Source organism: Panulirus ornatus, chromosome 3 (assembly GCF_036320965.1).
Source record: "Panulirus ornatus isolate Po-2019 chromosome 3, ASM3632096v1, whole genome shotgun sequence".
Taxonomy (NCBI): domain Eukaryota; kingdom Metazoa; phylum Arthropoda; class Malacostraca; order Decapoda; family Palinuridae; genus Panulirus; species Panulirus ornatus.
In genome coordinates, this window is record NC_092226.1 from 6,476,211 (window position 1) to 6,548,299 (window position 72,089).

A 72,089-nucleotide genomic window follows, 5' to 3' on the forward strand; every position below is an offset into this window, starting at 1 on the left:
CCACCCCATATCAGTGTCCTTGCTCTTCCCCAAAGCAACCCCTTACCCTCTCCCATGTCATTTCCTTCCCCGCCTCTCTCTCTTATGTTACACTCACTCTCCCAGGTCAACTCCCCGCACCTCTACGGTAGGAAAGCATTTATGTATCCTGGATATGATGCACGTCGGACCTAGCTAGCGACCTTCGCTTCCAAGCAGCACTGTTGTTACCCTCGCCAACCCAAGCCAGGTCTCCTCCTCCTCCTCATCCTCCTCCTTCTCCTCCGCTCTAGTTTCCCGCTCCAGTGAACGAAGGTTTGAGGGGTCGTGAGTCGGGATGAACCATATTTCGTCCAGTGACCAGGGTTAGGGGAGGGATGTTCCTTAGGGTCCCAACCACCAGGTGAACATTTCATTCTGGGACAAAGAAAAAAAAAAGATATAAGAAGGATTCGAACCAGGAGTGACTTCGAATCTGGAAAAGTTGGTAAAAACGTGCGGGTTCCTAACGCGTGGCAAATATTTCAATCTCAAAATGCAAAAAAAAAAAAAAAAAAAGAAAAGAAAAAATTCTGATTTCTCGGTAAACATCTCTCTCTCTCTCTCTCTCTCTCTCTCTCTCTCTCTCTCTCTCTCTCTCTCTCTCTCTCTCTCTCTCCCCGAACTACGAATGTCTTCTGTTTCAAGCTTAGAATCGTTTCATTACATCACATTACACCTTTAAAGGAAACAGCTTTTTTTTGGTGTTAAAAAGATAAACCCTAAAAGTATTTCCTGCAAATTTTGATATTTTTCGTAGGGCAATATATTTTCTTGAATGCCTCTGTATAAGGAATATTTTTCATGCTGAATGCGAATCTGTAGAGTAGATATTATTTAGGGGCGTCATTGAAACCCGTAATCAAATTACATTCTAAAAAGATTATGCTAATATTCGACTCGTATTTACTGAATATCTGTCAACTTGGGAAAGCATTAGGATATATTTCCCATGACTATTTTATTGAAAAAATAAAAGCGTTTCATTATGTTAGATTACAGTTGAAATATTGTTTGTTGGTCATTAAGGCCTGTAATTGAATTATTATATTTTAAAAAGATTGTACTATTATTCGCTTCGTATGGATTGGGTATCTGTAGTTTAGGGGAGGCATTATTAGACATTTTCTTTGATTTTATTCAAGTATAGAAGCGGTTTTTTCATATGTTACAAACAAGTTAAATGAAAAAAGTTTTTTTTTTCGGTCTAAAAGATCCCCTGAATTATTACGTGTAATTTTTGGATATTTTTCGTGATAGATTTGTTTGAAATCATCAGTATATGGACTTTTTTTTCATGCTGAATACGGATCTGGCGTTGAAATATTAATTAGGGATCATTAATGCCGTTATCAAATATACCTTACTTACGCGGCTTCCAATTCTTACACGTGTGGTCTGTTTTTCTCCCAAACTTTACACACTGTAGATAAACCGTAATTTCTGCGCTTCAGTCACCTCCAATTTTCTAACATTGTTCTCTTGGTACAGGAACTTTTTTTTTTTTTCACCCTTTTATCCGAACCGTTCGCTGTTATGCTGGTCTCTATGTGTGATCTATTCATTGTAATGCTGGTCTCCATGTCCGACTCATACACTTCCATTCTTGCAGCCCCTTCTCAGACCCATACACTGTCATATTAGTAGCTATGTCCTACCCAGAGAGTCATACTGGTCCCCATATCCGACCCCGTACATTCTCATTCTTAGTTCCTACATCCAGGGCGTACACAGCCTCACTGGCTCTTACGATCGACCCTTCCGCTGTCACACTGACCTCCACGTCTGACCCGTCTATTGTCACATTGGTCCCCCACTCTCCCCACATCCGACCCGTCCACTGTCACACTGACATCTGCCACATTCTCTACCACACCAGCTCCATGCCACACGGAACCGCAGTCCCTGTTGGCGCAACGGTGTAGTCTCGCGTTATCATTTCGGCCTCAAACACTCGTTACCTCCCTCCCAGCACGAGTCACATCTCCTCCTCCTCCTCCTCCTCCTCCTCCTCCTCCTCCTCCTCCTCTTGCTTCTCCTTCAGATCCAGCCAGAATTGATGCCACCAGAATCCTGGCTGGCCGACTTTTGACACCCTGCAGGTCTTCATGACTCTCTCTCTCTCTCTCTCTCTCTCTCTCTCTCTCTCTCTCTCTCTCTCTCTCTCTCTCTCTCTCTCTCTCTCTCTTTCTCTCTCTCTCTCGTGTGTGTGTGTGTGTGCGTGTGTGTGTGTGTGTGTGTGCGCGCGCGTGCGCAATGATACTTTGTCTCCTTTCCTTGTAACATGAACACAGTGAACCCTTCCATTCCTCCAGCCAAAGCACATATTTATGACCGAACCCGGCGCGAGCTGCCGCAAGGCTTGGAGCGCAAACCATCTGGGTTGGTTTGAAATTCTATTTTCCCCGGAAAGTGAAGCACTGAATCCCGAAGAATGAACCAGTACCATAAGCTTCGCATCTCGCCCGTTCCCTCATCATATCATGCCCTCCCAAAAAAGGGGGGATGGGGCCCTCCCGTCTTCGACAAATGCATGGAGGGAGAAAAAAAACTCAGGATGGCTTCTGGTAAAAGCCAGGTCCTGCATACTGCAGGAATTGCTCCCTCCTCAGCTTTGTATCGAGGAGGTTTTCTGTAATACAGCGAGGTATGTGATGGTCGGTTGTGACAGGAACGATATGGCCATTTTCTTTTCTTTTTTTTTTCTTTTTTTTTGCAAGAATATTCTCAACTTTCAGCAGAAAAAGAAAAAAAACAGGTTACAGTGAGAGAGAGAGAGAGAGAGAGAGAGAGAGAGAGAGAGAGAGAGAGAGAGAGAGAGAGAGAGAGAGAGAGAGAGACTACATATACGGGGTGAAATTTTACCAGAGAAAGGAGGAGTAGCAGCGTGTATCGCTCACCGTCGTCTGTGTTAAGTCATCTTTGTTTCCCCTTCCGCTGCCGCAGCCCTGTTGCTTCACATTACCATGCGTCTAATTCTCTCACGAAAGATTGCGAATCGTACTCAAGAGTTGATCCTTAACTCTGGATAAAACTCTCTCTCTCTCTCTCTCTCTCTCTCTCTCTCTCTCTCTCTCTCTCTCTCTCTCTCTCTGTATCTATCTATCTATCTTTCCAGGGCATTTCATAGACATTTGTTCTGCCATCTTCATCGTCTTTTCCCCAGGGTCATTTATGAATGTATTTACTCTCTTTTTTTCCCCCTATGCGAAAAAGGCTTTCTAGTCTCAATGAGTTTGGTGTTCAGCCTTTCATTCGTTGCCACGTACAAGTATCTTTTTCTTCCTCTTTCAGGACTTTGCTCGATGGAAACTTCTTCAGCTTCCTCATATTAGTTCAGGCGTTTCATCCTTTCAGTCTTCTTTCTTTCTTTGATTTTTTCAGTTTTATGATTGACGCCCCAGTCATGGACGAAGGAAGTTCACATCGAGGCCAGGCTTTAAGTGACGTATGAAAAAAGTTGAAGAAAAAGAGAGGTAAATAAGAAGTGAAAATACATCATCAAGGGTTTTGGAAGAGATGGGAAAAAATATCTATCATTGTTGTTCGGGACGACACGAGGGAATAATGCGTTCCAAAACTTGGCGGTGTAAAGGAAAGATGGAGATATCACAATGGCCTAACCATCGCCACCCTTGAGTTGCCAACATCCGCACAGCAGTCAAGTGATGCAGTAGCTTGCTGAGTTATACATGGTCTAGCTTATGGCGGGGGGCACACAAGCACCCAGCTCTCGGGAGCAGAAAACGAAAACAATGTCTCTTCTAGAAGAGAGGAATTGAACCTAACCTTGAAGCGCACAAGGGAGAAATGGGTCAAGTTTTGAGGTTCAGGTTGAGGAGCTTTGGACTCGACTCTGAGTAAGTATGTAGGACAACAGCCTCTCCCGTTGTGAGAGCAGTGACGTCCTCCGCATAACAACGGATCAGTCCTGTGTATCATCAGAATGGACGACCTGAAGACAAGAATTTGTGGAATCTGAACAGACCCCACCACCGCCCTCAGTTTCCAGACCCCCACCACCCTGAGTTTCTTAGAGGCAGTGTTAGTTGTCTGTGTCTTGTGGGTTGACTGTTACAGTGGTACCGAGTATGTTTCGTGTGTTATGTGAGGGAATACAGTGAGGTAGGAAAGCTAAAAGAGGATAGCTTGATTGGGCGTCCAATCCCGTTGTCATACACCCATCAATAGCTTTTGATAAGCTGTTTTCAATGGCGTGTTCAACACACTGATTAGATATATCATAATGTATATTTTGTTTTCCGTGTTTTGTTTCTGATCACCGACTTATAATGGTAGATTAGCATCTCGTATATCTTTTATTATAGATAGTTTCATATTCTTATTCCATTTTAAAAGACCCAGCCTCAGACAACTTTTAATCTTTATATATATATATATATATATATATATATATATATATATATATATATATATATATATATATATATATATATATATATATACATATATATATATATATATATATATATGATTTTTCTATAAAATCTGCTTCGTGCTTTGTGATTACTTTCTCTCCATTTAGTCTCTGTGTTCCTTTGTATGAGATTTGATTGCTTTACTCTCAGCATTTTTAACTTTTCCTTCCCTCCCAGCACTTCTGCCTCTGTCTGAGAGAGAGAGAGAGAGAGAGAGAGAGAGAGAGAGAGAGAGAGAGAGAGAGAGAGAGAGAGAGAGAGAGAGAGAGAGAGAGAGAGAGAGAGAATCTGCATTACGTCAGGGTCATATTTGACAGGCGATGAAATACTCACGCTATTGATTTTGAGGAGGGAAAGGAAGGAGGGAGGGAGGGAGGTGGAGAGGGAGAGAGGAGTTTGGAGGAGAGGGAGGAATGAGAGAGGCGGTGGGGGTGCAGGCTGGGAGGATGGGCTGGTAGTGGTATAGTGGGGGAAAACAGTGAGCGAGTTCAGGGGAAGACATTGCTGATGTAGCTGGCCATTACCTTCACTAATGAGGTAATGGCCACTGAATTATGTTGAATGGAGTGTAGAGGAGGAATATAGATGGTACAGGGAAGGTCAAGATGTACGAGGTATTGTTCCTGTGGGTCAGAGACAACATCGAAGTCAAAGAAATATCCTTAGACGACCCATTGGGTGGGTACATAATGGGAAGACTATATAATGGGAGGAGACGAACATAGCGGTTGTGTTTATGACCTACAGTTCCCCCAAGACATGACAATGACCCAGAGCAATCATGTTATGAAAGCAATGGAGGAACAATGAGGGAGATATGAGCTACTGACACACAGAGAAGAGTTATCATGTCCTGCCGCATTATGAGTATAGGGCAAGAGAGAACATACAAAGGGGAATCAGGGTTGTAATCATGGTATAGATACACAGAGTTGAATAGTTTCTTTGAGGACATGAAATAGGAACCGGATATCCTTCACCAGTGTAAGGGCCATTGCTGCAGAAGTTTCTGTGAAGTCTATAAAAGGAGAATCAAAACCATTGTCGCCATTAGGTCACAAGGGAGAGAAAAAATACGTCAAAGAGAAAGATCTCGTTCATTATAAGATGCCATAAGGTAAATGAACTTAGGGGATACAGGCGTTGGCAGAAGCCAGTTCAGCTTTTGAAAGATATGGTAAAACGAGAGATGAGTGCTGTAAAATAAAGGAAAGAGGGACAGGGTATATCGTGAGAAGAATATCATGGCCAAGACAAAATGATTTACAGAATCTTTTCTCCCGTAAATTCACCAGGAGTAAATTCTTGTTCAGAGAACAGCTGATCAGGCTAAGGGATTTAGAGAGGTAGAATGGCCGAGGATGTTGTCGAACTATGCAAAGAGATGAAGGACAGACTCAGAAATGATTTTACACTGAAGAACGCTACAGCTCCAGCACCAGAGAGATACCCCGAGGATGAGGACTTAGAATGCAGTGAAATTACTAGACGATGTATGATCAGTTTACCAGACTTCTTTGACCCATATATGGCTCATGGCCTGATGAATTCTCTCTAGATTGTACTACAAGAATATGCAAATACACTTAAACACACCACGTGAAGCGTTCAGTATGTTGCTAAAGGAGGGATCAGAGTTGAAGAGTCATGCCTATCTTAAAGAGAGGAGATGGAGAAGTTGCGCTGAACAACAGACCAATCTTCTAAACAAGGTTGGTCTGTAACACTGAAAAAAGAAAATCATCAGAAAGTAAAAAAAGATGATTACTTGCACAGGAAAAGCTCTCTAAGCGAGGCGCACCATGGATTTAGGGAAAGGTGGTCATGTGTATCAAAATATCTTACTTCCCAACTACAGAATGAGCTACATATAACTAAGAGATGTCTAAATTGTGTTTTTCTGGACTGCCGGAAAGCCTTTGACTCTACCACATAGGAGGCTAGTGCAGAAACATGATCATCAAGCAAGTATAAAGAGGCTATTCCTTTACTGGATCGAAGATTACATTAGCGGAAGGGAACAAAAGGACATCAGTCATCGGAATATTCTCGGTATGGGCAGGGGTCTAGGGTGGTGTGCTGCAGGACCTAGTCTTGGGACCACTGCTCTTCTTGATCTGTATGAATGATATTCCATAAAGACTGCAATCATACTTGAACATGTTTCAGAATGACACCATGGTCATGAAAGAAGGAGAGAACGACGAGGATTGCATCACTTTACAAGGGGACCTAGACAAACTCCGAAACTGATTTGATAAATGGTTAATGATATTCAGCCTTGGGGGGGAAAAGCAAAGTAATGGCAAAGAGACAGAGTGAAAAATCATAGGTGTCAGTATAATTACTATCTAGCAGCAAGTAAGCTACACGAATCTGTGTGAAAGAGAAACTTGGAAGTGGACATTGTGCACAACTCTTCGCCAAGCTTCACATCTGGAGAATATGTTTACAAAGGAGTCGTGGTCCCCGAAGACAGTCAGTCACCAGAACAACGTCTAATGACGGCGATCTTCGGCAGGCCGTTCCTCTCACAACACGCTTCTCCAGTCCATTGGTCGCGCCTGGAAGAGAGCAGAGGGAGAGGGATCGTGGTTCCCCAGAAGGAGCTCAATAAAACGGTAGCTGAACTGTGAGAGAGCGAGCTAAGCCACACAGAGACGGGGAAGTCTGTCGACCATTGACTTGCCCTCCCCGCTGAGGAGGAAAGAAGAATGCGTTTCAAAATCTGTTGGATAACGTTGGCAGTGATTGATTCGTGAGATGCACAGAAGAGAGAGCGCTCGGCAATAAAAGGTCGATAGGAAAGAATGTGCGAAAGTTGCAGGGAGGATAGTACAGTACTGCATCAGTAACAGTGGAGGTAGATGGTTGGAGCAACCGAAGTGAAAAGCAGCAGAGTATGGAAGGATGAACAAAGTGGTTGATGGTAGAATAACGCTCAGAGGATGGTGCCCTACCGAGAGTGCAAGATTTCCACCCAGGTTTATAGTGATAGGTAATGCGACACACACACAACACACACACACACACACACACACACACACACACACACACACACACACTCGCGCGCTCGCGCATTCGTTTCACAGGTCTGTTAGCGGCTCTTATTCATTTTTACATCTGAGCTAAATCCATCCGCGAAATATATGGCATTTTCATTTCGTCGCCAGGTCAAAATGCGACTTAAAAGCGATCAGGTCGCCTTCACTCACAAGATCAAAGTATCGAGGATTTAATGGATTTTGTGGAAGTATGCTTGACTGTGCGAGCTGCTCTTGTGCCAGGGCGACGAGCACAGAGCAGGGCCCGAATATTGTCCATTCAGGGCCATAAACGTAGGCAGGGTCCGATTATCGTCCATTCAGGGCCATGAGCATAGGCAGGGCCCGACTATTCTCCATTAATGGCCATGAACATAGGTAGGGCCTGAATATTGTCCATTCATGGCCCTAAAAATAGTTAGGGCCCGAATATTGTCCATTGAGGGCCATGAGCATAGGCAGGGCCCAAATATTGTCCACTGAGGGCCATAGACATACGTAAGGGCCCGAATATTGTCCAATCTAGAGCCGCATATTGTCCACCCAAAATTCGTTAGTATTGTTAAGGCCAGAATACTGTCCAATCAGAGTAGGATCCCTAATTCGAATATTGTCCAGTGAGGGCTGAGTGAGCAATAGTTGAGAGAGAGAGAGAGAGAGAGAGAGAGAGAGAGAGAGAGAGAGAGAGAGAGAGAGAGAGAGAGAGAGAGAGAGAGAGAGAGAGAGAGATTAGGGAACAGCATATTGGGTGATGGAGAGATGAGGTGGGGGGGGGGTAAGGAGTTTGAGAGAGGAAGGTGAGAGAGAGAGAGGGAGGTACAATAGGATAAATAGTACAAGAGGGAGAATACGGAGAGAGGAAGACAAAGATGGCGGAGGAGGATTAGGAGGAGAGAGAGAGAGAGAGAGAGAGAGAGAGAGAGAGAGAGAGAGAGAGAGAGAGAGAGAGAGAGAGAGAGAGAGAGAGAGAGAGAAGCCGGGAAGAGGGGTGAGAGGGAGGTAGGGATAAGGCAAGGGGAAAAGGTACTAAAGGGGTAGCAGCAGAGGGTACACCTCACCCTCGGGTCTAGCTGCATGAGAGGGGTAGTGGCAGGAGGTACGCCTCACCCCCTGGTCCAGCTGCACGAGAAGGGTAGTGGCAGAAGGTACCTCACCCTCGGGTCTAGCTGCACGAGAAGGGTAGTGGCAGAAAGTACACGTCACCTTAGGACCAGCTGCACGAGAGTAGTTGAGGCAGGGGGAACACCTCACCCTCGGTCTCAGCTGCACGAGAAGGGTAGCAACATGAGGTTTCACCTCACCCTCGGGTCCACTTGCAAGTCAGGGGCACCTCACCCTCGGGTCCAGCTGCTCATGATGGGGTAGGGAAAGGTACGTTGAGTTCCCAGGTCTAATCCACCAGGACACCATCCATAGTCTGCACTAGATAGCAGGAGTTCCTTCTTGTGAATGTCAACCATCGCCCTTCCACCTGCCGTGTATGTCCCCCCTACCACCGGCTCCTTATTTGCAGACGTGCTAGGTGGAAGAGGCGTAAAAAATACCCATGTTCGTGATCCATACTGTAGCGGGGAATCCTTCCTTCATTTTCCACACACCTCGCTACCGTTCCTGCCAAAGTGTCGCCTCCTTCCCTCCCTCCCTACCTACCCACACACACACACACACACACACACACATATCGCTGCTGCACTTGCCACAGTGTCCCCTCACTCCGTCCCTCGCTACCTACACAGACACACACACATACCGCAACCGCTTCTGCCTTAGTGTCGTCTCCTTCCCTCCTTACACGCACACACACACACACACACACACACACACACACACACACACACACACACACCGCTACCACTTAGTGTCATCTCCCTTCGTTCCTAATCATACACATACCTACCACTTCTGCCATTGTCGCCTCCTTCCATCCCTCCTCATCCTCACACACCCCCGCCTATCCTGTCGCAGTGTCGCCTCCCTCACTACTCAACATACCTCGCTAGTGCTCCTCCCTCTCTCCCTCCCACAAACAGTACCACAGCTCCCACCACACTTCGCTATCTTTTTAAGTAAGTACTGTTGCCAAAACATGAAGTTTTTTTCATATACAATTTGAGTAAACAGTTCTTTTCTGTATGAAGCTCTCGTGTTCCCGGGCACTCCTGTAGCCAGGAAGGAGTGTTCGAATCTCTCCAAGGCTGGAGATATTTGGATTCCTTCTCTCCCCGTACAGGTAAGCTGTAGAATGCCCCTCCTCTCTTCGTCTTTCCCAATCCCTATCACTATTCTAGCTCTGCAAACACCCGCGGAACACTGATGTAATTTCTACACTGTTTTATGTCATTTTCTTAGTTTCTTACGTGGGCCCAAGACTGCTTTATTTTGAGACTTGTTTCACCCGTGGCGTGTTGTTCACACACGGAAACACGTGTAAGCCCATGTAAGCCAAACCCACCTATCTTTATTCAAAGAAATTTGATCAGTACCACATCTAGATGAGGTTATCAAAGTAACCAGATTAATTAAAGTAGTTATTTGGCTATCTGGCATCGAGTGTCTGTCAACAGTGACTCAGTAGAACTAGCAACTCAATGGTCGTCAGGCTGTTGGCTTATAACTGAACCCCGACACTTGCCTACCAGCATACCACAAAGCAGCAACCACCTCAATCCCCACCCAGACCTCGCGAGCGGCGGGACACACGCCCATAAGTGCAGTACAACTGGGGTGTGATCATACGTTCGAGCGCAATCGGTGACACAGAAGACGCTGACAATATACCAATGTGAAGCGATTTGATTCGGTTTTTCTATAGACTGGAAAAAAAAAACAAAAAAACAGCAGCACTCGGTCTCGTTTCGTTGTTATAAGCAAGGAAGAGAGGAAAAATAAATGGCTTGTGGAAGTGATTAACAATTTGTAAATCGTAGTACGAAGTGACATACCTTAAAGATAAAAGAAACATACGTTTGACGTTGTGCGAAACAGAGCGATACAGTGTTTCTGAACAAACGTGTGGAGTAAACTGCTTGTTCCAGGCTTGTTTGAGGTCTCGACGGGCGGGCGGGCCGGCAACAAGGGAAGGTAAGTGAATTATTATTATGACCATTTTATTCTGTCATTTCATTTCGGGTTAGGATGATGGATGTTGCCGTAATGTTTTAGTGGATAACTCGGGACTACGTTTGGCAAAGAGCTCAGGAGGAGGAGCAAGGCATTGGATGCTACAGGTAAGGTGGGAAGAGAAGGCGTTTGTTTTGATTGGCTTAAAGGTGTTAGGATTCTACGCTCTGATTGGCTTAAAGGTGTTAGGATTCTACGCTCTTATTGGCTTAAAGGTGTTTTCGTGCTTCGTCCTAATTGACTTAAAGGTGTTAAGATTCTTCGATCTGATTGGCTGACAGGTGTTATCGTGCTTCGTCCCAATTGGCTTGAAGGTGTTATGGTTCTTCGCTCTGATTGGCTTAGAGGTGTTATAGTGCTTCGTCCTGATTGCCTTAAAGGTATTATGATGCTTCATTCTGATTGGCTTATGCGCCTTCAACCGTTCTTGTTAATTCTCATGCGTCCAGAAGCCATTAATGTGCTGAAGACAAAAACACACACATACACACACAACACACACACACACACACACACACACACACATATATATATATATATATATATATATATATATATATATATATATATATATATATATATATATATATATATGGGTGAACAACATTGAACAGTTGGCATCATAGAAAGAACACCAGCAATTTGCCACCTGGGTCATTTCTTTTTCTTGAACAGGATTATGATGTGCAGTATCTATGTGTTTGATTCGTTTCATGATTGTTACAGTCAGTATGTCTACCCTGAATGGCCTAAGCTGTGAGTGGCTGCATCTATCGAGAGCCAGGGTCGATGCACTTAGCGTAAGCAAGTCCAGAATGAAAGTAATTTGGCCATTCATGTTTTGGTCGATCAATCTTTAGGGATACGGTGCACGAATTAAATAACAGTTGACTATTAAAGGTTATCATAAAGTTGAGACTCCAGATTTCAAAATATATGGGGAAGGCTTGGGAAAAAGTGAAGGAGGAGGATAGGGAGTAGATAGGGATATAGTGAATGCATTCGGTGAGGGGCGTTATACTGCTTCTTCGTTCGAAACACATTGTGACGCTTAGTATGGCCGGTTTGTGCTACTCTCACGTTTTCTGTCTAATTCTCGGTTGCCCGGAAGCTTGAAGTATGCCGTGGAAAGAGGATATTGCTCAGCTGCCTACCACCACCACCACCGCCTGGTAGAATGTGAAGAAACTGTATCTTGCGTATATACAGAATGAGGGATTTGGCAGCAGTGGGCTGGAGAGCTCTGTAGGGTTGGTACAATGGGTAAACGACTCGGAAGGGTTGGCAGCAGTGGTTGGACACTTTAGAAGGGTTGGCAACAGTGGGTAGACAATTCGGCAGGGTTGGCAGAAGTGTACTGGACATTTCGGCAGGGTTGGTAGCTGTGGACCTAGAGAGTTTGGAAGGGTTGGCAGTAGTGGGTAGATAACACGAAATATTTGACACCGGGGCAAGGTTGTTCTGTCCCTACGTCTTTCGAAGGCCTGTCCATTACTTATTTCATGAATATGGTGTGAGAACTTAAAGGTTGTAATCAGATCACCCACCCCACTCTTCTCTCTTCCATGGTGGGCAAAATTAAGGCCCCTTAGCCTTTAAATCGGCTCTCTTGATTCTTGCTTCAGTATGTTTTAGCCTTCCTCTGAACTGTCTTAATTAGCTCTTTCTTGCTTCTTTAGGTTCGGCAGCTAAACTTGAGGAGCATATTCTAATTCTGTCCTTTTGTGGGACGTGAGTATAGTTTGCTGAACATTTCCTTTCCCTTGACCCTCAATGTACAGACATTTAACATCTACCATTTGGCAACTGGGCAGCTTAACTCCCCTTTTAGGAAAGGATTCTGTGATAGGAGTCAGGGTGATGTCAGCTCCAGTTTTGAATTTTCTCCTACACCCTGTCCTTAATGTTTTTTCGCAAAGTATCTATGTTCCTTATTTCTTCGTATCCTGCTAAACTTCTTCCTTGCTCTCTTGTACCTTAGGAATACTGGATGGCTGGAATGTTGCGTATACTTTCACTGTAGATCACCTCAAGGCTCCTTTGCTTCTTTCTTTCGACATCCTTCAAATGAAACATTTCTCACTCTTTCTCAGCCTTCCTTCTGCATCTGAAGCTAAAGGGGCACATTTTCCCTACTCTTCCTTCGTAGATTTCACACAATCTTCCACCACAACGCCTCGCTTCCTGGCTGATGGTAAGCCCCATTACCCAACTTATGTCAACACGATCACATCTCATTATGGTGTTCGTCTCATCGTTGTTCGTTGGGAATTTTCGTCGCCCACACATTTAAACTTGAGCGTTACATGATCACTTCTTCCAATTAGTGTATCACGTATGATGTTCTCAAGTGTCCCCGATGCTATGTGGGAAGATGAGATCTGTCCCTCATAGTCTTGTGTGTTCATGGACATGCTGGTACTGAAGAGTGTTCCTATACTCTCCAAGAACTTGCGTCTCCATGACCCCACCGTCTCCATGAGATTTCAAATGCCCCTCCCTGTCTCATTATAGTTGCATATCCTCCACTATCAGTACTTTACCATCTCTGAGAAGTGCTTGTTGCCCTTCTTCATGTACCATCTTGATTGTTCCTTCGTTGTTATCTTTGTGTGTGTGTGTGTGTGTGTGTGTGTGTGTGTGTGTGTGTCTGCGTTACGGGGAGAGAGAGTTTTACATTCGTGTTGCTGCCGTCCCTTAACCTTGAATATATGAGCCATGTCTTTACTCCTATGTATGTACACACACACACACACACACACACACACACACACACACAAACCTTAATCTATGCCAAGTACCCAGTTTATCGACCTGCCGTAATGGGAGGATGAACAGCTGAGTAGATTGTGGACGGGCTGCCGCAACCAGGAATCGAACCTATGCCAGTTTGATCCCAGGTGGTCCCATGCAAGTGTGACGGTCAGTAACGCTAACTGCTACACCATGGAGGTGTGTGTGTGTGTGTGTGTGTGTGTGTGTGTGTGTGTGTCATGTACATATAAGACCATACATATCATTTACGCAAGATACACGTAAGTGTGGTACTACGAGGTTATTCTGAATGTTTTCCTTTAACTAATAAAAACGAGCACAATTCAGCAATGTTCTCAAATACATTTTGTTCTATTATCTCACTACCCGACCTTTGCAATGGTGTCTTGAGACTATTGTCCAATAGTCATACCTCTCTCTTATTCGTACAAGTCGAATTATAGTGAATATTACCGTCTGTATACTGGTAGTTACCTCACTACTGTGATCTGACACTCTCCCTCAGAGTCTTGTATTTCACCACTGTCGTTGAACAGAACGAATGAACGAGACAATCAGTGTTTATAATGGGGGGAGGGGGGGTGTTACTTCCACTGTGACCTTCCCTTCAACCCACAGTCCATTAAGAGCTCTTCTCGAGATAAGAGCTCCTCTAGTGACACTCTGTCCTAAGCTGGTGGTAATATAGTCTCGGCTCTTAACCCCCAAGGCATCCCTCGAGACGGCACCTCCTCACCTGACACATTCCCGTCACCCAAGCGTCGAAGATGTTTCTCAATCTGTGTTACCGATCGGTGCTCCTCTGGCGAACCTTTCTCGACACCTCCTCCTCCTCCCTCCCAGGTGACGAAAGAGCCGCCAAGAGTCAACAAAAGATTTTTTTGGGGGTGTCATTTTTGTGATGGTGGCGGAGAGGAATGTACTACGAGTTTTAGCTCTAGTGACAAATGAGGAGAAGGTAAAGTAGGGTAGACTGAAAGTATGTCCTTGGAGTTCATTCTTATCAGCTAATTTCTACGAGGTCTTCTTCAGGAGAATAATCCCCTTGAAGTTTTGGTCAAGACTTTTTGAGATGGGTAAATTCCTAGTTCATGCTTTCATTTTTTCACTTAATACTTTCTGACCGTTGATATCCTCTGTCATGCCCCCAAATGAAGGAGAGTCTGAGAAGCGTCATTTTGAAGGATCTAAATCCTACGTTAAGGGAATGCAGGCGTTTACTCATTTTTCTGTAACAAGGATAAGATCCATCACGCAACGTGAACCACACATGTTGTCGACATAATGATGCTGTATTTCTTTGTATGTTAGCTGAGACGGCACGGGCAGCTGAGGCCCTAATCAAGGTGCATTCCATTAAACCCTCGCCGGGAGCCAGGTGTCCAATTTTATCTACTCGTCTGGCCTAAGTAGCAGCCTTTTCTCTCTGCTTCATCCACAAGTGGGCTGCTGGGCTTTTAAGTCCACGAAGCATACCGTCTCCTCATTAGACACTAATTAACAACACATAACTCACACGACTCTTTTCCTGTGGTGAGCACTACTCGTTAGATCTGCCCTTTGGCCAAATTTTGTAAGTGTCTCTTAAGTAAACATGTTTTTGCCTTTTGATCTCGGTAGAAAGAAAAGCTTAATTTGGCACATTCGTAGATGAGTATATTGGACAAATATTAGATAAAGATAAAAGTAGATTAGTTGCGGATTGTCGTAGGGAAAAACGCTAGTAAAGAGTCAAGTAACTGAGCCTTTTCTAGCAGTAGCAGATGAAGTCTAGTAAAGAGTCAAGTAACTGAGCCTTTTCTAGCAGTAGCAGATGAAGTCTAGTAAAGAGTCAAGTAACTGAGCCTTTTCTAGCAGTAGCAGATCAAGTCTAGTAAAGAGTCAAGTAACAGCCTTTTCTAGTAGTGGCAGATCAAGTCTAGTAAAGAGTCAAGTAACTGAACCTTTTCTAGCAGTGGCAGATCAAGTCTAGTAAAGAGTCAAGTAACTGAACCTTTTCTAGTAGTGGCAGGTCAAGTCAGACGCAGGTCTCAGGATTGGTCAAAGGAGAGAGAGAGAGAGAGAGAGAGAGAGAGAGAGAGAGAGAGAGAGAGAGAGAGAGAGAGAGAGAGAGAGAGATGTGACAACCCTTTGTTCTCAGATCTAAGTGATAGGAATCCGTCAAGCATGACACCCTTCCCACGAGGGAGGAACACATCGGATCACCCTGAAGCTATTACTGATTAGGCCCAGGTTAATGGGATAACCCTCCCACCGCCATATAGGTGCATATCAGTTATCATCCAAGCTTGTAATTTGGGCTCAGAGGATTGAGCTGCATGACCCTCATAGCTCACAAAGCCAAAATGATCACCACAGTGTACACAGTGTTATGAGGTTAAAGCTAAATGAAACACGATAAGTTCCCAAGTGCCCTTTCGTGTAATAATCACATCATCAGGGAAGATGCAAGAAAGAAATATAACAGTCAGTTGATATACAACGAAGAGACGTAGCTAGGACGCCATTTGGTATATATATATATATATATATATACCTCATAGCTCACAAAGCCAAAATGATCACCACAGTTTACACAGTGTTATGAGGTTAAAGCTAAATGAAACACGATAAGTTCCCAAGTGCCCTTTCGTGTAATAATCACATCATCAGGGAAGATGCAAGAAAGAAATATAACAGTCAGTTGATATACAACGAAGAAACGTAGCTAGGACGCCATTTGGTATATATATATATATATATATATATATATATATATATATATATATATATATATATATATATATATACTCCCACCAATAACGAAGCATTGACGTGCATTCAGGAACATGGATATAAATGCAGGGTACAAACATTTCCTCGCTGAGTTAACAATACGTCGACACAAATTGCTCACTAAATGATAGTTTGCGCGAGGTAGTTGGTGGGGTTTCGATTCATGCTGATAAATGCTTATGGCGCAGTTAACAATGAGCAAGATAGAGAGTGCGAAGTAGGAACTTAGGTGAAAAGAATAAATATAATTGTCCAGGTTGATATAACCATTATACCAGATGTTACGTCAGTATATTCATATCAAGTAGAAATCATCATATCTCCTGTAATATGGATAGAGCGTTAGGAAGGAAGGAAAACGAAAAGATATTAATGTCTTTGTTTCTATATGTATGATAATTACGTATGTGCTTATACGCTGGCACAGATGTGGTACTTTTATAGAGCATCCGTTAGATAAAGTAATTACATTCCTGGGTTTAGTTTACGAGCAGTTAAGGGCAGATGACCGCGGGTAATGGCCACATATTGCCGACACATGGCGAGGAACACCACGTAGAATTATCCACAATACGTAATAACAGTTTAATTAACTGCCTCAGCGACGGGCTCGTAATTGTGGTAGTAACACTTCCAGCAGTGAGTGTGACATGTGTTTGCCCTCACACACACACACACACACACACACACACACACACACACACACACACACACACACACTCACACACTTACTTACATTACGGAGAAACTGAGATATTTGAAACATTCCATACAGGGTGTTGAGGGTTGGCGAAAAGGACAGATGACCATGAGTTCAGTGTTGAAGGCTGGAGCAGGGAGGTGATCTCAGGTGTGTGAGGGTGACGGAGACGCGATCCCATGAGTGGGACAGTGAAGTAGAATCCCTATAGAATGGTATCAAGGTAGTGATGATGAGATGATTGTGGGGGGTTGTAGTACAGACAACAGGAGACCTGACGGTCCCTAACTGGGTTATCTGACTCGCATTTTCACTGTCGCCAGATGGTGGCACTATGTTACTCCCCCACACCCCACATTACCCACGTAATGTTGGTGCTGTTCTGAGGACATTTTCCTTCTCTCCTGAAGCTTTAGACAGTCCTTTTGTGCGAATGTATTTTGTATATGTAGAGCTATGTATGGTGTACCTGTGGGGCGTAGCTATGGATGGTAGGAGTTGACATCCTTGCATTACACACAACATTGTGGAGATGAGGATATTGCTTATCTGTTCCTGACGCTACCTCGCCAAGATGGGAAAGGCCATTTAGGTATAAAAGGTTATGATTAGGAGGAATGGTGATATTAATGATAGTAATGATGCTAATGATAATAATGAAGTTAGTGGTAATGGTAACAGTACTGCTACTATTTTTATTACTACTACTTCCACTACTACTACTCCTACTACTAATGATAATAATAATGATAATAATAATAATAATAATGATAATAATAATAATAATAATAATGATAATAATGATACATGAAATTATGGATACAACCAGCATACTGATGTCAAAAGAGTTACATGATTATAGAGAATGTTCAAGAGATGGGTCCCCACGAATACAGAACCTCCTCCGCCGTGCTGTTCAAACAGGCGATTACACACACACACACACACACACACACACACAGAGTTTACTTTTTTGTGGGGTTTGGGAGATACTGACTGATGAAACGTGAAATCAATTTCTACTTTATGTTGGATCAGTTTCTTTGCTTACCCTTTCTCACTCGGGCCCGCCACATCAGCTTGCCCAGCAAGAAAGCCATAGTCCTACCTCCTCAAGGGCTACATCAGCCACACAACCAAGTCAACCATCATCCTATCTCCCTCCTGGGGCAACATTAACCAAACCCACAAGTCAGTCATGAGATCTGTGTGCTGAAATATAGTAAAGTCACGAGAGCGAATTTCTTCTCTTGAACAGAATTTAAATTTCATTTGACTTTGTTTCAGTTTGATGACTATGTATCTAAATACACAGCTTCCTCGATAAACTCAGACTTGGGCAGGATGTCTCACGTGGGGTACACAAAATCTTGTCAAGTTTAATGACTCCAAGACCCAATTTCTACCCATCGCTTTATCGAAAACTCCTCATAACTTTCATCTCTCCTTTAATGGCTCTGTAATTCCCCCTCTTGACTCAAATACCATACTTAGTATTACTGTAACATCCACTCTTTCTTGGAAACTCCACATTATGCCTTTAAGAAACTGGGTGTCTTATTTAGATGTCGAAACTACTTCTCTTCTGAACAGTTGCTCCGTTTATACAAAGGATTGATCCGTCCTTGTGTGGAGTACTGCTGTCACATGTGGGGTGGTCTAGCTTTGTATCGAGAGCGGTCTGACCCAGGCTAACTTCCAAACTTGACCCCCTTGCCCTGCGCTGCAATGTCGGTTCACTCTCCCTCTTCTATAGGTATTTCTTTGGTTTTTGCTCCCGAGAACTGAATGCTTGTGTGCCCCCGCCACCTAATCCTAGGCAAGGCGCTGCGTCATATGATTATTGTGTAGCCATCGGTAACTCAAGGGTGGACCGTTTCGATACCTGCTTCTTTCCTTACACGTCGAAGCTTTGGAACTCTCTCTACCTTCTCATGTCTTTCCCAATAACTACCACCTGGCGCATATCAAAAGACAGGTTTTTCACGTTCTCAAAAATTCGTAAATACTTTTCCTTGTCTTTCCTTTCTCCGGTTCATAATTCTCTCTATATTTCAATTAAGACCTGGCCTTGATGTGGGCTTTTGTCCGTGACTGGTGCCTCCAACGTAGAAAAAAAAATCTAACTAGGTTGTTCATGCAGGGTTATTTGAAAAGTGTAATGTGCAGGCACCAACTATCACCAACTATGGCACTTGTGTGTGGAGGATATATTTCACGATTCGCGGTATACAATTTGGTGTATAATGGGGAACTCTGTTCATTGTTATAACATGTGTTTCATCCTCTGTGTATCAGCCTCCCTCCCTCTTGTTATGTGTATTCGTATGGTACCTAAAGGGAGGGAGAGAGATCTCACTTTAACCCACTGTCGTGTGGCCATCACAACACCTAAAACTAGTATAATCTTTGGGGAGCAAGTCAACCATACTCCCGGAGCACCGGGAATGAATACATGATCCTGTGGGGACCATATTGAAGTTACATGATCCTGAGTAACCCTAGTCTCTCGGATTGCCTGGTCACACCCTCCATGACATCAACCAGTGACCATCAATGGTTTTGACTACAGGTACTTCCCTCCTGCTCGTCAGTAGCGGTGGCTGTGGTGGTGGTGTGTGTGGCGGTGTGGTGATAGTTCACTGGCCCTCGGGTGGCCTCGGGTATCCTAGAATCGACCCTCTCTCTCTCTCTCTCTCTCTCTCTCTCTCTCTCTCTCTCTCTCTCTCTCTCTCTCTCTCTCTCTCTCCCTCCTCAGTTATGACAAACTCTTGGCTTAACTTTCCTTAACTTTGGAGAGTTTCTTATCTCGCCGAACAATTCCCATAATACACAGACAGACTTTACGGATGGGGAAGTTAGCAGGACCAACTCTCCTTTTCATCTGGTACCCAGATAGTTTTGCTACCCATTAGGCGGGAGTGGATGGAGCCCAAGGTATACGTCTAGAGAGGGTGTTGGTGGTGTAGTGAATGGTAGTTGAAAGCATTTACGCTCACTCGCCATTTCGTATTTGTAATGTACGTGAGGAGGGAATTCTACACCAGTGGGGGCCCTCATCTTCTGATCTGTCCTTACAATCAAGCAATTTTTATTTGAACTTCTGCACGCTGTCTGCACTCAATGCTTCACTTTCATCCATTTATTCACTACCCTTACACAATACAAGAACTTCTTTAGGATTTTTTCTAACAAGTTTTTCTGATCATTCTGTCCATGCATCTTTCGAAAAACTGTTCCGTGTCTAAAGAATTTAAAGATTTTGTTATCGGGTCATCCATCACCTTTCAATCTTCCATGGTGGAAAAAAGATATGACAGCTAACGTCTCTCTGTAACTTGGCTCTGTTGATTCTGGTACCACCTTTTGTGGCCGTCCTCTGGACCTTCTCTCACCGTTCTTTACGCCACTTGAAGTGTGCTGACCTTCTAGTTTTGGACAAATGGCAGTTGTAAATGACTCGCAGAATACTTCCTTACCCATGTACTTGAATACAACTTCACTATTGCCGGTAGACAGTTTGTCTTGACTCGTCTGCGAATGTGGAACGCTGGCAATAGGTTGGGGACCATGTTTACTCCCGAGTCTTTCTCAGAGACAGATTCCTACGGATAATTTCCTACTTATGAGACTCATATCGAGGCCCTACTTTCGTTGTCTCATCCTCATCACTTTACAATTACCGTGGTTGAATTTCATCAACTAAGTATCAGACCGAGTTTGTCTAAACTCCCTTCGTGGATCGATGCAATCATCTTCACTTTTTCCTTCGCCCACGACCTAGGCAAACGAAATCTGGCGGGAGTATAAGCCCTCTGGGATGTCAGATATGTAGGTGAAGCAGTGGTCCTAGAACAGACCCCTGCGGCACGCCTCTAGTGACTGCAACCCACTTCGAGAAGGCTCCTCTGATATGCGTGATTTGTGCCTTAAGATACCCTGCCCGTCGAAGGCGTCTCCTCCCCCTTAGTCCTACCTAAAGATCCAGCTTCTTTACCAAACTCTCTTGTAGCATATATTTCTGGCAGACGAGTCAAACTCTCCTCTTGTGGCATAGTGCCATATAATTTCTGACAGACGAGTAAAAGAAGAGAGGAAAACCTGCCTTCTCTCTTTTTCGACGACAGAGTTCACTTTCTCGTAGAAATCTAAGATATTCGTTTGGCATGACCTCCTTTCCCTAAATGCTACACGTTGTTTCTAATTCAGGTAATTTCTCTCTGGCAGGAAGTCATCCATTTTCTTTCCGATTATCTTTGTCTCAGTATCTTACCGACCACATTCGTCAAAGAGAATGGTCTTTAGCTGACCGCCTTCTTCCACTTCCATGGTTACTTTACCTTTCCATCCAGTGACATCTTGACCCCCCAAAATATTCCCAAGCGTCTTGTTGAGTGTCTGCAGGTATGTTCACCACACGTGTACGGTGTTCTAGGGAGGAGGCATGATCCCTCCATCCAACCGAGGTTTTGCTTAGAAGAGGCTGAGCTCGAAGCCCAGTTATCCTAGTGCCACTATTGGTTCGCCGAGGTCTGGCTGTGTGCTCGAGGAAGAAAAAAGAAAAAGAGAAAGATATTTTCTTTAGGGTCTTCCATCTGCTTTATGTCTCTCTTCTTTGATCCCCTCGAGATTCAATACATGAGGAGAGTTGAAGGAGGAACGCTGGTATGAAAAAAAAAAAAAGATAAAAAATTCTTCGATAAGATTACATACAGCCTTCAAGAGGCATGTACCCAGGTGGAGGGGGGTAAAAATATCTTATCGGGATGAGAACTGATGAGAAGAAAGATAAAGATGGAGTTTTTTTTTTTTCATTCTTGTTGACGTACTGACCCAGCCTCTCCTGTCCTGGTCGTGTGTTTCCCAGTCCTGGTCGTGTGTCTCCCGGTTCTGGACACGCGACCAGGACCGGGAGACGCGTGACCATTGTCCACGTATCAGATCCACAAGGAGTTTCAATCCTTACACTGCCGACTACTCCCCAAGCCCAATACATCTTGTACGTCCCTCCCCTCCCCGTCACTGTGACCTGTAGTGGAGGCATGTCCCGTCACTGTGGCCTGTAGTGGAGGTGTGTCCCGTCACTGTGGCCTGTAGTGGAGGTGTGTCCCGTCACTGTGGCTGGTAAGATCTCAGACTGTGGTCTCGTGTGCCGGACGGAGTCTATTATTATCCTCTGGGGAAGTATTGCACAGGGGAAAGCATTCGGACCCTACTCTCTAGTCGTACCCATTACTTCTACCTAGTTGAAGGCCTATCCGCAATGCCGTCACAGACTTATTGATTTCGGTCACTTCTGTAAAGAAAAGAAAAACGGACAGCCAAGTCATCGCTCTATCATAGTAAGAAGAAAATGGTCTTATGGCCTACCTTCATGCGTTGATATCTTATCTCATCCTTCTCTTCCACTGCTTTTAAAGGGGAACTGCATCTTTATCAGTGGTGTTAAGGCCAGAGCACCTCGCTTGTGGACCTTCGCCGTGTGTGTGTGTGTGTGTGTGTGTGTGTGTGTGTGTGTGTGTGTAACTCTCCCTCTCTGTTAGCTGAACTCGACGTCATGTTCGACGACGGAGTGGAGACGTTCCTCCGCTCTGAACAACACAAACAAGTACGAAAGACTCGAGTCTCCATTTGCGAAGTAGCAAAGTCGACGAGAGTGAGTAACTTCGGTGTTCAAGAAGAAGCTTCGGTAGTCACCAGACGCCACGCTTCTCGAGCCAGTACCCATGTTGGGCCGTGTTTGGTCACCAGACGCCACACTTTTCTCAAGCCAGTACCCGTGTTGGGCCGTGTTTATACTTCACAGAACTAAATGCCGAGTTACTGCCATCTGTGCTGTAAGCCACTCTATCATTGTTCACTTTAGGGATGACGAATTTCATGTGACTATTGATAACATGCGATAGAGGAAAGGAAAATTCCGTTATTCCTGTGAGTCTCTCTCTCTCTCTCTCTCTCTCTCTCTCTCTCTCTCTCTCTCTCTCTCTCTCTCTCTCTCTCTCTCTCTCTCTCAGTAGTGTTTAGGCCACACCCTCTCGCTTGAACTTCGGGTCTGCGTGGCCTCTCTCTCTCTCTCTCTCTCTCTCTCTCTCTCTCTCTCTCTCTCTCTCTCTCTCTCTCTCTCTCTCTCTCTCGTCAAGTTTCACTCCTTGGACCGGGTTGCTATGTTTTTTTTTTCTTTTTTGCTGCTTCATCCACATGTTGGTTGTTAACTTTCAACTCCCTCCCACCCCAACACACACACACACACACAGTCTCTCTCTCCATCTATCTAACTATCTATCACTCATATAGCACCCGAGGACGTCTGACACACACAACTCGTTATTCTTAAGTCTATAAACTTTTCTCCATGGGGGACGCTTACACGCTCGCGCCGTGCCATCTGACACTGGTTAAGTATATTCACTGGGCATCTAAGCTTAATGTAAAGAGATCGGGTTTACATATCTGTGTACCTGAGAGCATATAGGATTTCAGATCCTGAATTTTTTTTTTTAGATAATTCCCTGAAAATAGTTGGTTACGTATCTGAACAACAACATTCCAGCGCAACCATGATCATGTATTTCTCCCTTCGTCTTCCCATTCTCGTCACAAAGAAAACGGATGCCTTTCTTCCATAGACATAGGGGAGTTAACGAAGGGAATGTTAGACACCCAGTACGTTCCTGAGGCTTGGGTTCTACAGTTTCTTAGTTCAGTGTCCATGAAATGCTTCCAGGTCAAGACAGCTGCCAAGTTTGCATGACCGACCCACGTCTTTCCAGCACACACGTTCCAGTATTGTACCCAAGTCAGCTCTCGACTTACTGGAGGCAATATCCTTTTAGTCTTTTACCATTCAAGTCTTTGTAATCCAACCAGTCTACTAATTCATCTTTATTCTTCTTTTTGTCTTTAGACGTTCCCTTCGAATGCTTTTAGTTGCTTTCACGGCCATGAATATTATTGGGTTTTATATTTCTTTCTTTCGGCAATTCTTTCTTTTTACGTATCCTTTCAAGCTGTAGAATTCTGTGGGTTCGTTTCCCCTTTCTGTCGCCCACGTTGCCCCTCTGTGTTAAGTACCGTCTTTGCGAACTCATAATCATTGTCGTATTGCCCCTCATATTACCCTCCGGTGTCTTGAAAGCTGTCGAAGTGTTTCCTCCACTTTTCTTCATCCTCAGCAGTGGTGTTGTTTACTCTCTTTTTTTTTCCCCGCCTCTAACACTTTTGACCTTCAATGATTTTCCCTTGGCCGAGCTGGCTCCTCTCTTAGGGTACGTTCACGCGCGATTGGCTGGGGAAGAGGGTAGCGGGTTGCTTAGCGGGCGAGATAGATAGACAGAGAGTGAGAGAGAGAGAGAGAGAGAGAGAGAGAGAGAGAGAGAGAGAGAGAGAGAGAGAGAGAGAGAGAGAGGAACGAACGAACGAACGCATAGTATTTGATGTGGGTGGTGGCCCCCACCATGCTACTAGCCCCTCCCCCTCAACACCCCCACCCCCGCGCTCTATGCGAACCAACGCGTTGGTCAATATCGCCTAAAGGAAAACGGGACACGAGATCAGTAACATCACTATATATATATATATATATATATATATATATATATATATATATATATATATATATATATATATATTTTGAAAGACCATTCCCCCCCCCTCTCACAGATCATTAAAATATGGGTAGCGGAGCCATTCATTAGTTCCGCCGTTACCAGACAAACAGAGGTGTGGAACCGAACTGAACTCCCTTACATAAGAGTATAGGTCTTCAAAAAAAAAAAAGAATAAACCACGGGAGATATATCTGAGCCACAGAATATAACCGGGGAGTCATTAACGTGTCGTGTCATGAATATATCGATTCACTGATTATATGTTGGACTTATATAAGACAGGTGAATGATGAAAATGTTTGACTAGACTTAGTAAGATAAGGAAACAGGAGATATGACAGTATGAATAAGGTACAGAGAAGGGAGCCAAATGAGGATTTTCCCTCAGGCTCAGTCCTCTGTTCTTAACGCTACCTCGCTAACTAGGGAAATGGCGACTATGTGTGATATATATATATATATATATATATATATATATATATATATATATATATATATATGACAATAATGATTTTCTAATGCTATAAACTGATTACTATGCCCAAGAATGCAATAAATCAGTGATTGGTAATTCCAAGATTATACTGAATCATTGATTAGTATGCCCACTGTATCGAAGGAATGTAATGGATTACTATAACTTAATATACTTTAGCAAAGTTATATTATGATTATCGAGTATTTTAGCGGTTATTCTTATCTACAAACTTAAGTCTAACGTAACGTTTTGTGTATGTCTACTATATGTCTATGGAAGACATATATCCAGGCTGATTTGTCTTTCTTATCAATTTTTATAATTTCATTTAGTTTACAAAATACCCGAGGGGGGGGGGGATCCGCCATCAGTATTTTTGAAATTAAAAAAATATCACACCAAATGGTATGTTTACATTGTTGTTTCAATTATCACTGAGTGAAACAATGAATTCTCCTACTAATTAAGGATTTTCATACTAATTAACTTTTGCAGCTACATTTGGTCTACAAATGTTTTTCTTGCGACTGATATCAAAATATGTTTAAGAAAAACACATGTTCAAAATCATACATAATGAACTGCAGCCGAAATAGCTGTTTTGCCAATTCCAATGAAATCAATTTAAAAAAGGTTTCCTTCACTCTTATATCGCTGTTTTGGAAGCGATATTGTAAGCTCTGAGGTTGTCATCTTGGAATTGCTTCTCAAAAGACGCTTAAGTAATTTCATTCAAGCCCTTCCAAAGATGTAGTGGTATAGTCCACACACACACACACACACACACACACACACACACTAAGACTTGATGCCTTTGTTTTAACAACTGTCTCAATTGCTTTTGACAAAACGCGTCATTGGCTACTTAATATTCCAAAACTGCACTTGGGTGTGTTCGCAAGCGACTACCGTGTTCCACGTGATATTCCCCAGCTTCTTCTTAGCGTCGATTTGCCTCCAGCCGCTCAGCAACCCGCTCTCTCTAACCCTCCCCCTTAGCGAATTGCATAACCTCTCCCTACATGTCTTCCATTATCTTAGATTACCCATCTAATGAACTTGATGAGCCCTGGTGGCTGATGAGCTCTACCTGGAGTTCTGCTTTTCTAGCTCAGCCACACGAAGGGGACGGGATGCGCTACTCGTATTTGGTCGTCCGCATTTGCTTCATTTTTTGCTGCGTAAGACCGATTTAAGGCTTATTTAACCTTATTCTACAGACTTTAAGTAACTTTCGAGACTGGTTCACTGGAGTGAGTTGGTTTAGCAAGTGAAACTGACCAAGCGCATGTAATCTTTCCTTAAACATTATTATTAATGTGTACAAATCTACGGTCAATATTGACAAATTTAAGTTTATATCCGTGAGTGTTGGAGGTGTCTGGAACCTTAGTGTTACTCGCTTAGCAAATTTTCGTTATTGGATACTTACATATTGTCCCATTTCCTCTTCCTTGTTCTACCTTGAATATTTCACAGAACTAGATATCATAGACTTGGTTAATCTCGACATTTCCTGATGGAATTACATTGATTTTTACATGCTGGGCATAAGCGAATAATGAAAGTGGGCTAGGCTCAGGCTAGGGAAATAATATGGTATGGCAACCATTTTTATTTTCAGGCTGCACTATTCACTCTCACTATCAGATGAAATATACTTGTCGCGTCTCTAAATTTCCTCCAGGGTTGACGGTGGTGCCGAAGGGGGGAAAAAAATCAATTTCACTCCGAACCGAAAATTCGCTGAGCGTCAAGCAGTTGCAAGCCCGGTCTTCAATTTCGATTCTATTTCCTTGGAATTCGGCTCACAAATCAGTACGTGCATATGTTTGTTTGTGTGTGTGTGTGTGTGTGTGTGTGTGTGTGTGTGTGTTTAAGCGGAAATATGTCTGTATGTATGTTTTTACGCTTGTGTATGTGTGGGTTTGTGTGTATGTTTGGCGTGTATTTTCCTTTTCTTCTTATATGTATGTGACTTAATGCATGTGTGATTTTGCATGAAAATGCGTTTATTCACGTGTTTCTCTGTTTCCTTAGAAAGCACAACAAATAAAGTTTCATGTCGTGTTTGAATCTCAATGTCATATCAAATCCTCAGGAAATACACGTTGGATTCGAACGCAGATTATATATATGACAGAGCCTAATACGCCCAATAGAATTCACACCGGACATAGCTTGCCATCAGAAGCCAGTCCTTCATGCATGCCAACCGAATGCCTTTGGGACTTGAGAACATCACTTGTCATAAGAACTCAAAGGACTTCGTTAGCGACGAGTATGTTAACAATCTCATCTGTGAATCTGGTTCCGAATTACTTTCACTGGTGCTGACTAGGATGCACTGGATTGTCTGAACTCAGAGGTTCGCGGGTGCGGGATGTGTGTGCGGATATCATGTTTAACGTATTTTGCGGATGAGGATGTTTTCAGGATGTTTTATCATAAATTCTTATCGATTATGAATCATTCAGCCGTTACACAACATGGATCATTTCCAAATGGCAGCTACTTTCGTTACAAAGTACTGTGTGGGGTTGTAGTTTCTTATTGTTATGGCGAGTTTCAGCCACAGAAGCTGTGTTACTAGGGTGTGGGACGGGGACCCAACTCATCGTGCATCCCACCAACCACTTTCCCCAACCTCTACCTTTTTAAAAGTGCTTAACTTAACTCCTGATCTATTATCAACAGCTGCTCTTTCATCGCTTAGTCATTCAGTATCTAAAGTTCAAGATAGGCAAGTTTTTCCTTCAAAAACAAAAGTTTCTCTGCCTTTTTTTTTTTCTTTTTTTTTGCTAAAAGCCGCTTACGTTTTGCATCATAGATCAAGCCAGCACCACTGAATAACTGCTCACTAGGGACGCTGCTTGAGGGGCATCAAAGATATCGGCAAGTGACCTTCGCCAAATCAGGGTAGATTCTCATCTTTTCTTTCCACCATCACAAACTGTCTTCACTTGTTCCATTGACTCTCTCTTCCTTGGGATAACCTCTCAGTATCTTCCATTGCTACATGTGTGTGTCTCTCTCTCCCGCTTCTTCATCACTACTGGAAGCAAGAATAGAGGTCATTGCTTCATCACAAGTTCCATAGGTGTTGGCTGGGATGTGTTTGTGTTTTGTCATCTCTTTTTCGTTTTCTGGTTGGTTCGTCGTCTTCATTTGCCTTGATGCTCAGCTGAGTCATCTCTTCACATAGTCTGGCATCTTGATTAGTGATGTGAGAAGAGGAAAAGAATTTAATTTTATATCTAGGATCAAGATGTGTTGCAACTTCGTACACATTTTCACTTTCAAGCCTGGAAAATCTTTTTATATTTTCAACATCAGCTCACATCGTTTGTTTTATCATGTTTACTACCTATGTTGGTTTTTTTTTTTTTTAATCATGGGGTAATGGTAATTCCAGTTCATGGTCCTGGAGTTTTTCCGAAGGATAATCAAGGATATCATTAATGGGGACTTTGGTGAGCAATGAGCAAGCACCAAAACTTGCAGGCTTCTCCTCTGGCTGAACAGATACACGATTGAGTTTGTTCATAAGATCACATGAGTTTGAAATGCTTCCTAAAAGTGGAGACTGAATTCTAACTAGCCATATAGATAACTTGTAAGCGGCAGATCCCCAGAATTTATTGGCCTTGTTGAGTAATTAGGTTTATAGGTCTTCAATAATCCATACATGTAGGATAAAGGAATTACCATCACATGTAGCAGTAAAACTTGTAAGTTTGTGATTTAAGAATTGTAAATTCACCCTGAATAAGGAGTATTATCAGCACACTTTTATTACCTGAGTTTCCTCTGACACTACCTGCTTCATTACCGTGTAAGATGTAACCCTGTTAACATCGACTGGTGTCTGTGTATATTTGTTTCTGAAGATGTGTTGAAATACACGAAAGCGCTTAAGCAAATACTTTTCTGGGACTCATGATCATCCTGCCATACTACCAGTAGTGCTGATAAACCCAGAATACATTCATTTAGTGATACACAGTATCTCACCCACCAACCTACACATGAACCCACGCGTCTTGATTTGTCAATGGGATCTGATCCCATACATAGTCGTGTCATCCCCAGTACGTCTTCTCCACCCAACCATCCCCTCATCTGGCAGGGAGACACCCCCATTGCTTTGCGTAATACTTACTTGTCGTTAGAACATATGCCCAACCTTCATAGACCTTAAGTCTTCTTTTGATATCGCGTATGCTAGAGACGTGTCGTACTAAACCAGCTTTCAGAACTTGGATTGAGGGGGGGTCAGCTATCCAGATAGATGAGGGAGCACCCATCATGACTGCCTTACGACGCCCTTCTCTGAGGGCTCCTCGCGAAGGAGCCCTTAGTCTAAGATAGGTCGAAAAAGGGAGGGTTGGTCTTGGATGTGGATATGGTGGTCCTGTGCATTGAGACACGGGGAAGGCCACCCCTTTGCTGTAGGAACTACGTAAAGAAGGAGATGCTTAGTACGAGAATTCAAATTTAGGATAAGCCAAAGCATATCATAAGTGACACACTCATCCGTCTGTGCCGTGGCCTTGCCAGTGAGGTATTATAATCGCAGGTCTTCATGTGTACGTGAGATTTAGGAAGAGAAATAGAGAGAAATGCCGTTTATCACTATTGAAATTAAGGATGTCACTGCTTCCTCATTCCAAATCAAAAGAAGGAAATATTTTCAGAGCGAGGAAAAGAAAATGCACTACGGGTGACGAGGGGAGGGGGAAAATGAGATAAGGTGACTGGTACGCAGTCATTGCCGTAAGAGTAACAAGGATTGGAGGGTGAAGAGGGGGGTCATTTGGGGGAAGAGGAAACAGCGTAGGTAATAGGAGAGAACCCTGCGTAACGCCACTGCCGGGAGTACAACAGGCTGAAGTCGCTTCAGTTCCGATTACCGAGATGGGACGACCGGAAAGGGAGCTGTGCCTCGGAGAACAAAGGACAGATGATGTAAAGTGAGGAAATTCAGGAAGGAAAGACTCGCACCACGCCGTACCAAGCATCGCCTTCAGACTCTCTGCCCACCTTACCAACAGGCACGCACGCCTCTCTCTCTCTCTCTCTCTCTCTCTCTCTCTCTCTCTCTCTCTCTCTCTCTCTCTCTCTCTCTCTCTCTTACAGCAGTCCGCAAGCAAGTCTCGCACATTTAAATGATGCAACTTCCCGTGCCAAGGGTTGAGAGTGGTGGTGGTGGTGGTAGTGGGGGGGGGAAGCCATGAGAAGAGGTCAAACTAGGTCATAAAGCCACGGGAGGTGAAGCACTCAACTGATTGCTGCGACTCCCTATACCAACGTCACGTCTGGGGTAAGACAAGCATCTGTCCCGGACGACGCCGTGTGCGTTAGACCTCGCGTTTCCGAGGCTGTAGGAGAAAATGTAGTTTGCTCCCTCATATATATTCCTAGACCTGCTTAATACAGCTTTCGTAATGGGTTATCTAGATGGTTAACCTACCCTCTCTCTCTCTCTCTCTCTCTCTCTCTCTCTCTCTCTCTCTCTCTCTCTCTCTCTCTCTCTCTCTCCCCGTACGAGACTTTGTTCTAAGTCTTCCCTGAAGAAGTGAAAATGTATTTGTTCATGAGGCGAATTCAGTGATAGGGTAGGAGATGCGGGTGTGATGGTAACTGTAGCGTCTAGAGACAAAATAGGCAATTGGGAAAAAAAAAAAAAAAAATATATATATATATATATATATATATATATATATATATATATATATATATATATATATATATATATATATATATATATATATATGTATATATATATATATATAATATATATATATATGTATATATATATATATATTTATATATATATATATATATATATATATATATATATATATATATATATATATATATAAGCATAGACTGGTGAGAGCTCCTTAGCTTTATTCTTCTGATGTTTTGATGGAGAAGTATGGACCTCTATCAAGATGGCAAGGATGACATTAAATGCTTTAAAGTAACGTACCGAAGATGTTACTTAACCTAGGCCCGGAGGGGCTGCCCCTCCGGGCCTGGCTGGAGGCGACACCCTTCTCTCCCAGCAGTATCCATTCTCTCAAAGCCGTCAGATATACTCGCTCACCTGAAGATTACCAACAAAGGTGGTGCATTAAGGAGTATCAGCGATTTGCATCGGTGATGCTTTCAACAGTGACTGAGGGATCTTAAGGTTAAAAGGGACATTCGTGTACGAAAGGCTTGCAATACTGTGGTCATTTCGTGCACTTAGAGATATCAGCAGACTTCGCACACTAAGAATGTTAAATTGTTATCAGTTTCAGAATATCGATAAGAATGTTCGTTGTTATCAGTTTCAGAATATCGATATCTTTCGTGCTCTGAATGTTATCAGAAGCGGTCGTGCATATGTGTTATCATGAGTCGTGCTGGTCATGCGTGTTATCAAGCTTTTGTGTACTGAATGTTATCATTCGTGCTGGTCATGCGTGTTATCAAGCTAATGTGTACTGAATGTTATCATTCGTGCTGGTCATGCGTGTTATCAAGCTAATGTGTACTGAATGTTATCATTCGTGCTGGTCATGCTTGTTATCAAACTTTTGTGTACTGAATGTTATCATTCGTGCTGGTCATGCTTGTTATCAAGCTTTCGTGTACTGAATGTTATCATTCGTGCTGGTCATGCTTGTTATCAAGCTTTCGTGTACTGAATGTTATCATTCGTGCTGGGCATGCGTGTTATCAAGCTTTCGTGTACTGAATGTTATCATTCGTGCTGGTCATGCTTGTTATCAAGCTTTCGTGTACTGAATGTTATCATTCGTGCTGGCCCCGATGTATTCATGTCCTGAAGATCATCAGTCGTCCGTGCACTAATGTTTTATTAGCAGTATTCGTGCACTGATGTTATACGTAAGTTCGTTTGCTGAAGGTTATTGAAATATTCGAACACTGAGGATTACGCACGGTAGTAGGGCTATAAAGTTATCATTATTCGTGCATTAAGGGTTATGAATAGCATTAGAGCTCAAAGATCATCAATATTCGTGTACTGTGGGCTATACATAGAACTATGGCTCTATAGTTATCAATATTCGTGTACTGTGGGTTATACATAGAACTATGGCTCTATAGTTATCAATATCCGTGTACTGTGGGTTATACACAGAGCTATGGCTCTATAGTTATCAATATCCGTGTACTGTGGGTTATGCACAGAGCTATGGCTCTATAGTTATCAATATTCGTGTACTGTGGGTTTATACACAGAACTATGGCTCTATAGTTATCCATATTCGTGTACTGTGGGTTTATACACAGAGCTATGGCTCTATAGTTATCAATATCCGTGTACTGTGGGTTATGCACAGAGCTATGGCTCTATAGTTATCAATATTCGTGTACTGTGGGTTATGCACGGAACTATGGCTCTATAGTTATCCATATTCGTGTACTGTGGGTTATACACAGAGCTATGGCTCTATAGTTATCAATATCCGTGTACTGTGGGTTATGCACAGAGCTATGGCTCTATAGTTATCAATATTCGTGTACTGTGGGTTATGCACGGAACTATGGCTCTATAATCATCAACATTCGTGGCCCTGGGAGTTGTCCAGCGTTCGTGCCATTCGAGAAAGTTATCCTGGAGGACGAGAGAGAGAGAGAGAGAGAGAGAGAGAGAGAGAGAGAGAGAGAGAGAGAGAGAGAGAGAGAGAGAGATATGGCAGTATAAAAATTTCCATTTGGCATTTCAATATAGACAAAAAAAAAAAAAATGGTAGTAATAATCAAAAAGGGGGGGAGAGAAATAATGGTTCTGATTTGATTACCAGTCTATACTGGTGGCTTACGGGTACCGCGTCAACGCCAGCAGCAGGGTGGAAAAAAAATATATCAAAATATTTCCACTGAAATATTGGTTTTATTATTGTATTACCATGTTTTTTTTTTAAATGATTTTTCCCCTAGTAGAGGCCGAGAGTCAGGGTTCCGAAAATATAGTGGGGAACGCCATTAAGCTGTGGGCAGTCCAGCACAGATGGAATTTCTTCCTTTGTTTGACATTGGTGAGTGAGGGTGGCGGGTGACATTGGTGAGTGAGGTGGCGGCTGACGTTGGTGAGTGAGGGTGGCGGGTGACATTGGTGAGTGAGGTGGCGGCTGACGTTGGTGAGTGAGGTGGCGGGTGACGTTGGTGAGTGAGGTTGGAGGAGGACGTTGGTAAGTGAGGCTGGAGGAGGACGTTGGTGAGTGAGGGTGGCGGGTGACATTGGTGAGTGAGGGTGGAGGGGCACGTTGGTGAGTGAGGCTGGAGAAGGACGTTGGTGAGTGAGGGTGGAGGGGCACGTTGGTGAGTGAGGGTGGAGGGACACGTTGGTGAGTGAGGCTGGAGTGGGACACTGGTGAATGAGGGTCGCGGGGGACATTGGTGAGTGAGGCTGGAGAAGGACGTTGGTGAGTGAGGGTGGAGGGGCACGTTGGTGAGTGAGGGTGGAGGGACACGTTGGTGAGTGAGGCTGGAGTGGGACACTGGTGAATGAGGGTCGCGGGGGACATTGGTGAGTGAGGCTGGAGAAGGACGTTGGTGAGTGAGGGTGGAGGGGCACGTTGGTGAGTGAGGCTGGAGGAGGACGTTGGTAAGTGAGGCTGGAGGAGGACGTTGGTGAGTGAGGGTCGCGGGGGACATTGGTGAGTGAGGCTGAAGGGGCCCGTTGGTGAGTGAGAGTCGCGGGGGACATTGGTGAGTGAGGCTGGAGGGGGACACTGGTGAGTGAGGATGGAGGGGGACACTGGTGAGTGAGGATGGAGGGGGACAGTGGTGAGTGAGGCTGGAGGAGGACGTTGGTGAGTGAGGGTGGCGGTACTCCCTGCTTCGCTAACCTGGCGGATTGTAATGTGCACGGTGCACGCTCAGCACCTCCTCCCCTCCACCACCTCCTGCTTAGCGAGCCTCTCTTTGTTGTGTGCAGCCATTGGTTATATTGGATGGTTATTCTGCCTACGTGTGCAGTGTTGTTAGACATTGGTTATACTGGACTATATTGCCTTTGCTAGTGATCCTGGTTGCTAGATATATTGGATTATATTGCCTTTGTTATGTCCAGGGTTATTAGTCACTGGTTATATTGAGTTATATTGCCTTTGTTATGTCCAGGGTTGTTGGTCACTGATTATATTGCATTATACTTCCTTTGTTATGTCCAGTGGTGTTAGTCATTTGTTATAATGGATGGTTATTCTGCCTTTGTTATGTCCAGTGTTGTTAGTCTCTGGTTACATTGGATCATACTTCCTTTATTATATTCGATGTTCTTAGTCACCGATTATATTGGATTACACTTCCTTTCTTATGTCTGGTGTTTTGGTGATAACTGATTCGTTATGTCCAGCGGTCTTTGTGGTGACTGGTTAAATTGGCTAGTTATATCCCCCCCACCCCCCTCCCTCTCTACTACCCAGTGTGCTTTGTGATAACTGATTAAGTTAACTGGTTATGATTACTGTCATCCAATGTTGTTAGTGATAACTGGTTAGGTTGACTCGTTATATTCTCCTTCGTTATGTCCAGTGATCTTAGAGGCAACTAAGTGCAGTGCCTGATGAAGATCTCTTTGTTATGTCTGGTTGTTACAACCCTAACTGGCTATTTATGGTTGTTACAACCCTAATTGGCTATTTCTGGTTGTTACAACCCTAACTGGCTATTTATGGTTGTTACAACCCTAACTAGCTATTTATGGTTGTTACAACCCTAATTGGCTATTTCTGGTTGTTACAACCCTAACTGGCTGTTTCTGGTTGTTACAACCCTAACTGGCTATTCATGTCTCATAGTTTGTTCATTTTCATTCATTTTCCCAATCTTGTTATCTCTTATTTCGTATCTTTATCTGTTGTCTTATCTCTCTCCCTCTCATGTTACCTCCTTTCATCTCTATATATTCATTTCTGATCAGTATTCATCGATTCTGCCTCCACTGTGTCGACTTGTGTGTGTGTGTGTGTGTGTGTGTGTGTGTGTGTGCGTGTGTGCGTGTGTGCGCGTGTGTGTGCGTGTGTGTGTGTGTGATGGTGGACTCGCCTCCACCGCACCTCTAGCTGGCTGCCACTATCACATGCACCTCCACCAGCACGTCCTCAGGAACCACTGAATGCTACGCACAGACTCCTCCACGCGGGAGGTTGATCTGGCGTCCTCCACACGTGCTTTCTGTTCCTCGTGGTGTTGCCTCTAGTTACTCCCGTTACTCTCGCGAGTTGGAGAAGACGGAGCAAACTGCGACAGGCGTCGCTTAATTCACCGCGCGATGCGACACCCTCGTCAGTCAGCGACACGGCGCACGTCTTGCTACCTCATCGGTAAACAGCGTTCGTCGTGTGAGTATTAGGCGCAGCAGACCTCAGCAGCTGTGCGAGATAGTTACAATAACAGAACAAAAAGAAACGTTACTCCTAGAGTGTTCTAGGGTTTCAGAGGGTTTTCCAGTTCTAGGGCCTCAGAAAGTTGCCCAGTTGAAGGCCTCTGTGCTTTAACATATCCTTCCATCCTTTCCTCGGCCATGCCTTACCACATCCTACCATCGATCCTTCTTCCTTGCTTTTAAGACATCCTACTATCCCCTGGGGATAGGGGAGAAAGAATACTTCCCAGGTATTCCCTGCGTGTCGTAAAAGGCAACTGAAAGGGGAGGGAGCGGGAGTATGGAAATCCTCCCCTCCAGTTTTTACTTTTCCAAAAGAGGGAACAGAAGGGGGCCAAGGGAGGATTTTCTCTCTAAGGTTCAGTCCTCTGTTCTTAACGCTACCTTGCTAACGCGGGAAATGGCGGATATGTATGAAAAAAGAAGAAATATATATATATATATATATATATATATATATATATATATATATATATATATATATATATATATATATATATATATATAACACAGATTCTGTGTTATCAACAGCATACCATCATTTCTTTTTTAGCTCTGATGATGGCATACGTAACCACCAAAATGTAAGCCAAAAAAAAAAAAATTCGTCTAAGTCCTGGTGATTTTTTTGTATATATATTTCTAAAGATCATAGAATGATTATCACTAGAAACTCTCACGTTTTCGTTGTTCTTCAGGGAGCAACATCCCCAGACGCCGTTTTCACACCATAGTTTCAAGAACCTCCACAGTGTGTTCTTCACCCTCCTTAGGGCATCAACACAGAGACTGATCAAGCGGCATTTAACCACGAATCTTGAGATCATGGAAGGTGACACATGGGTAGAGAGAGAGAGAGAGAGAGAGAGAGAGAGAGAGAGAGAGAGAGAGAGAGAGAGATCTGAAGTCTCTGAAGACTTGATATGATCAAGACTTTATACATGTCATCCATGAATGAGTGTGATGCTCTATCGTCACTCCACGAGATAACTCGAGCACCTTCCACCTCAGTGGTATAACCAGCACAGTCGCTCAAACCACTTTGAAAAGAAGATATCAGGCATCGAAAGTAAACACCACAGACGTACACTCAGCTGTCAAGTCTTTATTGAGGACTATAATGCCATACACCGTACAACGTTTCGTTCGTAGGACATACGCTTCGGCGTCCTATATAACATGTGCGTAATTCACAGTAGGAAAATGTTACAAATCCTTATCGTAGGGGTAGCATAAGGAGTGGGGCTTAAGGAGTTGGCAGAGTGGTGTAGGGATAGCTTAAGGAGTGGGCAGGGTGTGCGGGCAGGGGGTGAGCGCGGGAGAGGGGGGCGGTTGGGCGAGCGGCCGAGGGCGGGCGGGCGGGCGGGCTCGCTCGCTCTCGCTCTTTCTCAACTTGTCGAGAAAGAATGATTTCCAGGAGAGAGGAAACACGACCTTAAAAGCTGCTTGCGGTATCTGTAGGATCACAGGCGGTTCTGTGTGTCGGTCACGTGTCCAGATGATCATCGTGGGCGGAGGCGATGCTGGCCGAAGCGGCAGTTCAGATGTGACGCGCTCCTCTCCTGACTTGTGTGTGTTGCCAAGACGTGACTCAAGTCTTAAACTGACGGCCAGAATTGAAATGAAAATGAATTCTTTCGATTGGTACGTGTGTGTGTGTGTGTGTGTGTGTGTGTGTGTGTGTGTGTGTGTGTATTTATCTACCTCTTTGTACTGTTTGGGGAGGAAGTGAAGTATGTGTGTGTGTGTGTGTATGTGTGTGTGTGTGTGTGTGTGTGTGTGTGTGTATTTATCTACCTCTTTGTACTGTTTGGAGAGGAAGTGAAGTATGTGTGTGTGTGTGTGTGTGTGTGTGTGTGTGTGTGTGTGTGTGTGTGTGTGTGTGTGTTTATTTACTACCTCTTTGTACTGTTTGGAGAGGAAGTGAAGTATGTGTGTGTGTGTGTGTGTGTGTGTGTGTGTGTGTGTGTGTGTGTGTGTGTGTGTATTTACTACCTCTTTGTACTGTTTGGAGAGGAAGTAATGTATGTATGTGTGTGTGTGTGTGTGTGTGTGTGTGTGTGTGTGTGTGTGTGTGTGTGTGTGTGTGTGTGTGTGTATTAACTACCTCTTTGTACTGTTCGGGGAGGGAGTACAGTTTGCGTATATGTGTACTGTTATCCGTGTGTTACGGGGAGAGACAGAGAGTTTCACACTCGTATGTGTTCACCTGGACACAGTATAGCATACATCATCATGCCGCTAAACTTACCACAAGAAAAAAAAGAAAAAGAATGAAGCGATTTCCATTATTATCAGCAGCTGGGCTGAAAGTGCTCAAAATGTTCACTCCTCACATCCCACAAGGAACATTGAGTGTTCGTTACGTCCTGAATTTAAGCTCAAATCTTATCTGCTTCCCTCTCACACGACCATGAAGCACAGAACAACATAAAAAGTTTGACACCCTTTGTAAATCTCGACTGTTTGGCAAAGAAAAACTCTCTTTTATATTTATGATAACTTGGGTTTTTATAGGACACCTTAGGGATGGGAAACGGGTGTAGTATGGAGGTTCAGAACACACATAAAACAGGCTTTAAAGTCTCTCGATGAGAAACAAATGAGAAAATGAGACAGAGAGACTGAACGAAAGGAAAATCATATCAGACATTCAGTTAACGAATGCGGTCACATCGATTTATGTACATCACATGTAACACCGTTCCTCTTCATAAGTTTATGCATTGCTTCCACCTTATGTGATACAGTATGAGCTAAGACATGCCATCATCACAAGGCGGTGGTGCCCATGCAAAGTGAGGGAGGATACAGCTCTGAGTCCCCTTATGGAATTTCACTCGTATTTTGGTCCCTTGCATTTCCATCAGGCTGAAATGACGAAGAGAGGCTTCAGCTCGTGTGGAAAATCATTCCACCGAGAATTCCAAGATACAGGATCAATACAGTTTCATCCTAGCTCTTAAATGGGACTCGAGAACAGTAAAGATATCTATCATTATTTTCGTGACGTCAGAGTCTCTGTTTTGTTTGGCAGGAGAATGTGGAGCACCACGGTGCTTTGGCCGAGCGGTTACAGAGGACTCGGAAGACGTTGTAGAACACGACATTCACCACGACTTTCTTGACCAAGCGCTTCATGGAAGACAGCTACATTTCTTTTCAATAAATCCCTCCCCCTGTCTGTTCAGTTCTCGCGTGTGGTTCTTACTTAAGTATACACCATTGAACATCACTGCTCCGCTCTGAGGACTATATATATATATATATATATATATATATATATATATATATATATATATATATATATATATATATATAAATATATATATATATATATATATATATATATATATATATATATATATATATATATATATATATATATATATATATATGAGCCTGATGTCGAACCCTGTTCAGTGTCGAGGTCACCAGCGTACCGGCAGAATTTACCGCGACCACCAGTTGAGCGCTCGGGTAGCAGCAGTGTCAACGGCGTCATACCTACACGTGGGTCACATTTCGATGCTTGCGGTCAGTAGGCGGAGGGTGCGGTTGCGGTTGGTACGTAATAGGCGCAGGTGTCACGTCTGTCGTACGGGAGAGCAAGTGGCCTGTCATGGGCTTGTCCCCCCACGCGGTCGCGTAGCTATCACGGTCAGGTGCTGGGATGGGGCAGTAGGAAGCTGTCTCCTCCTGCTGGCACGGTAGGTACACCGGTGGCTGGAGGGCTCCGGCACCACCATCCTCACCGTCAGTTGGCTGCTTGTTCGTCACCGTGACGTCCGGGTAGGGTGGACCGCCAGCTTCCCGGGTCGCCCTGGCGTCTCCGGTCACCTCGCTGGGGAATGACGATCGACGACCGCGTCCCTGGAGCTGAGTGATCGAACCCCACGACTGGACTGGAGATCGAGGGGAACCATCCCTGCCACACTTTGGCGTCTCCTCGGCCACACTGTTCAGAGACTCGTAGCTGCCCTTGTCATCCTCTGCACTCGGCTTGACAGTGATGCTCCCGCTGTAGGTTTCACCCTGCTGCGCCTTCTGCAGGTCTTTTTCATTCTCCTGCTTCCGTCTCCTGGTGGTGTGGCAGTAGAAGTAGGCCACTACCACGGCCACCACCAGGACAAACCCACCGATACTCCCCATGATCACTGCCACATCTCCCAGCCGCAGCTCCATCGCGCCAACGGGCCGACCTGACCCAAGCTCTGAAGGCATCGCATAGTTACCTTAAAGTATGAGGGGAAAAAATATAAAAGATTAATTGAACCCGCCCTTGATATAGCTATCTATACCCAAATCGTAATATCAACGTCAGAATAGGGATGAGCTACATGCTTCTGCATATCCCCACATGCATCTATAAGGAACACTTAATCAGAGGCGAGGGTAGGAGAGAAGTGGTGAGAGTCACCTGATGTTGTGAGTGCTGGATGGGTCCTGGTGGTGATCTCATAGGTACTGGGAGGGCGAGGAACCCAGAGTGGGGCAATGTTACCCACGCCACCCACATTGCCTGCCTCATCCACACCGCGCACCGTCACGTACCACAGCTGTCACACACCCAACCAGACAGATACATTATAGTCCAATAGCTTTCTTATTCTGAGACACAAGTTTATCATTATTGCCGATTATTATCATTGTGATCATTAGTATCGTTATTACCGTTGGTTATTAATCATTATCATCATGATTGATTATAATATGCTGCTGGTGGGGAGAGGGGTATGCAATGTGAATCAGTTACTGTTTGCATATGACACGGTTATGGTGGCAGACTCCAGAGACGAACTCAAAGAAGCTTGTGACTGGGTTTTGGAGGGCATGTAACGGAGGAAGCTAAGGATATATGTCAATAAAAGTAATGTAGTGAGGTGCAGCAGGGGGATGAGACGGGATGGTTTTGAGTGTAAGTTTGAACAAGAGGGACCTGGAGGAAATGAAGTGCTTTAGGCAGCGGAAGGAACCATGGGAGCTGGGATGAATCATAGGATGGGAGAAGGACTGATATCCTGCGTGCATTGAGGAGTGTTTGGAAAGAGAGGTCACTGCCTGTTGGGGCAAAGATGGTGGGTGTGTTTTGAAGGTATAGTCCTGTTTTCAGTCTTTGCACCATAATTTTGATATCTTTTTCTTTCCTTCTTTGAAACATGTATCGTCAATACAAATGTTGCATACGAATCATCAAGGTGTATGAGGCACTAGCTCGTGATTGAATCGTCAGGTGTTTTAAATAAGAGTAACTTGTTGTGTCCTTACCCTTTGACTGCAACTTGAACTCGAACGTATACTAACCTCTTCGTATCTGATGAAGTGAAGGTTGGTGGTATGGAGGATGCCAGCTCCCAAGGGCTTGGGAAGATTCGTCAGACGGTCGCCCTGGAAGGCCTGGGCCTCACTCCAGAAGGGCGCCACAACAGCCTCGTAATGATGGGCTCGCCCCACATCCCAGTCATCCCCCGGGGCAGTCCAGAGCAGCTTAATCTCATGGGCCGTGTGGTTCACCTCCACGCGGAGGTCCAAGATGCGTGAGGGAGGGACGCTGTCGCGCAGAACTGGGGAAGACGCCACCTCCACAACTCCCCATGTGATGTGTCGCAGGAAGGGAGTAGCGCGGCGGGTGAGCACGTACGGCAGGGAGGATCCACAGCATGTGTGCTCGCTGCTCCGCGCGTCGTAACCATGGTGATGGTAGTGGTGCAAGTGGGACAGTGGCTTCTTATGATGGCGGCTGGGGAGCCCCTGAGCCAACAGAGCCACACCGTCAGTGTTGTCCACGTCTGCGCTCAGGAGGTAGCGTCCGGGGTTCCCTGGGAGCGGGGGCAAGTACCGGGAGTATACACCGTCGCCTTTAGTGATATCGGGATCTGTCGGCGTAAACACACAGGAGCTGAGTAGATAAAGGCTATGATCGCTGATGTACTGCAGATGTTCATATAAGAACTATATCCCAATGTTCATATAAGAACTATCTCCAAATGTTCATATAAGAACTACATCCAAATGTTCATATAAGAACTATCTCCAGATGTTCATATAAGAACTATATCCTAATGTTCATGTAAGAACTATCTCCAAATGTTCATATAAGAACTATATCCTAATGTTCATGTAAGAACTATCTCCAAATGTTCATATAAGAACTATATCCTAATGTTCATGTAAGAACTATCTCCAGATGTTCATATAAGAACTATATCCAAATGTTCATATGAGAAAAACTATCCAAATGTTCATGTAATAAGTACTCCAGATGATTTAAATGCCTAATATCGTTCCATAAACATTCAAGATTAACGTATTGAAAAATACATGCATTTAAACACGGCAATAATATTTGTTTTTCTTAATTTTGACTATTGTGTTGGAATTATATTTTTGAAATAGAAAGAAGAAAAACGTTAGATGAAATGAATCGCTTATCCAATGTACCTCATTTCAAATGAACCATCTTCGTCTCAAAGACTAAGCTGGATATACACTAGGCAAAATGAAAACAAAATATACCCTTAGAAATCTCTTTATATACAGTAGGTTCTGTTCATCCAGTAATACGTTTCGACATACTTGCCCTTCAGCAAATTAGTCGAATGTCTGTATTTCAGCAGATTACTAGTCTAGTCTGTATTCCAGCTTAGCCGAATACCTGTATTTCAGCAAATTACTAGACCAATCTGTATTACAGCTTTGTCGAATGCCTGTATTTCAGCAAATTTGTTACGTTGTCCATGAAATCTCCTGTCGTCCATTAAGCTTATTACTCAATATAAGTACATAACATGTTGTTATCTGGTTCCTTTGCAAAACCTGGATACGCTATTATCCCCCATCTAACACATGAAGGTTGAAATAAAAGGACATAACCCAATAAACATGACATGATCCTAAACCAAAATCACGAAACTTTACCCAACACATACAACGTAATCATAAACCATAGACATAAAACTTAACCCATGAAATTACGACACTCCTAAACCAAGACCACAAAACTTGAACGTAAAAGAAAAAAGAAAAAAGATCTAGTTCGTAAAATGACTAACGATGGGACAAGTGAAGGAATGAGATCTGTGTTACGGTGAAATTATGAATAAATTAGCTACGGCTGTGCTCAATAGGGGCTAAGATGAAGGCGCGAGTTGATATATATACATACGAAGACAGAGTGTACAGAGAGTGATTGCTGAGCGACTGGAATAGTGATTTATGCGAGATGAGTGGATTTCTATAGGTTTGTGTGTGTGTGTGTGTGTGTGTGTGTGTGATGTTTGCCGATGACACGGTGCTGGTGGCAGAATCGAGGAGGAAAAGGTGAAGAAATGCGTTCAGCACCGAAGGATAACATTATGAAAAGAGATGTAGAAAATGATACTGAAAGAAAGTTAGATCTGGGAGTGTTCTGCAGTGATGTGGGTGTCGGGTGGAAATTAGTTTTTTATACAATGAGAAGAAGCCATTAAGCGATACAGCAGGCAACACTGGTTCATCACCACCAATGCCATTGTCCCAAAGGTCGAGGAAGATGGGCTGGTAGCTGCTTCCAGTCCCATTAGTCCCGAGCCTCTGGAGTCTCGCTACAATGCGGGTGTTCAGAACGGGTGCCACACCGAACTTCACATCAGCGTAGATCACCACGGGCGTCGACGGGTCGGTGGTATTGATGGGTCGAGAGCCCGAGCTCGTCCAGAGGCGCACCTGTAGACCATTTGACGAGTTCTGCTTGGCTGTCACTTGCACGTACAGGCCCTGGTGGGAGTCAGCACGGTTCTCCACGCTGAACGTCCACAGTCCACGCTGTCAGTGGGGCAGATCTCGCTTTAGTAGGACAACTGACGACCTTAAAGAAAACAAGAGTTGAGATTTTCTCTCATCATATATTCTGAAGATCTAAAAGAACTCGTCTGAGAACTTACGGTGTATTTTCACCTTCTCATGGAAACATTAGATTCACCTAAGGAGATGCATTATGATTGATCATGACTTACAGTACAAAGTAAAAGTCGCGCCTGACATTGAAGGAAGGTTTTGTGTACGATGTTTTTTTTTTTCTGTGCTCGCTGCCTAATTAGTTACGCGTCCATCTCACCTCTGCCTGCTCAAGGCTGATGAAGATCATGTTAACGTCACCATCCTCTTCCTGTATATTGACCGAGGCAATCTTCTGTCCGGATGGGGCGATGAGCTGGATAGTATTACCCACGTGGTTCAAGTCGTAGTAATAGATGGAGAAGCGTGCGTTAGGGCCCAACGAGTCATCCAGGGCGAACGATCCACTGGACATGGAAGCAATGCCGCCGGGATACGCGGCACTATGGACCAGGACGGGGGCTTTGGGAGTTGACGAGGGCGTGCTCTGCTGCACGGCCGCGAGGAGGGCGTCCATCAGTGCCACCATCATCTTGACCTTGGAGTCATTGCCGACACCTTCGTCCATGACGATGAAGATGGAGCCTCGCGTGGCCTCGACCAGAGCCTCGAGGCCGTGCGAGGCAGACGCGGCTCCCCTCCTCTCCGTCAGCGGATACAACACGACTTCGATCCTCAGGTGACGTTGCCGTGCGAGGCGTGTCATCTCGTCCACCTCTCGCTGCGGCGGCGGTGGACCTGACCCACTGGTGATGAGGATCACGCTAGCGTCGCCGTTGCTGTTGTCAGTTGTATCTATCATCCTGAGCGCCTCCTGCAGCCCACAGATGACGCACTTGTAGCTATCGGGGACCGGTGAGGGGTTGCGGGGTAAGGATGATCCGACGCGTTGCCTCATGTCCGAGTCTTCGTCCTCGATAAAGGTGAGGGGCGCGACGGTCACCGCCGTAGAGTGGAAGGTCACCACACCCACGTAAGTCCTGTCCGGCACGTCGTACACAACCACGCGACGCATCGCCTTCCTCAGGAACTCCCAGCGACGCTGTCGGTAGCAGAATCGTAACCATTAATCAGAGATAATGTGCAGAATTGTAGTAAAATTCCCTAAAATCAGAAGTTGACACAGTGTTATGCGTACACATAATGCCTTATCCAGACACTAACTATAAAGGCTCAAAGGAGAATGAATGCCGAGTAATCACAGTAAATATTCATGTTATGAACACTGTGACGTAGGATCTCTCCCCGCTAGCACAGGGAAGGGGAGAGTAGCCACCGACCTGGAGGTTCATAGCGGCTGTGTCCTCAATGACGAAGACATACCGGAGACTCGTCTGCCGCACGAACCTCACAATGGGATCCAGAGCTCGACTGCCGTTTCTGGCCGCATTCCTGCAGGAGACGATCGGGTCGAAATATGGAAATTGTATTCTACATGGGGAAAAAATAAGGAGAGAGGTCTCGCATCTATTCTGTGAGCAGCCTCCACTATTACAAGCAGCCTCAAAAGGATCCAATGGTCTCTTGCTGTTTGAATCCCTTTGTATTCCTTTGTAACATTTCCTTATCCTAACATGGAACTGGGGATCAATGGCTGGAATACTGGTACAATATAAACATTCAGTTATCTTACTGACAAACGTTTCCATTATGACCGGTCAGTGGTTGGTTCACAGTAGAAAATAATGAAAAAAAAAAGTTACATCTTTTGGTGGAGGGATATGCAAAGAGAAAGACATATAACGAAATTAAGATACATTATTTTATGCTTAAGATCTACAACAGCTTTGTCACAGTCGCAGTCTCCAGTGAATTTACGACCTCATCTTGCATACTGCCTGCGACCTTCCCCTTAACCACAGACCATTGGCCTGTCCTATCCCTTGCAGTCATCAAGGTGGCCTGTTCTAAATCCCCCAGCCAATAGATGGGATTATCCTGAGTCTGGCAGTCATCAACTGGTCCTGCTCTAAGTCTGGCAGTCATCAAATTGTCCTGTTCTATATCTGGCAGACAACAGATGTATCGTCCTTTCCTTACAGTGGTTCCAACCACATTAACCTATCTCTCCTAAGCAGCCAGCCAATCCGTCTACCTCTCCTCATTTTGGTAGCCATAACCTCTGCTTGTCCTCACCCTGGCGGCCGTTATCCTCACCCTGGCCTCACTCCGACAGTCCTCTCAACTCACCCTGGCATATATGGACCACGTCTGTCCTCATTTACGCCGTCTCTTTTTCCCTTCTTGCGCTGACCCTGGTAGCCACAGCATCCTACCTGCCCTCAACCCTGTCACTCACAACTCCCCACCTGCCCTCACCCTTACACCCACGACTTCCTACCTGCTCTCATCCTGGCCAGCTACGACACCACCTCACCTGGCCCTCACCCTCCATACTTACCCTGTCACACACCAACCCGCCCTCACCCTAGCAGCACTCACCGTCCACCGGCGAAGTCAGTCGTCTGCTGAATGATCTCCCAGGCAGAGCGTCCGCCGCACAGGGAGTTGTGCTTGGTGGGCGTGAAGCGGTTGTGGGTCCTGTCGTCACAAAACAGACGCACCTGGAGACGCACAAACAGATGATACAAACAGCATCAGTTAATCCCATACATTAACACTTGAGCGGTTCTCTCTTTCTCTCCCCAGTCATCAGTTACAGACTGGCAGTAAGTCCTCAAGCTACGGGAGATGAGAAAAAAAAAAGCGAATGGAACAAGCAGATCCCTATCGTAATGAAATGTATCCCATAAGACAAGTGAATAAAGGAAGGAGATCAGAAGATAATGTTATCATAAGGAATTTAATGCTAGGTTAGGGAGTTCAGTGTCTCTCCAACCTAGCCTTAAAAGATTTATAAACTTTGTGGTCACAAGCATTTGGAGACACACTAGCTAGAGCCCTGTGAGTAGCGCAGTCTCTTAGCGAAGAGTCTCCCCAAAAAGATCTTGCAAGAAATGGCACAAGACGGCATTGTTGATGGCAAGATTCCCGAAGACTTGATATTGTGTTTAATATTCACATCAGGTGGAGTGGATGATTCACTTCTGTAATTAGAGTGTGTAGTGAAGCAGCTTCTTGGCCTACGCGAGGTCGACAAATGGTCCTCTGTGACTATAATCCTTTTGCACTATCGCTCACAGGGTAAGCATGGCCTGCATGATTACCTCTCACAGGGTAAGCATGGCCTGCATGATTACCTCTCACAGGGTAAGCGTGGCCTGCATGATTACCTCTCACAGGGTAAGCATGGCCTGCATGATTACCTCTCACAGGGTAAGCATGGCCTGCATGATTACCTCTCACAGGGTAAGCATGGCCTGCATGATTACCTCTCACAGGGTAAGCATGGCCTGCATGATTACCTCTCACAGGGTAAGCATGGCCTGCATGATTACCTCTCACAGGGTAAGCGTGGCCTGCATGATTACCTCTCACAGGGTAAGCATGGCCTGCATGATTACCTCTCACAGGGTAAGCATGGCCTGCATGATTACCTCTCACAGGGTAAGCATGGCCTGCATGATTACCTCTCACAGGGTAAGCGTGGCCTGCATGATTACCTCTCACAGGGTAAGCGTGGCCTGCATGATTACCTCTCACAGAGTAAGCATGGCTTGCATGATTACCTCTCACAGAGTAAGCATGGCTTGCATGATTACCTCTCACAGAGTAAGCATGGCTTGCATGATTACCTCTCACAGGGTAAGCATGGCCTGCATGATTACCTCTCACAGAGTAAGCATGGCCTGCATGATTACCTCTCACAGAGTAAGCATGGCTTGCATGATTACCTCTCACAGGGTAAGCATGGCCTGCATGATTACCTCTCACAGGGTAAGCATGGCCTGCATGATTACCTCTCACAGGGTAAGCATGGCCTGCATGATTACCTCTCACAGAGTAAGCATGGCCTGCATGATTACCTCTCACAGGGTAAGCATGGCCTGCATGATTACCTCTCACAGGGTAAGCATGGCCTGCATGATTACCTCTCACAGGGTAAGCATGGCCTGCATGATTACCTCTCACAGGGTAAGCATGGCCTGCATGACTACCTCTCACAGAGTAAGCATGGCTTGCATGATTACCTCTCACAGGGTAAGCATGGCCTGCATGATTACCTCTCACAGGGTAAGCATGGCCTGCATGATTACCTCTCACAGGGTAAACATGGCCTGCATGATTACCTCTCACAGGGTAAGCATGGCCTGCATGGTTACCTCTCACAGGGTAAGCATGGCCTGCATGGTTACCTCTCACAGGGTAAGCATGGCCTGCATGGTTACCTCTCACAGGGTAAGCATGGCCTGCATGGTTACCTCTCACAGGGTAAGCATGGCCTGCATGGTTACCTCTCACAGGGTAAGCATGGCCTGCATGGTTACCCCTCTCACAGGGTAAGCATGGCCTGCATGGTTACCCCTCTCACAGGGTAAGCGTGGCCTGCATGATTATCGCTCACAAGATCAGCATTTCCTGCATGATTACCGCTCACAGGGTAAGCATAGCCAGTAGGATCAAAACGGCCGTTTATGGTTTAAATCAATTGACTGTCGGAATGAAAAGGAAAGGCAATGCGTGGACTAGTGGGAAGGAAAGGGTGATGTGTAGACCAGTAGGAAGGTAGGGTGGTGTGTTGCCCAGTGGGAAGGAAGGGTGGTGTTTGGCCCAGTGGGAGGGAAGGGTAGTGTATGGCCTAGTACGAAGGAAGGGTGGTTTGCGGCCCATAAGAGATGAAGGGTGGTGTGTGGCCCACTGGGAGGGAAAGCTTGTGTGTGTGGACCAGTGGATGGGAAAGATGGTGTATAGCCCAACGGGAAGGAAGGGCAGTGTGAAGCCCAGCGGGGAAGAATACTTTATGATCAGTGGACAGAAATCTATGAGGAACAGGATTCGATCATAGAAAGAGATTCTAACGTACAGTAATCTAAATAGTGGGAATCTAAGTTGTGGGAATTCCTCTATAGTTGCTCCGGGAGCGGACTCCACCTAAATTTGCATCTTTGCATCTAGTGCCTTAGTTCCAATTAAATGAGAACCTTACCTATGACGAAATCATATTAGATTACGGTCTAGCTACAAACGAGGATCCGGGTAATGATATTAAAGTTGGGGAAAGGTTTGGTACAGGTGATCACCGACGAATCAATTTTGTAGTAACTTTCAACAGTGCATGTGATGTTGGTCAACACGAAAGTTACGAAAAAATACTTGCAAATTTTCAGTGACGTTCTCAGTGCTCTAGAAAGGCAAACCTGAAACGATATTGTTGATGAAAATGATATGGACTAGATTAAATAATCTTCAGTAAAACTTTCAAAGCAGTAGAGGGGATATAGGGGCCAATGCGTAGTAAACTGTTTTTCTTTTTTTTTTCCAAAACGAAACCAATGATGACAGTGATGACTTTAACTAGTGTAGTTGAAACTATCGTCTATTGTGACACCCAGACGTTTAAAGTCAGGGCGCATACAACATCCTCTCAGGGGACGGGATGTCGTTTGCACCCAGGTTGATGTGCATCATCACAGCTTTGGTGTGGCTGCTAGCAACGTCGTTGGCCATAAACTACTTCTGCAGGTTGTTGATGATATACTGAAGGACAATGAAGTCACGAGAGTTGTTGTTGGTCATGATTCCAGAGATGGAATCATCTACTTACTTCCAGCGGTGGTTTGTGTCCTTCAGGGCGTCATTAATAAGTGTGAGAAAGCAGAGCGACACCATCTTGATGCCCAGCAGTGGTTAGGGGTAGTGCGGCCGAAGTGGCTTCCCCCTAAAACGAACGGTTTGTTGTCGTCCGGTCAGCAAGTCCGCCAGCTGGGAGACGAGACAGCCCCCATAGTCCCAGGCCAATGGCTATCTTTATGATGATGTCATGGTTTATCAAGTCGAAAGCCTTAGGTGAAGTCTACGAAGGTGAGTGCCACCGAGGACTCGCGCTTCTCCAAGTTGCGGTAAATGAAGTCAAGGAGAATGACATGACAGTGATTTTGTGGAGGAAGACTTCATATTTCCAAACTGCTGAGAGGGCCTATTGAATCATCGGTATCAGCATAGGCCAAGTCAAGCACAAAACTTTCACAAAATCAAACCGGGGGATTTCGGAGACTTCAAAAGTTCGTAAGCTATTAAGAGGCTCTGTGTTAGCGGATTTGGGTAGTGGAGTGCCATATGTTGTCTTCCAAGCTGTCGGACACAGACTGTTTGAGTGAAGCATTAATCATGGCGGTTAGCGGTGCAGCTAATTCGTGGTTCGTTTGAATCGATTATCTAAGATGACTCGACCCGTGGTTCGATTTGAAAAAAAAAAAAAAAAATAGAAAAATAATGTAATTTCGCAGAGCCTTAATCATGAATTTGACAGATATAATGTGTTGAGATGAGCAGTTGGAGGGAAGTGTAATATCAGTGAAAGAAGTAAGAGAGAATAACCTGAACCCAAAGTACGAGATTACCTGTGACGAGTGATACTGAACAATATGATGCCATTTTCCTCTACCAAAATTCTTTTGGCATCACTTGGAGAGAAGGCAAGAGAACTCAAGTGCCTATTTACCTTATGGGATGGTCTAGTCTTGGTGCAAAGTGAGACAATGACAAAAAAAGAAAAGAAATCTTTTTAAACACAATATGCAAAAGGTTGTAGGGAGATGAGAAGGCACTTACGTTTGAGAGATCCGGAAAGGCGAGGAGGGAGCTGCTGAGGTGGTTGTTACTGTAAGGGTCGGGGAGGAATGTACAGCCGGGTTGTGAGGAGTCGCAAGTGCGGCCTTGATCTCCCCGTTAGCACAGCCCGTCGCCGTCCACTGGTAGCTATTGGGATCACGGAAGGTGGGTGGGTAAAGCGGGTCGTTACTGTGGCCTCGCTCGTCGAACACTCCCCACCGGAACTTGGCCCACTCTACCAATAGTAATCGAGCGGCATGGACGCGGGAGTCGTTACTGGCCGCTCGTAAGAGGTCGCCGCTCATTTGGATGAAGTCTCCCGGGCGGCCGCATCCTTGACTCTGCTGCGTCCAGGGCCATATCCCAAATACTGGATGGGGCACCGTGACGCGGATGTGGCCCTCTGTGGGTGAAGACGAGGCCATGAGCGGCGTGTGGAGAGAGCAGGTGAGGGCGTCGGTCCTCCAGGAACGAGGCAGAGCCACTATCACCTCTCGCAGCGATGCCCGACCTTCGGTGGCTGACCACATCTGACTGGACACCTCCCGCAACAGATTCTGTTGAGGACAAAATGAAGCTCGCGTCAGTGATAAAGTGCAGAACAGCTGCAAGTCAGTAGCTGTTCGTTTTCAGGATATGGGATGATTGGGAAAGGAAGGACAGCTGTGTTGTAAGGTGTTAGCCAAACACAGGACAAGAGATATTTGTAGTGAAGCAGATGTAAGGGTCTTGGGGTCAGAAACGAGGATAAAACACCAATGTAAGAGGTGAAAAGTTTGAATTTTTGGTGAATTGATTTCACGATAGTTTGGATACGGAACGACAATGCCGATATGGGGTCATAGAGATAATGGGAGGCTGGGGCTATACAGGGATTTCGAATGGGTATCATGTGGGATTTGGTCGTATAGCCAGAAGTGGCTAAGGATGTTGGTAAGTACTTGTATTGCTCCTTGGCTGGAAGTGTTTTACGTGGAAGTCTTACTTGTTGTCAAGGCCCGTTGCAGGGGATTTCTTTAGGATTTGCATGAATTATCAGCAGGATTGAAAAACAGGAAGAGCAGGTGAAACACCTAAGGTAAACCATGAAAAGGTCTGTAGGACCTGGATGTGGAAAGGGAGCTGTGGTTTCGGTGCGTTACACATGACAGCTAGAGACTGAGTATGAACGCATTGGCCTTTTTGGCCTGTTTTCCTGGCGCTACCTCGGTGGAGGAGGGAGGGAAGGTGGGGTGGATGCTCTTTCATGTGTGGCCCCCTAATCCCCAGCATTATGGGGTGCTAAGAATCTCCTGTTTTCTGCCTGACTCTACTGCCAATGAGAGAGAGGGCTCTGGCAGTAGTAGTGCCGGCCCATCCCACGACCCTGGGTAGGGCGTCTGGCTGCCTCGGTCACACTGTTCGAATCTCTTTCTTGGTGTATGTGCATTGGTCTGTCCATGGACATATTTGTCACACCATTGGAGTCGCGTGAGATCAGAGTCCATGTTACCCCCTCCGAAATGAGGTTGGGATATGTGTGTGTGTGTGTGTGTGTGTGTGTTTGTGTGTGTGTGTGTGTGTGTGTGTGTGTGTGTGTGTGTGTGTGTGTGTGTGTCGTATTCAAATTGCTGTGTTTACCAGATACTCTGCAAAGAGTGCACTGAATATGCTTGTGGCAAATTGGACTAGAACTGAACTCCAGAATAAAGCAGGATCAGTATGGCGTTCGCGTTGGACAAGACTCCATTGCTGTATTCCTGCATATACGAGACTTCATCCACCCTACTGACTTGCAACAACGCATAGGAAATTGTATCTTTTCATTCATTTGTATGTAGACTTCTCGTGGAATCTAGTAGCAGCTTATCAAACGAAGCTTTCATGATAATCTTCATCATCAGTTTTGGCATGTATGAATTACATCCTTCATTAGCCAAGAGAAGGAATTGTTATGCACACATTTATGAGGTAAGCCATACCCGACCCTTTTTGTCTTTGGTCGCTCGCTCGACCTTAGCCTATAGTGTTCTCATTTCTTGTTCGACTTTCCCTGCAGGCCATGAGCCTTACATGCTCTGTGTCTGTGATTCTGAAAAACCTACATTTGTTTATAATCACTATCCCTAAAAAATGCCAATCGTCACGAAAGCGCTCGGGTCTTTCGATGTGGTATATAGGGGTCGACGTGCTATTATTGGACTGAACGAGGGCATGTGAGGCGTCTGGGGTAAAACGTGGAAAGGCCTATGGGGCCTGGACGTGGATAGGGAGCTGTAGTTTCGGTGCCTTACACATGACAGCAAGAGTATGGATGTAAGGTGGATGCGGCCAATCTTCATTTGTTCCCGGAGCTACCTCGATAACGCGGGAAACGGTGATCGAGTATGAAAAATATGTATATGTACATAATCGTATTAAAGCCTAGAGCGTCTCGCAGCAATGAACCATTCTCAGATGCTCCTTGTCACACATTAACATCAAGAAAATACGAGTAATATAGGCTAATCAAAACCAAGAAGTCTACGTTATTTAGACGTACCCAAGATTAAACTCGAATTCATTTTCATTTCTCCACCATCAGTATGTGCACAAAGGACGTAACGAAGCCATTTGCAGCTAATGGCTCATGAAATCGGAATTTTCCCAGCGCTGACCAAAGAAAGAGTGGAGGAGAATCCAAGATCTTTCGACCAGCTCCGTCGGCCACGGAAATGACCTCATCCAATCAGACTACAGATCAGGTTTGGTTGAGAATCGCCAAACCAAATTGCTTGGGAGCTGGAAACGACCGTCCAGCAGCGGTGGGAGATAGAAGTGAATCTCTCAATCAACGAACGAAGCTCGCCCAATCACAGGTAATCAATGGCAATTCAATGTTCATGATGCCATCGGATGCCGCTTCGATTTTCACTCGCTGTTTGGCTTCCAGTGTGTGTGTATGTGTGTGTGTGTGTGTGTGTGTGTGTGTGTGTGCTTTGCGTCCTTGGATGATTCCTCTCATTGGCTTGATGTGTGAAACCCTTTGTACATAAACTGTTGTTGTTTTGTTCTGTGAACTCGCGTCCGTAGCATGAAATACATTGGTAAATGTATGTTCTTTAATCCTCACAATTCTCGTGTCTTAAGTATTCATTTTCGTGTACTGGTGATGGGTAAGAGCGCTTCTCCTGCTCTACACAGAGACTATCATAGAATTTTTTAGGTGAGGAAAAATTTTAGGTGAATTGATAGGTAACTTTAACCTTTATATGCTAGCGAGTATATTGTTGGCCCGCTCAACTATAGTGATAGCTGCACTGCTACAAATCAGACCATCCCTCACAACTGTACTGCTGGCTACACTGCCACATCTCAGGTCAGCCTTCACAACCATAATGTTGGCCACACTAACTCCCGTAACTCACAACCATATTGCTGGCCACACACACTGTCACACCTCACAACCATAGTGTTGACCAAACTACCACACCTCACAACCATAGTACTGTCCACACTGCCGCACCTCACAACCATTGTGTTGGCCACACTGCCACACCTTACAACCATCGTGTTGGCCACACTGCCGCACCTCACAACCATTGTGTTGGCCACACTGCCACACCTCACAACCATCGTGTTGGCCACACTGCCGCACCTCACAACCATTGTGTTGGCCACACTGCCACACCTCACAACCATCGTGTTGGCCACACTGCCACACTTCACAACCGTAGTACTGTTCACACTACCAAACCTCAAGCAAAATCCTCGCAACTGAACCTAGGGACAAGTACCAGGGAAACGAATCAGGATCTAAAGAATCCACATTAAAGGACGCAATTTTGGTCATCCCAATGCACAAGAGTACGTCGCACGACTCTAGGCGCCGCCAGCGATGACCGCTCCTCAGTCGTCCCGTGGTGACTGAGGCATTCCAAAAACGAGGCTTTCCGGGGCACACGCCACCATCCACAACACTACCGATCGCCCTCAGGACAGCCGTAGACACCATGGGAGAGAGAGAGAGAGAGAGAGAGAGAGAGAGAGAGAGAGAGAGAGAGAGAGAGAGAGAGAGAGAGAGAGAGAGAGGAACCCTCAGACATCGAATCCCAAGTCGTAGTAGACCCAGGTGCCGTCGCGGAAGGTGTGTAGGTACTACGTATTGGCTCCTCTCATTTCACCTGATGATGGTCCAGTCTAGTTGGCACATGATAAGAGATGACGCCGCCCACTGCCCGTGAATGGAGAGAGTGGTCAGCACCCTGGAGATGCTCCGAGGTAGCGTCTCGCGGGGTAAGCAAATCGCGTAGGTCCGCCCACCCTCAAGACCTCACCAGACCCCAGTAATGTACCAGTGAAGGACCACTTTGATGCCCTGGGGATCTTTCCTACAATTTCTCAGACTTTCCTGTTAAGAACTTCTTATATCCCTTCCCTGTGACTGACTGCAACGCAGTCTTGAAGCTGTAGGAACCCATGACATCTATTTTTTAGTTACTTTTATAGACTAGACTATATCATTTTTCTTATGATATAGTCATTTGATTTGAGAGTGCATCAATGGATGGTTATAGTAATGATTCGTGTGAGAGACATCTCTCACACGCGAGACACATCTGAACGGTTCTCATTTCCAAATCTTAACATATCTCTTGTACTCGTAAAGTCTTTTTTGCTCTAATCTGGTTCACCATTATCAACATCGGGCATTCTTTTCGGGGATGTGGATAGGGACCTGTGGTTTCGGTGCATTACACATGAAAATGAAATACGATAGGTTCCCAAGTGCAATTTCGTGTCATAATCACATCATCAGGAGAGATACAAGAATGAGCTATAGAACAAGGTCACGCACACCACTGTGACCTCTTGCAGTATACACCTGTGTCTTTTTTTCTTTTTTCTCGATTCACGATGACATATCACGTATATGACTCAAGTATCTAAATGCAACATTTCCTCCTATTTCTTCACGTTTTCTTTGGTCATTCGAAATATTCATGATATAGAAGAACACTGCCTTCTTTTGTTGTTGTTGAAATCACTTGCGATATTTCATCTGCCTCTGTTCTGTGTCGTTGAGAATGGAGTGTGTTCTGTGTCGTCAAGTGTGGGGTGTGTTCTGTGTCGTCAAGTGTGGGGTGTGTTCTGTGTCGTCAAGTGTGGGGTGTGTTCTGTGTCGTCAAGTATGGGGTGTGTTCTGTGTCGTCAAGTGTGGGGTGTGTTCTGTGTCGTCAAGTGTGGGGTGTGTTCTGTGTCGTCAAGTATGGGGTGTGTTCTGTGTCGTCAAGTGTGGGTGTGTTCTGTGTCGTCAAGTGTGGGGTGTGTTCTGTGTCGTCAAGTGTGGGGTGTGTTCTGTGTCGTCAAGTGTGGGGTGTGTTCTGTGTCGTCAAGTATGGGGTGTGTTCTGTGTCGTCAAGTGTGGGGTGTGTTCTGTGTCGTCAAGTGTGGGGTGTGTTCTGTGTCGTCAAGTATGGGGTGTGTTCTGTGTCGTCAAGTGTGGGGTGTGTTCTGTGTCGTCAATATGGGATCTTCCTTATTGTTATTGTTCTTGTTTTTATACTTGTGTTTACTTTGCTATTTTTTCTTTCTTCACAAACCCTCTTCCTCATTTTTTATATATATATTCCGCATTTCCCTATTCTTTATTTTTGCGCATTGCCTTAGCCTTCCACTTTGTCTTGTTTTCCTCCTCTCCTTTCACTCCATCCACCTCCTCCATCAATACATCCACCTCCTCCATCATTCCATCCACCTCCTCCATCAATTTATCCATCTCCTCCATCAATTTATCCACCTCCTCCAATACTCCTAAAGATGTAGCCCAGATAGTCAGCCAATAACCATGTATAAAGCAGTAAACTGTTATTCAAAGACTGCTACCCCCAGAAGGCCACTGAAATTTAAGAATTTTCAAGAGTGATTTGGAACAAGCCAGACCAAATTTGTGGCACGTGAACTTTAGAATTAAGTTTGCCGAAAACTGTAGTTGAGGACATGACTGGTGGTATGCGACGAAGAAGGACATGACCACAGATATCAAAGACAAAAATAAACCAAAGCAACCAAGTTCATATACCATGGTAAAGTTATTACTAAACACGGTTAGAATTGTGAAGACGCGTTGGAGTCAGTCATTCATCCTCACCATCCCTTCTAACTTCCACCCATACCATCGTAGACACAGCTTGTGGCTATACCGAAGTTGGTTCGATATCTCCCACGCCTACACCTTTGGTGCGAACGGACAGACGAGTCGACTTGAACTACGACAAAGGTCGTCCAAGACTTGCACGTTAACAAGAACCAAATGATTCCCAGATGAACGGCCACACCTCTCTTGAGGTATTCGTAGATGGCAGGCGACTCATCTTCCGAAATAACGCTGGGACGAAGGTATCAGAGCGACGTGTAATCTGAAGAAGCAGTAGCAACCCTGAAGATCGTACGTTTCCTCTTGTCCTCGTCTCCTGGCGCAGGGTGGAGCGTCCTTTACCCCCTTTCTTTCGCATACCAATCGTGTCTTAACACCACATCCTATGACTTTCACCCTCGCCTTCGACATCCCCGCTGCTCACTCCTCTCCTCACTCGTTTCTCCCACCCCTTTACGTCCGCCTCATTGACTTCCTCCTTCCTCACACGACTCTTCACCCGCTCCTCCTTTACCTCCGCCTCATTCAACCTTCACCCCTCTTTCCTTATCTGTCTCCTCTCCTGACCCGTAACTCTCTTCCCAGTCGGTGCGTGAGAAGGGGGGGGGGGGGAAATCATAACTTGGACCAGCCTATTGTTTGCCACATTAGCTGGCTATAACACGGGTCGCGTATGATCAAACAGCAGTTGTGCATCGTCCTTCCATTGTTATCATCCTACCAGCACGGGAAGACACGCTGTATGTGTGTCCACGTTGATGCCAGTATGACATGTTCTGTGTCTGGCTTGAGGGCAAATCCCTCAACCGATTATGACATCACCTTCAAGTTCTAGACCAGCAGTTCCCCAAAATTTGGCATATAAGACACCAGAGCCAACTAAATAGCACATGAATTTAGTCTTAAAAGATCCGATTGTAAGTAAAAAGAAATATAGAAAGTAATACGTTTTCATACCAGTGAATATTAGATGATATTCTTCACACATATAACATTCAAAGTTAAGTGATATGAAACAATCATTGATGTAAACTTCTTCCAAGAATCTTAATGATGTTAAACTGAGATTTTGATTGTTAAGGAGGAATTGACCGTGATGGAAAGACACAAGTTGGTTCTTAGGTGATTAGAAAAATGTCACTTCGTGGATTTAGCTCGTCTATTATCTTGGAAAAAGATGATCGCCTTTAATACTGAGAGTGTTATAAGCAAAGACATAAAATAAACTTCAGGCACATCAGTGGGGAAAGCAAACCTGAAAAAAAAGGAGATAAAGCCCGATAGAATCGCGAACAAATGGTTTGTCTCCCATCACCACACTGTCCCTCACCATAACCTTCACTGCGGAGGGAGGCAAGCATCCAGACGCATCTTCACAACCCCTTTGATGATCCTACAGTCCCTGCACTCTCAGCAAACTCATCTTCGCCTCACCCTCGAGAAACGTACCTTCAGTATACCCTGGGTGAATCTAGATTAACCTCACCTTCAACGAACGCACCTTGAACTCACCCTCGACAGACGCATCTCTACTTCATCCTCGACAAACGCACCCTCACCCCACCCTCGACAGACGCAACTCTACTTCACCCTCGACAAACGCATCCTAACCCCACCCTCGACAGACGCAACTCTACTTCACCCTCGATAAACGCATCTCTAATCCAACTTCAACAAACGCACCTTCGCTTCACCCTACTAGACAAACGCATCTTCACTATAACATGTACACAACTGGCCTTTGACCTGACCCTTACTTGTTACCATCATGTCCAGCATGGGAGGGAGCCGCCCACCAAACAGGTCAGGTTAAACGCATCTTCACTACACCACCGAGAGCGCTGGTTCTTAAGTTAACCCTTATGGGTCAGGTTAAAAGCCATCTTCGCTACACCCTCCCTCAACACCGCTGGTCCCATACTTGGACCCTTAAAGGGTCCAGTGAAAGGGTCAGAGCTATGGACGATGACTTTTGGAAAGAGAAATAGAAAAAAAAATGAAAAGGTAAGAGCTGAACCCAAGCAAAAGAAAAAAAATGGTTGGGGGAGGGAGGGTGGGTGTAGGTGATAGTGCTAACATAAGAAAGACACAGACATTGAGTTGTGCATGTCCTTACCTTGAGTCCATGGAGGATATGGCCACAGTGTTCCTGAGGTATGTGGTGGGTGATGGCCACCACCAGACCTTCGTAGCCGTTGTCCACCAACCTCAGGTCACCACACGCGCCACCCGCCAAGGCAGCACACCATACCAATGCCACTGGCACCACCCAGCTCCTCATATCCTTCACCCTCCCCTAAGCCCATTTCTGGACTTAGACTTGCCCAAAGAGCACATCAAGACTTATCATCTTGATGCCAAGAATCACTGGAAAATCTGTTGAATGAGCTGTGGCTTACATGCGCACGACGGAGACAAGTGCAGGGCAAAGAAACGCCAAAATCCACACAGTTACGCCGTGTACGAAGCCTCGTCTCTTTTGCGGGGTATTTTCAACACATCTGCAATAATGCAAGTTGATTTTTTTCTTTGTGTGTGTGTGTGTGTGTGTGTGTGTGTGTGTATACACCTGCTTTATTTCACGTTCGAGGTTTCACGAGAAAATCACCTACGCGAAATGCAGCACGGTTTAATGCACAGATATTGAGTGTAGTTGTAAGGAGAGGAGCGAGCGACTGCCGCGCCGGGTGGAGGCAGCCACACAGACGCACACGCACGCACATACGTCCTCCCTTCCAGGCGGCGGAGACCCAACTGTGGACGGAGGTGCACAGCCGCCAACTCTACCCAGCACACCTTCCATGCCTCTCTTTGCTGCCCGTTACCGCATCCGTTACCACCATTGCTGTTGTCACAGCAGCTGCTGCTGCTTCCGCTGTTGTCACGTAAGGCATCAGTTGGTGATTCTAAGCACCCCATGATGTCGGGGATTAGGGGGCCATAGATTTGACGAACCCTGTCATGATGATGTAAATGTTTGAGTGGACAGGTAGAAGACCCTGGTTTACAAAGAGTAAACAGATAACAATCTTAGTGTCCTTAGCGAGGGTCTGCTGTAGGAAACGAGGATGATAAATAAATTGATAAATGAATTACGGTTTATTGGATGTAGGCAGTCATTTGGCTGAAAATACACAGGTGAGGCATTTACACGTATTACAGAACTGGCAGGTCATAATAATTACTGGTTAATCAGTCCTATAAAAAGCTAGAATTAGGGCGAGTTGGATATTTCCACACTCTGGACAAGCACATGAGTGAGGTACATTGAGATCACCAAGGTGACAAGATATACAGGGATGTTTACAGAGTAAGTGGTAGGCCCTATACGGTATGAGCTTGACTGAGCATCAAGTGATGAATCGTTACAGTAATACAATAGTTGACATGCCACATTATATGCATTTCACAATGGTAAGTATAGGACGTATGTTATATCTGTCTGTACGAATTCTGATTGGAACAAGTTGATTGTGGTGAAGAAAAAGGCGGTCGTCCGTAGTGGAATGGCGTTGGAGGGGAGGAAGTGCCTGTGACGTGGGTGTGTCTGCAGTTTGTTGTCCAATTGCCATATGAGCTACCGGTGTTGGTCGGAGATGATGGACAATTTCAACGAGATGAAGGCCTTTTGGTAGGTGGTATAAGATGGGTCCGGGGTGATTCTGCATGCCTTATTCTGCACCCTTTCCAGCTAGTCCCTCTGTTTATCTGTCCTTTTGGAGGAACAGGCTTGGGAGGCGTAGGTGAGCTTAATTAGAATGAAGATGATATAGACATTCATGAGCTCAGTTAGTGGTACACCGAGCGATTTCAATCGGAGGAGAAAGTACAGACGGTATGAGGAAAATTTGACGTGACACCAATAATTTTGAAGTCCAACCCGCAAATAATTATTTAATCTTTTCATAAATGAGCCGATTTATAATAGATTTCTTCCCTACACACACACACACACATACACACACACACACACACACACACACACACACACACACACATATATATATATATATATATATATATATATATATATATATATATATATATATATATATATATATATATATATATATATTTCTTTCTTTCATACTATTCGCCATTTCCCGCGATAGCGAGGTAGCGTTAAGAACAGAGGACTGAGCCTTTGAGGGAATATCCGCACCTGGCCCCATTCTCTGTTTATTCTTTTGAAAAAAAAAAAAAGAGAGGGGAGGATTTCCAGCCACCCGCTCCCTTCCCTTTTAGTCGCCTTCTACGACACACAGGGAATACGTGGAAAGTATTCTTTCTCCCCTGCGTTGCGATTCCCACTCTCTTAACGGACTCCCGCCATTCTTTATGGACCTATTGCTCCTTTGGTTTTATATTCATAAGTCTCTCCGGTTAACATAGGCTCCCCACAGCGGCTCCGGCGCTGGCGTCCATCTCTCGTGGTGTCCCTTGGGTTGAAAGCATTTTTAACTCAGTCTCTCCTAAATTGTTGCTCGTTTTCGTTCTCAGGGGCTCCCGCGAACACCCTCCCCAACTAAAGTCTTTCCGTTGCTGGCGTTTCTCTGCTGTGGTATCTCTCCTCATGATTACAGTCCACTGGAGTCTCTCAGAAACATCATCTTCATATAAACAGCGGCTTTCCGCATTCTTAAAAATCCTCCCCATTCCATATGTGTTTAATCAAAATGTCTCTTCATACTACAACACATATAGATATTAACGTCTCTCTCTCTCTCTCTCTCTCTCTCTCTCTCTCTCTCTCTCTCTCTCTCTCTCTCTCTCTCTCTCTCTCTCTCTCTCTCTCTCTCTCGTAAATCTTTGACCAACCCTGCAGCCTCTATCAGCATTCGTTTACATAATGATTCGAATCATGCGAACCCAGTATGCAACAGTTTGAGGTACTTTTCTTTATAGAAAACGAAGGATTATGTACGAGAAGGCCCAACTATACTAGTATGCCTCATACCTCTCTCTCTCTCTCTCTCTCTCTCTCTCTCTCTCTCTCTCTCTCTCTCTCTCTCTCTCTCTCTCTCTCTCTCTCACATATTCAAACCTTTTGCAACTCTAACCCGAAGGTAACTAGCACTGATTTCCACGTATAACCAATGTAAACAGAGTTCTAATTCCTTTTTCATGAGACAGTCACTCATGCGTTCTCCTGGCCACTGATAGAACTTCAATAACTTTACTGAGAATGTTTATTGCCAATCAGGGTTTTGTATGTTCTATCATATGTACAAAATAACACATTGATGGGAAATGAGAGGACAGAGTTGACAATACTGAATTCTATCCACAGCCAAGAACATATTTGGCCTATCTTTTTCATCTTGAAAAAAAAGAAATGTTAAAGCGGGTTGATGAAAATGCAAGTTAAGGATTTATCAAACGAACTGCGGCGCAAACCTGATGAGAGTTAATGACAGACTGTCTAATGTGTTGTTAGATGCTGGTGTTGGTGACAGACTGTCTAATTCGTTGTTAGATGCTGGTGTTGGTGACAGACTGTCTAATGTCTTGTTAGATGCTGGTGTTGGTGACAGACTGTCTAATGTCTTGTTAGATGCTGGTGTTGGTGACAGACTGTCTAATGTGTTGTTAGACGCTGGTGTTGGTGACAGACTGTCTAATGTGTTGTTAGATGCTGGTGTTAGTGTCAGATTCTTGGTGTGTGATTTAAAGCCTTTGTATAGGAACAAAAGGTCATTATATGATCCAGATAAATGTAGAAGTTTTGCCTTTGTATGCTATTTCAGTACTTCTGTCTAGGCTCAGTTTGCACATAGGGAGCGCTGGCGTCCTTGGTAAAGCGCAGGAAGGAGGTACCGAACGGCGTAATGTAGGAATATGAGGGGCAAGTATGAAGTCTGTTGTGGATGAGAGAGCTTGGGAAGTGAGTCAGTTGTTGTTCGCTGATGAGACAGCGCTGGTGGCTGATTCATGTGAGAAACTGCAGAAGCTGGTGACTGAGTTTGGTAAAGTGTGTGAAAGAAGAAAGTTAAGAGTAAATGTGAATAAGAGCAAGGTTATTAGGTACAGTAGGGTTGAGGGTCAAGTCAATTGGGAGGTAAGTTTGAATGGAGAAAAACTGGAGGAAGTAGTGTTTTAGATATCTGGGAGTGGATCTGGCAGCGGATGGAACCATGGAAGCGGAAGTGGACCATGGGGTGGGGGAGGGGGCGAAAATCCTGGGAGCCTTGAAGAATGTGTGGAAGTCGAGAACATTATCTCGGAAAGCAAAAATGGGTATGTTTGAAGGAATAGTGGTTCCAACAATTTTGTAAGGTTGCGAGGCGTGGGCTATGGATAGTGTTGTGCGCAGGAGGGTGGATGTGCTGGAAATGAGATGTTTGAGGACAATGTGTGGTGTGAGGTGGTTTGATCGAATAAGTAACGTAAGGGTAAGAGAGATGTGTGGAAATAAAAAGAGCGTGGTTGAGAGAGCAGAAGAGGGTGTTTTGAAATGGTTTGGGTACATGGAGAGAATGAGTGAGGAAAGATTGACCAAGAGGATATATGTGTCGGAGGTGGAGGGAACGAGGAGAAGTGGGAGACCAAATTGGAGGTGGAAAGATGGAGTGAAAAAGATTTTGTGTGATCGGGGCCTGAACATGCAGGTGGGTGAAAGGAGGGCAAGGAATAGAGTGAATTGGATCGATGTGGTATACCGGGGCTGACGTGCTGTCAATGGATTGAATCAGGGCATGTGAAGCGTCTGGGGTAAACCATGGAAAGCTGTGTAGGTATGTATATTTGCGTGTGTGGACGTATGTATATACATGTGTATGGGGGTGGGTTGGGCCATTTCTTTCGTCTGTTTCCTTGCGCTACCTCGCAAACGCGGGAGACAGCGACAAAGAAAAAAGAAAAGTATATATATATATATATATATATATATATATATATATATATATATATATATATATATATATATATATATTTTCTTGCAGGGGAAATTGAAGGCTTAAAGTAAGGCCATCTCATTAACACACACACACACACACACTCAAAAGATGCCACATCAAATATAGTTTCGAATAAGAGTTCTGTTCCGGTTCAACGAATGACTCACATTCAGCTTCATCAGCGACACAGCATTGTGAGAGGCACTGTGACCAAGCTGTTCCCAACATCCTGAAACGTAAAATCATGTAGTATCTTACCAACCCTACCCTGCCGCTTTTCCTCAAACTCCTTGATCTAGTATGGCGCCTATCGCTGAGCCTTATCGCAGATAACTCTCGTCGTGGAATTTCTCTGAACGTATACGCCCCCCCCCCCTCCCCCAACCTCCAGATAACTCTTATCGTGGAACTTCTCTGAAAACGCCTCCGATAAAAACCCAGCCACCTCGTGATTCATAAAAACAGTTACATAACAGTGCCTCTGTTCATGTTACACGGCTGAATTTTCAGCAGCGATCCCAAGCCTACCACCACTTTAGCTCCTCGTGTCCCTCACGCTGGAGAGGAGCTGGAGGCACCAGAAATACCGTCTTGCTCCTCATACTGATCCTGTAAACCCCGACGCAACACACACTGAGGGAACTCATGCAAACCTTGTCCTTTTTTTTTTGTTTCTTTCCCATCTTTCGCCATCATCGTGAAGTGTACGATTCAGTGTGGTCTTCTAGCACTACTACTATTATAGTATAGGGAGTTACACGAGTTCCAGCCATCCTCCTGCTACCACAGGTTATGATAGGAGCCCCTTGGAGTTACACAAGCTCCAGCCATTCTCTTCCTACCACAGGCTATGATAGAGACCCCTTGGAGTTACACAAGCTCCAGCCATTCTCCTCCTACCACAGGCTATGACAGGGGCCCCTTGGAGTTACACTAGCTCCAGCCATTCTCCTCCTACCACAGGCTATGACAGGGGCCCCTTGGAGTTACACAAGCTCCAGCCATTCTCCTCCTACCACAGGCTATGACAGGGGCCCCTTGGAGTTACACTAGCTCCAGCCATTCTCCTGCTACCACAGGCTATGATAGGGACCCCTTTGGCATGACGGTTACACCTCACTACGTTTGACTGGAGTCAAATGGCTTGGGTGGAGACGCGAACATAGCAACAATAGACAGAGATTCTGGAACAGGAATATTACTAGTCTAAATATTGATGTATAGAATGAAGTTGTGCTCTCAGCAATAATTGGTTCGAAAGGTGATACAGCAGCAGCCAAGGACGTTGATAAAATAGGCGAAAATCTAGGCAGTTAATTCCTTGATTACTCGTTCCGGTTGGTTAGTTGTCTGACCGTCCGGGAAAAGTTCCAGAGGACTGGAAGTCGGCCAATGAAGCATAAATATACAAAAAAATGATGATGTATGCCGCTGCCTGGAAATCACTATGTACCTTCATGTTGAAAGCAAAGAGATGTTGAAAGCAATGGAACGTTGAAAGCAAAGGGGTGTTGAAAGCAAAGGGACGTTGAAAGCAAAGGGGTGTTGAAAGCAGAAGGATGTTGAAAGCAAAGGGACGTTGAAAGCAAAGGGACGTTGAAAGCAAAGGGGTGTTGAAAGCAAAAGAATGTTGAAAGCAAAGAGATGTTGAAAGCAATGGAACGTTGAAAGCAAAGGGGTGTTGAAAGCAAAGGGGTGTTGAAAGCAAAAGGATGTTGAAAGCAAAGGGACGTTGAAAGCAAGGGGACGTTGAAAGCAAAGGGACGTTGAAAGCAAAGGGGTGTTGAAAGCAAAAGGATGTTGAAAGCAAAGGGATGTTGAAAGCAAAGGGATGTTGAAAGCAAAGGGACGTTGAAAGCAAAGGGACGTTGAAAGCAAAGGGATGTTGAAAGCAAAGGGATGTTAAAGCAAGGGGATGTTGAAAGCAAGGGGATGTTGAAAGCAAAGGGACGTTGAAAGCAAAGGGATGTTAAAGCAAGGGGATGTTAAAGCAAGGGGATGTTGAAAGCAAAGGGAAATCGATTTGGAATGATGACTGTTGAATCTTATTCTGTTTTGCTGAGCGATGATGAGTAGAGTTTTGGTGGGTTTTTTTCTGTGAATACTAAACTTAAGCATGTTTCCAAGCTTATGGATCAAGGACAAAAAAAAAAAAAAGAATGGTAAAACATTTATCTCCCACTTCCACAGTATATGTGACAGAAGGTACTAAATCGTTAAGGATGGACGGGAAATGTTTGTAAATTTTCACATTTTTTTCGGCCAAACATAAAAACATCATTTGCATACCTCGACCAGATTGCCTTATACGGTAAGATATCCCTTAGTAAGTTTGTTTCAAAGAATTTCATGTATGAATTACCTTATACTCTTGAAAGAGGTCTGTCCATCGGCATACCGAACTTCTGAGCATACACTGAAATACTCGGTCACCCACACACAATTGTATCATTTTAAGGAACAAGCAGTTTCAAACATGTAAGTCAAGATAAGGCATTTACCAAATATTCTAATAGGTTATTAGTAAGTTTGGTAACTAAATCTACATCGTTTGTGATATTAGATTTTGATATATAACCAACTAGTGTGCTTTGATAAAGAAACGAATCATATTGATAACTTTTACGTAACTAAGCCCACTGAACTCACCTTGGGTGTTGTTGAATAGTTTGCCTTACGTGTTGTGTTAAGTCAGTACGTACATGGCGGTGAAGGGGGACTACGATGAAAAAAAAAACAGTTGTTTTATCAAAGCGAGAATTAACGGTGTCAAGGGGATTTCTACTAAGTTGAAAGTATGTTTTGACATCACATCAGAGATCATTCCTTCTTGATACATAATCAATCCTTGTCCATAATCACAACTGTATTAGCCTTAACCTGCTTTTGTTATGTAGTTCACTGTCTGTCTTCAAATTGCAAACAGCACCAACGAATCCTTTTTTTTTGGGTGGGGGACAGTTCGAAGCAGCTGTCTCTAACAAATTAGCATACACCACACCTTTACAAGTGTTCCCTTCTTTATCGTTAGATAATTCACTGCATTCCCCCTCTTTTTTTTTTGTTTCCAATTTTTACAGAAGGATCTTGGTTTGCTCAGACGAAGTGAGTTAGTTATGTTGATACTGCAAGACCGTGAATCATCGTACGATGGAGTGAACATTTGTAAATGTGTGTTTGTATGCTAGTTTGTCAAAGCCAGCTGCTCCAAAATGTCCAAAAAAAAAAAAGAAAAAAAAAAGAAAGAAAAAAGATTCATCGGTGTGTTTACAATTTGAAGAAAGACTGTGAACTGCATAGAATCAAAGCTTATGGATAAGGCTAAAACAGTTGTAATTGTGGGCAAAGAAGATTATGTGCCAAATTTGAATGATCATTTACGTGGTGTTATCTAACATAACTTTGGTAGAAATCCCCCAAATCCCGTTGATTCTCACCTTGATAAATAAATGAAGGTGTTGTTGATAGGTTATGATTCTCTCGTCAATATTCCGTTCATATGAACGGATTTATCAAAACAGATAAGCCAAATTATCAAACAATATACATCGTGGGTTCAGTGGACTCAGTCACTTATAAGTTATCACAATGCTTAGTTTGTTTATCAAGCCCAATAGCTGGTAACATATTAGTATGTAACATCATGAACAAAGTATATTTAGTTAACAAGATTGATCATTTCTTCAAGTAGATTTTGATTTTAGACTAGGAATTTTTGATGTTTCGTCCTTGTTAACGAAGCTTGGGTCATCTTGATTTAACTTTTCCACAAAAGAAAATAATTCATACAATACTGCATATTTCAATTCAATGGGGAATGTTAGCCTCAGATATTTGGTATGGCTTTGGGTAAACTTCTTTCACCAGTGATAAGTAATTTATACATGGAATTCTTTTAAACAATATTACTAAGGGATATCCTACCCTCCAAGGCAATTTAGTCGACGAATGTAGATGAGGTTTCTTGTGTTCAGCCAACAAGAGAAAATCTAAAAAGCATTTCTCTTATTGCTTAGAAATTTAGTATCATCAATCAAATTTACTGTGGAAGTAGATGATAACTGTATTGCATCCTTCATTATATTGCTTACTCCAGAGGGTTGGAAACATCTTCAAGCTTAGCATTTACAGAAATCCCACCCCAATGTTTTTGTGTCTAGACTGATCATCACTCAGCATTCATCATTTCTGTTGTTGTGTCTCAGGGATTCAAAGCAAAATGTACCTATCGACTCTACACTTGAACGTCTCTATAGTAATGTGTTCAATTCAACCACTCCGACTGACAAATCATTCCACGTATTAACATTCCTGCTGGATTTTGCCTCATTCGAGGCAAAACGCTTGTCCACACAAGTTTATTGCTCCGAGTGATATCAGACGAATCTGTCCCTAAATACTTCATTAGATCGAGACAATCGAAACCTTCTATTGGTCTAGATAATTGTATTAGTTCATCTCTTAACCTTTTTTCTCAGTTATATTGTACCTGATCGCCGTTTCCAGCGTCAGCGATGTAGCGCCAGGAAACAGACGAAGAATGGCCCATCCACACACACACACACACACACACACACACACACACACACACACACACACATACACATATATATTCTCTCGCTATGTCTTTCAACAAGTATGTATATATATATATATATATATATATATATATATATATATATATATATATATATATATATATATATATATATATATAATCCCTGGGGATAGGGAAGAAAGAATACTTCCCACGTATTCCCTGCGTGTCGTAGAAGGCGACTAAAAGGGAAGGGAGCGGGGGGCTGGAAATCCTCCCCTCTCATTTTTTTTTTTTTTTGATTTCCCAAAGGAAAGAACAGAGAAGGGGGCCGGGTGAGGATGTTTCCTCAGAGGCCCAGTCCTCTGTTCTTAACGCTACCTCGCTGAGGCCGGAAATGGCGAGTAGTATGAAAGAATGTATATATATATATATATATATATATATATATATATGTATATATATATATATATATATATATATATATATATATATATATATATATATATATATATATATATATTCGTTCACACTCAGTCTCTAGTTGTCATGTAATAATGCACCGAAACCACAGCTCCCTTTCCACATCCAGGCCCCACAGAACTTTCCATGGTTTACCCCAGACGCTTCACATGCCCTGATTCAATCCAGTAACAGCACGTCGACCCCGGTATACCACATCGTTCCAATTCACTCTATTCCTTGCACACCTTTCACCCTCCTGCATGTTCAGGCCCCGATCACTCAAAATCTTTTTCACTCCATCTTTCCACATCCAATTAGGTCTCCCACTTCTCCTCGTTCCCTCCACCTCTGACACATATATCCTCTTGGTCAATCTTTCATCACTCATTCTCTCCATGTGACCAAACCATTTCAAAACACCCTCTTCTGCTCTCTCAACGACACTCTTTTTATTTCGACACCTCTCTCTTACCCTTATATTACTTACTCGATTAAACCACTTCACACCACATATTGTCCTCAAACATCTCATTTCCAGCACATCCACCCTCCTGCGAACAACTCTATCAATAGCCCACGCCTCGTAACCATACAACATTGTTGGAACCGCTATTCCTTCAAACATACCAATTTTTGCTTTCCGAGATAATGTTCTCGACTTCCAAACATTCTTCAAGGCTCCCAGAATTTTCGCCCCCTCCCCCACCCTATGATTCACTTCCTCTTCCATGGTTCCATCCGCTGCCAGATCCACTCCCAGATATCTAAAACACTTTACTTCCTCCAGTTTTTCTCCATTCAAACTTACCTCCCAATTGACTTGACCCTCAACCCTACTGTACCTAATAACCTTGCTCTTATTCACATTTACTCTTAACTTTCTTCTTTCACACTTTTTACCAAACTCAGTCACCAGCTTCTGCAGTTTCTCACATGAATCAGCCACCAGCGCTGTATCATCAGCGAACAACAACTGACTCACTTCCCAAGCTCTCTCATCCACAACAGACTGCATACTTGTCCCTCTTTCCAAAACTCTTGCATCCACCTCCCTAACAACCCCATCCATAAACAAATTAAACAACCATGGAGACGTCACACACCCCTGCCGCAAACCTACATATATATATTTTTTTTTTTTTTTTTTTTTTTTTTTTATACTTTGTCGCTGTCTCCCGCGTTAGCGAGGTAGCGCAAGGAAACAGACGAAAGAAATGGCCCATCCCCCCCCCATACACATGTACATACACACGTCCACACACGCAAATATACATACCTACACAGCTTTCCATGGTTTACCCCGGACGCTTCACATGCCTTGATTCAATCCACTGACAGCACGTCAACCCCTGTATACCACATCGCTCCACTTCACTCTATTCCTTGCCCTCCTTTCACCCTCCTGCATGTTCAGGCCCCGATCACACAAAATCCTTTTCACTCCATCTTTCCACCTCCAATTTGGTCTCCCTCTTCTCCTCGTTCCCTCCACCTCCGACACATATATCCTCTTGGTCAATCTTTCCTCACTCATTCTCTCCATGTGCCCAAACCATTTCAAAACACCCTCTTCTGCTCTCTCAACCACGCTCTTTTTATTTCCACACATCTCTCTTACCCTTACGTTACTCACTCGATCAAACCACCTCACACCACACATTGTCCTCAAACATCTCATTTCCAGCACATCCATCCTCCTGCGCACAACTCTATCCATAGCCCACGCCTCGCAACCATACAACATTGTTGGAACTACTATTCCTTCAAACATACCCATTTTTGCTTTCCGAGATAATGTTCTCGACTTCCACACATTTTTCAAGGCTCCCAAAATTTTCGCCCCCTCCCCCACCCTATGATCCACTTCCGCTTCCATGGTTCCATCCGCTGACAGATCCACTCCCAGATATCTAAAACACTTCACTTCCTCCAGTTTTTCACCATTCAAACTCACCTCCCAATTGACTTGACCCTCAACCCTACTGTACCTAATAACCTTGCTCTTATTCACATTTACTCTTAACTTTCTTCTTCCACACACTTTACCAAACTCCGTCACCAGCTTCTGCAGTTTCTCACATGAATCCGCCACCAGCGCTGTATCATCAGCGAACAACAACTGACTCACTTCCCAAGCTCTCTCATCCCCAACAGACTTCATACTTGCCCCTCTTTCCAAAACTCTTGCATTTACCTCCCTAACAACCCCATCCATAAACAAATTAAACAACCATGGAGACATATATATATATATATATATATATATATATATATATATATTATATATATATATATATATATATATATATATATATATATATATATATATATATATATATATATATATATATATATATATATATATGAATGCCCATAAACGCACATATGCATACATACATATATCAATATACACATATATTCACAGACATATACATATAAATACATTCGCATATTCATAACTACTTGCCCTCATCCATTCTCGGCGCTACCCCATCCCGCAGGAAACAGCATCCCCTGTAAGTTGAATCCAACTCGTTTGGTTGGCTTTCTTAAGATTTGTGTCTGAGGTTGAGAATCGCCTCTGTATTCTTCCCATTCTCTCGCTATGTCTTTCATCAAGTAGGGCATTTCTATTTAGTTTAGAGATTATTCATAGTCAGTTTAAGGGTTGAACCATTCGCCGGCGACTCGCTCCTCAACCACAACTTAACTCCTCACTGACTACAGGCGCGGCCGTTGTATGCTGATAATGCGCTTCGTTGGCTCTAGTTATCAAATGGAATCGCGGGCGAGATCTTCCGTGGTGCTGTGGCGAACCTAACGTGCATTACAGGGTAACCAGTGACAAAAATGGTATGCTTCTCTTTAGAAAAGCGATCGGGAATGTGTGCAGACCATAGTCTGAGGGGACGCTTTCTGTAAAATGCTGCTAAAATCAGAGAGGAAATGAGCAATTTCTTACAAACGATAAACTACAGAAGTAAGGGACAGGATGGAGTATTTCAGAGGTCAGTGGTCCTTAAGAAGCAAATATTGTAAATTTCTCTCTTTTTTTTTTCCTAGAGAAAGAGAACCGATCTCGACGAAACAGAAGTGTCGGTATATTGAGAATCATGGTCTGCTACGGAGCATTTGATGGGCAGGCTTAAGTGAAAGGTTCCCATAGGGATTCTGTAACTGAATGAGTGGAAGGGGGAAATATTGGACATGTGTGTGGGGGGTATTTCTTCTTATGTTAGTCCAGACGGCATGAAAAACTGAATTCACTAGTCAAAGGCCATCTCGTTTACGCTATATTACAACTGAAGTCAAACAGGTACAGACCACAGAGGCCCTTCCGAGTATATTCGTGATAGTAAAAGAGAACAGAAACTCAAGAGGTTAACGTGACAGAAGCAGAAAGACGTACAACTATTTCAAAGAAGTCCCGTAAACTTATAGTATTGCTTTAGTTTTTTTTTTTTTTTACTCGTACCATTCAAGTTACCGATCTTTTCCACCGTTACAACGGCCTCGAGAGGACCTGTTAATCTGTGGCTGTTTGTAATTTTTTAAACACAACTGTTGCTATTCATTAACACCACCGCCAACCCTAAACATAACAATATCAAGTTCCCTGTATCTATGTTGGTGGTAACATCTTGGGCACCTGATGCTTCCAGCATTCGGTGTACACCAGAAGCTATGGGATGAGTATGTCGCACACACACACACACACACATACCCCTCAGCGTTCAGTGCACACTAGAAGCTGTGGGAAGAGTCTATCACCCAGACATGCTATCATCAAAATGAGAGATTAGGGAGCTGTCTCTTTTGCTTAGAGCTTTGTAGAATGTGTCTGATGTCAGTGACTCCAGTTTCCCTAGGATGGATTAGGTGCACAAATCCTTTCATGTCATCTATCCACGACGAAGAAAAGACAAATGTAATGCCAGCACGGACGTGCTAGGCCACATGAAGTGTGGGGGATTTGAATAAGTCAGATATTCAAACATTTCATTGTTATTATCTTCATATCATACAAACACTTGAGGTACAACAATCATCCTTTATTGCATAATGCTGAATATAGAAATATCTTAATATGTAGTTATATTATACAAACCTTAAAGTCATAGTAATAAGAAAAAATAGAGATCATGTAACCTGTTGCAAA

General features: G+C 44.3%; 1 protein-coding gene and 1 pseudogene across 1 annotated transcript; both read right to left on the reverse strand.

Annotated features, from left to right (window-relative positions):
- Positions 1-38,768: 38,768 nt before the first annotated feature.
- On the reverse strand, positions 38,769-59,898 carry LOC139760184 (calcium-activated chloride channel regulator 1-like). Its single transcript, XM_071683123.1, is given in 10 exon segments — positions 38,769-39,605; positions 39,791-39,929; positions 40,675-41,246; positions 42,870-43,173; positions 43,466-44,287; positions 44,526-44,637; positions 45,688-45,809; positions 49,918-50,024; positions 50,027-50,474; positions 58,149-59,898. Coding segments are annotated over 10 exon segments (3,519 nt in total). The 5' UTR covers positions 58,314-59,898; the 3' UTR covers positions 38,769-38,877.
- A 12,025-nt stretch (positions 59,899-71,923) lies between these two features.
- LOC139759315 (uncharacterized) overlaps positions 71,924-72,089 on the reverse strand; it is a 2,147-nt pseudogene continuing 1,981 nt past the window's right edge.